The sequence below is a fragment of the Oreochromis aureus genome, linkage group 6, assembly GCF_013358895.1.
Source record: "Oreochromis aureus strain Israel breed Guangdong linkage group 6, ZZ_aureus, whole genome shotgun sequence".
Taxonomy (NCBI): domain Eukaryota; kingdom Metazoa; phylum Chordata; class Actinopteri; order Cichliformes; family Cichlidae; genus Oreochromis; species Oreochromis aureus.
The window spans coordinates 10,110,005-10,181,434 of NC_052947.1; the positions used below are offsets into that span (position 1 = coordinate 10,110,005).

The 71,430-nt window shown below is 39.6% G+C and overlaps 4 protein-coding genes across 5 annotated transcripts; 2 read left to right on the plus strand and 2 right to left on the minus strand.

The window, feature by feature from the left end:
* Window positions 1–881: 881 nt before the first annotated feature.
* On the plus strand, window positions 882–19,886 carry pla2g6 (phospholipase A2, group VI (cytosolic, calcium-independent)). 2 transcript variants are annotated; one of them, XM_039613713.1, is made up of 19 exons: window positions 882–955; window positions 1,534–1,754; window positions 3,224–3,433; window positions 4,371–4,551; window positions 4,678–4,865; window positions 5,106–5,202; window positions 5,458–5,640; window positions 6,983–7,091; window positions 8,070–8,192; window positions 9,047–9,137; window positions 9,977–10,140; window positions 10,223–10,373; window positions 12,407–12,543; window positions 12,821–12,898; window positions 13,061–13,215; window positions 13,320–13,371; window positions 14,591–14,706; window positions 14,912–14,985; window positions 18,827–19,886. In XM_039613713.1, exons 2-19 carry the CDS (start codon window positions 1,540–1,542, stop codon window positions 18,969–18,971), a joined length of 2,469 nt encoding a protein of 822 aa, XP_039469647.1. In that variant the 5' UTR covers window positions 882–955; window positions 1,534–1,539; the 3' UTR covers window positions 18,972–19,886. The 2 variants fall into 2 exon arrangements, with proteins under 2 accessions (XP_039469647.1, XP_039469648.1); XM_039613714.1 differs by lacking the exon at window positions 12,821–12,898.
* Window positions 19,887–20,833: 947 nt separating this feature from the next.
* Window positions 20,834–34,342, plus strand: LOC120440683 (85/88 kDa calcium-independent phospholipase A2-like). The gene is made up of 10 exons (XM_039613717.1): window positions 20,834–20,875; window positions 26,238–26,404; window positions 26,487–26,637; window positions 29,361–29,497; window positions 29,775–29,852; window positions 30,015–30,169; window positions 30,272–30,323; window positions 31,545–31,660; window positions 31,864–31,937; window positions 33,777–34,342. The coding sequence occupies exons 2-10, from the start codon at window positions 26,299–26,301 to the stop codon at window positions 33,919–33,921; spliced, it is 1,014 nt and encodes a 337-aa protein (XP_039469651.1). The 5' UTR covers window positions 20,834–20,875; window positions 26,238–26,298; the 3' UTR covers window positions 33,922–34,342.
* On the minus strand, window positions 22,469–24,035 carry LOC120440682 (optineurin-like). The gene is made up of 2 exons (XM_039613715.1): window positions 23,703–24,035; window positions 22,469–23,612 (listed from the first exon to the last, which is right to left on the minus strand). Exons 1-2 carry the CDS (start codon window positions 23,911–23,913, stop codon window positions 22,627–22,629), a joined length of 1,197 nt encoding a protein of 398 aa, XP_039469649.1. The 5' UTR covers window positions 23,914–24,035; the 3' UTR covers window positions 22,469–22,626.
* Window positions 34,343–52,701: 18,359 nt separating the features above from the next.
* Window positions 52,702–54,961, minus strand: LOC116314919 (cationic trypsin-like). Its single transcript, XM_039613193.1, has 6 exons — window positions 54,768–54,961; window positions 54,252–54,447; window positions 53,989–54,162; window positions 53,462–53,523; window positions 53,030–53,172; window positions 52,702–52,947 (listed from the first exon to the last, which is right to left on the minus strand). Exons 1-6 carry the CDS (start codon window positions 54,814–54,816, stop codon window positions 52,702–52,704), a joined length of 870 nt encoding a protein of 289 aa, XP_039469127.1. The 5' UTR covers window positions 54,817–54,961.
* Between the last annotated feature and the right edge of the window lie 16,469 nt (window positions 54,962–71,430).

Genomic DNA, 71,430 nt, shown 5'->3' on the forward strand with positions numbered 1-71,430 from the left:
AGAGGTTGGATTGCAAAAAATGTCTGAGTTGTAAAAAAGTGAGATTTGGGAAAAGTGTATTTTGCTGACAGCTGATCAAATGATGCTAGTTTATTGTGTATAAAGAGATCTTTAAAGTAAATAATACCTGGTCTGAACCAGACCTGAAACAAGTTGTCCAAAGCTGGAGGGAAGAGTAGGTGATTTAATAACATGGGACTTTGAAGTGAGAAATTCTTAAGATTTAAAATGTCTCCTGAACTGAGCCCACACCCTGAGGAAGTGCTGAATTATCGGCTTAGATGTGAAATTGTCAATTGACAAAGGTAGAGAAGAACCCAGAAAGGAGGCAAGAGAAATACCCTGAGTTGAGTCTAACTCCAATGCTAGCCAAGTGGTGTGGCCTACACCCTTCCCAGATTTTAAGCAGTAGGCCAGGGAGCGAATATTGGCAGCCCAATAGTAAAAGCGAAAGTTAGGGAGTCTTAGGTTTCTGTAAATGCACCTTAGCAACTCGAGGTCGTTTACCCTTCCAAATGTAGGAGGAAATTATAGAATCGAGGGTGGCAAAGAAGGACTTAGGGATAAAGACTGGTAAAGATTGAAATAGGTAAAAAATTTAGGAAGAATATTAATTTTAACCTAATTAATTCGACCAGAGTTGTGTGGAAACACAATTTAAATTTAAATAATTAGTTTTTTTATTTCTAAAGCAAACAATTAGTTCACGTGCCTGAAGTCAATTATATAATACTGTGAATTCCTCACAGGTCGCTAATTGGTCGGTCAAAAGTCGTGTCGTTGTTGGTGTGACTTTATTTTATGCCCCGCCCTTTCTACTAAGCACCTTCACGTTCTTTAGCTGTGATTGGTTAAACACACGTCGATCAATTTCTGTTGCAGGGTTGGTTGCAGGGAGGCGGTTGTTGATGTATGTGTCAGAAATCAGGCAGTCGGCACAGAGAGCAGCTAGCAGGTAAGCAGACAGCAGCAGGCTGCTTTTTTACTACTTAATGCGATTAGCCGCACTTCACAAGTAGCCCACTAACTGTACTCTGTGTGCTCTAAATGAGTTTGCGATAAATAAAAACACATGAACTAAAAGGGTGTTTCGCTCACAGTGTTCGCCGTCTGCGGCTTTTTAGCTTTGGTATTTTGTCTGACCGATTGTAGATAACCTGAAACTCGTGAATGAGCAGCATGAATGGAGCCACTTATTTATAACTCAAACGAGAACTAGCCTCTTTTATACTCAGTGTTCACATCAACAGAGCAGGTGTTGGAGTGTAAGAGGAAGTGGTGAGTGGGCTCACCTACACTCAATTGCTAATAATAACTGTAATATAGCGCTTATATATACCTGATAAAGCAAGCTACTGTACTTGTATTTCCACAAAATAGAAACAATAAGTATTATATGTATGTATCTCTTGCACATGTCGCTCCTGTTCAGTGGTAACATGCACTCCTGGGGTGAAATAAATCATTCATTAATGTTGACAGCAATACTACAGGCTGCTGTAGTTTGTTTCAGCCTCCCCTTTGTGTTCCCAGGTAACGATGCAGTTCCTAGGGAGGCTGCTGGACACAGTCTCCTCTGTGTCGACCCTCTTCACCAACCCTTATCGGGTCCGAGATGTGCCACTGTCTGACTATGGAGGAGGAGGGAAAGTGAAATTAAAAGAGGAGGGACGCATAGTTCTGTACAAGCACACTCAGAGTCAGTCATGGGACTGTCTCCTTACGTGCCCAGAGACACCGAATGTGGCTTTGAGGTCTGTATTGATCACGTCAATACACTGTTCTGTGTGTTCTGCAGACTCTGACATGGGTGTGAAAGTTCAGTGTCGGCTGCAAAAACCTTTAGTTTGTTTTTATCAGCATAGTTGCTAATTTCATCCTGTGTCATCTTACTGGTTTACTGGTTTATTCTACATCACCATTACTCAAACATGCAGCTAAGGCCACACCTTTTATTTTATCAGCTATATAGCTTTATATCAATCATGTAATATCCTAGTAACTGTGACATCATCCATTTTTTTGCGAAACCCTGTTTTCAGCCTTCAGTTTTAACATTTTGGGAGGCATGTTGTTGGATTTTGTGCACCAGAGTTGACCTTATGTAGACACAAGGAGGAAGTACTAAATTATAAACTAGTACTAGCAATCTTGCTTAGGAAGTTGAATCTGTAAAGTACATCTATATTTGCTATTTAGTGCTAAGTAACATTTCAAGTAAAATGTTACAACTTCAGTCATAAAAATGAAAGTGGAGACTATCAGTTGGGATTATCTGGACCATCTTTTAGTAATACAAAAAGCATATAGGTCCTGTCAGGTAATTCCATTACAAATGCTCCTAAAGTATCAAAGACCACAAGCAAGCTGAGAGGTCCAGGTTTGTTATTCCTATGAGCAGAGGTGAGGAGCAAAGGTAACATGAAGTCTCCTGTGTTGTCACAATTGACAATCAGAGTAGCCTTACCCCTAACTTTAACCCTTAATAAGTCTTCACTTTAACTTGAACAGTTGTCGTGAAAAGGATTAGTCATAGAAACCAAAGCATTTGATGTACCCAGCTGTAAACATGTTTATTTCTTTCGGCTGTTAAAGTTGGCCATGAGCGTATAAGGGAGTTGACCTGCTTTTGGAGTTGGCCTCAAATTGCCACTCCAGGAGCTGCAGAGTTTGGCAGATCTGCGCTGGCATAACTTTTCAGCTCGGGATGTTGCTGCTTGGCTACAGATCTGAAAGACAGGTTTGAAGAAAGATAAAAAGAAGGTCTTAGAATTGGCCTCAACTGATACCAGACATGTCAAATATTATTAGTTTACTAGCGCAAACCAGATCCTTGTTGGGAGTAACCAGGGAGGACAGGATTAGAGATGAATGTATCAGAGAGACAGCTAAGGTTGAGTGGTTTGGAGAGAAACTAGAGGTGAGGTTTGGGATGGTTTGAGACACAAGCTGAGGGTTAATTGTGGATATATTGAAAGCAAAAGTAAAATAATTTTTATGTACAGTATGTAAAAAAAAAAAAAACATTTTGGAAGCTAAAGCAGCAAATAAATAAGAGGAATAAACTTAAACACTAATGATTGAAGCTTTTTTGAATTATTTTTCTTAGCAGAGAGAAATACTTTTTATTCTTATTTGTCTACTAGTTCATTGGTACCACATTAGCAGAGTTTTTGTAATCTATCCACATTTTCTCTTCTTGTAATCATTGCTTTGCCTGCAGGCTGTTTCAGGTGGTGTCAGAGGAAGATGCCATGAACTGGTTCCCGCAGTACGCCCTCAAACTTCGACCTTTCTATGAAACGCTTCTTCTGAAGTGTGAGTCGACACAGCCAATCGTGGACTGCATCCGTGCTCACCCGGACTGGAGCTCCGCCCACATTGCAGTGGAAACAGGCCTGAGAGAGTGTCTCAAACATAACTATGTGCAGAGGTAAGATAAGCCAAATTGATTTTCTTTTTTGGGTTTCTGTGATTATTTTGTATTTATTGTCAGTTTAGTGAGTGAAATGTCAGACAACAGTACATCTCACAGTTCAAAGTGAATCTTCAGGTTTATGGTATTGATGGATAGGTGGATTAATAATGCAGAATGAAGGGAGATGTGACTTATTAGTCAGGAAGTCTGTGCTAGCTAAATGAATCCAGTGCAACAGATGGTATTGATTATTTAATTGGTTTATAGAAAAGCCTCCTGAAAGCACTTATGGTAATATCGAAGCTTGTAGCTCATTAGATACAAGTCATTTATTTTTTCACTGTTTTCTGTGGGAAGGGACAACTGATGGTCTTGTGCATTTTTTGAATTGCTCCCTTACTGGCAAAAGTTTCTGTGTTATTAATAAAAAATGTGACTTTTGAGTCATTTTGAGCCAAAATTAAAAGCTAATTGATTCATTTAGTCTATTAGTGGACATTTAGTTGTAACAGTTTCACAAAAAAAGTCTCTGATTCAGCCTCAAAATCATCCTCTACAAGTAGCGTTGCTGGGAAGTTTAACTTAAAAGACACAATCTGGACAGTAGGTGTGAATGTGAGTGCGAATGGTTGTCAGTGTGTATGTGTTAGCCCTGCAACAGACTGGCGACCTGTCCAGGATGTACCCTGCCTCTCGCCCTAATACATAAAAGGCAGTCCTTCCTTGACCAAAGCAACAATAAGACAAGTCTGCTTAAAAAACAAAACAACAAAAAATACCTGCTCGCGAGCTCTCATGCTTTACTGATATGACTTGAAAACTTATAACTGAAGAAATTAGGAAATAAAAAGATTCTTTGGAAAGTTTGTTGGCTAAAGAACACAGAATGCCTCTGTGGTGCTTCAGGGTGCAGAGCTCCCACAACATCAGCTCAAAATCTTTGCATCTCCAGTCAGATCAACGCTCGGGACGCATCAGGTCAGACGCCACTGCATCTGGCATGTGAGCGAGCTGACGCCACGTGTGTGAAGGAGCTTCTGGAAGAAAGCCAAGCTCGCACCGACATTAAAGACCGCAACGGCGAGACACCGATCCACTACGCTGCCAAGCAGGATTCTACGGTAATCATCCAGGTGAGACTCAGCTAAAGCAAGATGGTAGAGTCAGACCTCAGACCCTCTAAAGTGCACATTAAAATGATTTCTCCCTCTCTCCACTTTTCCTGCTGTTTTCATTCTCACCTTTCTCTCCTCATCCAGGTCCTTTGCTCGCGGTTATGCTCCGGTGTGAATGAACTCAACAAGAACGGGGAGACGCCGCTCCATGTGGCCTGCCGTACAGGCCGAGTGGAGGCTGTCAAGGCCCTGTTAGGAGGTGGGGCCAAGTGTGACATCATTGGCGGTACAGGTTACCCCATCCACAGCGCCATGAAATACAGTGAGAAGGGGTGAGTGGGAGGAACGATGAGTTAGTTTTGTGTCTATAGATCAGCAGAATTTGCCGACAGTGTGTCTGTGTTTTACTGCACGATACTAAAGATCACTGAAAATGGGAACAGCTTCTCTGCTTCTCCTTTTTGACCGGTTTCTAGAAATAGTCTGTCTGTAATGTGTGACTGCTCTAAACTATAATGAAGAATGTAGTACATATTGAATGTTGTTGTTTTAATTTCGTGTTCATCTCTTAGGTGTGTGGAGGAGATCCTCAAAGCAGATCCAAACCAGCTCCAGGCAGAGGACTCTTTGTATGGAGGGACGCCTCTCCACTGGGCTAAAACCGCTGAGGTTAGAAACACTACGTTGTGTGCTGTGTAGAAATTCATAATGGTGTGTTTAGTTTTGGCATTGCTCTTGCAAACATCCTGAGAAATTCACATGTCAAATTGATGTTTGACTGAGTTTAATCCTGAGTAAATCTAGCTGCCTGCCAGTGATGGCTGTGCATCCTCTGGTCTCTCAAATCAGCACGTCTGCGAGGGATTAACACGAAGCCAGAGACTTGACTTCATGTTTCTTTCTGTCTTCATGTCTGGGTGATAGATGTGTCGCATGCTGTTAGAGTGTGGCTGTGAAGTGAACTACCTCAGTAAGACCGGAGAGAGCGCCCTGCACATTTTGACCAAGAAGGGTCGCTTTGAGGCGGCTATGGTGTTGCTCACTCACGGAGCGAATGCAAACCTGAGGGGCCAGGATGGAAACACAGCTCTGCACCTAGCCATGAAGGTGTGTATACGATCTGCAAAATGTTCATGAGGAAAAAAGAAAAGGGTTACTGTTTGCAAGACACTGTGAGATTATGGGAGTTGTAAAGTCCCAGCACGTTTGAAACCAGATTGCAACACTCATAAAGAAAACTGAAGTCATGTTTTCTGTTACAGCCAGCGTGTTCACACTGCAAAATCTCCTTCCAGTCTGTTTTGATGAGTTCTTATTCAACAGCAGATGTTTGTTTGTGGGGCACATGGTTAGCACTGCCGCCTCACAGCAAGATGATTCCTGCTTCAAATGTCCTGGCAGGCTGGTGCCTTTGTATCTGGAGTTTACATATTTTCCCTGTGCTTTCTTCCCACAGACCAAAGATGTGCATTGTAGGTTAGTTGGTGATTGTAAATTTGCCATGTGAGGTCGATAGTGTGTGTATAGCATAAAGGACTGCATGAATGTATGGTTAGAGAAATGTGGCTAAAGCTAAAGTGCAGTCTGAATTGCCACAATGTTTCCATTTTTAAAAATATGTATTATTTTAATGTGAGCTGCACAACTGAGATTTTTCACAATGGGGTTACAAGCCCAGCTAAGCTATTGCAACAAGTGCTGATTGTTCAAATACAACTGCTAAAAACTTAAGATGCTGTGTGAAATGTAACTAACTACAAAATGTAATGATTTGCAAATCTGATAATCATATTTTACTCAAAATAGAACTGTGAAACAAATGTTTTTTTAAATGTTTAAACAGTGAAAATGTGCCAGCTTAAGAAAAACATTTGGTTATTTTGAATTTGATGGCAACAACACGTCTCAAAAAAAGTTGCAACATCACTGAGTAGCAGCCCCTCTTGTTTTGACAGCAGTACGCACATGTCCGTAGAATCAGGAGACCAGTTGCTGGAAGTCTAACTGTTGTCTGATTTAGGATTCTAGCTGCTCAACAGTCCTGCAGACTGCAGGCAGGCCAGCTCAGCGAACTCTTCTCCTACAAAGTCATGCTGTTGTAATAATTGCAGTATGTGGTTTAGTATTGCCTTGTTGAAGGGAAGCAAATGTTGCTCTAAAACCTGCTAGAACCTTCCAGCATTTGTGGAGCCTTTCCAGATGTAATAGTTTCAACAAAAACTTCTGGAAGTCTTCTTGAGCCCAGTCAGTGATTTCCTCTATAAACACATTTTTTCCATATTAGGGAACCTCTGCCTATCTTCACCTATGAGAAACTCTCAGAATTACATTCTGTTTTTATTTACTTTTTACCCAGCATCCCAATTTGTTTGGAATTGGGGTTGTATTTTTTGTGTTATCCTTTTTTCCATATCAATAAAAAAATCTTCTCATTTGTTGTTGTGTTCAGATGGACCACATAGAGTTGATCAAAGCTCTAATAGTGTTTGGTGCAGATGTGGAGATTCACAATGATTTGGGGGAGACACCTGGACTCATCGCTGCACGCACCAGCAAAGGTAATGAAAGAGAGAGAGTGAGACGGGGGTTAAAAACGAAACATTTAAACATATAAAGAACGTAGAAGACTGAGTTTGGACTTGTAGTGTTAACAGTGAAATTAGGAGTTAATGTGCTTGACCTAACAACCCTGTTTAATCTCATGTAGTCTGATTTGAAAGCATGTGTCCACTGTGGATGATATTAGTCTGCATGTTGTGGTGGAGCTGTAATTAAGGGTTTTATAATCTGCCATTTTATCCCATTATGTATTAATATTATATGATAACACTTCCTGTTACAGATATATTGCTTCATCGCTATGAAGCCATGAAGCAATAGTAGTTATTGCTTATAGTCAGTTACACTTTGTGATCATGCTTTTTTCATTGCAACTTTTAGTGAACGATCCGATTAGATTAGGTTAGATTTTGGTCCACAGAAGCAGAAAATAGAAAAAAGCATTAAAGTAAACTCACTAACTCTAAGTCATCCCACAGGAAATAAAAAAAGTTTCTAATTTCTTTCTGTTGATATATGCAGCTGTTAAACAGTAGAGGGCAGTGCTACACTTGACTGACATTTAACGTCTTTGTTGTGCCAGACTGTAAAGGTCATATTTAATTGCTGTTATTTTTCTGATCACCCAGTTTTTTTGGCAGAAAGATGGAGACAACGACAAAGATTATAAATTTCACTCTGATTTCTTAGAAAATCTCAGAGCATCGTTCCTGCTAAATTGTGCCAGCTAATGGATGTTTGCTTTCAAATACAGAGACTGTGCAGGAAACCATTCACAAAGCAGAAATGGCAGTAAACTGAGTTTGTATTGACTTACTGATTTTGAAAATGCATGATAATTGCTAACAGCTTGCTTATGTTCTTGCTTTCTCTCTTCCTCTCATCTCTCTCCGTCTCTCCTCTTTATGGCGTGTGTGCACGTCTAACTTGTTGGCTGCTGCTCTGTGTGTGTGTGTGTGTGTGTGTTAACATGAAAGGTCCTAATAGAAAGATACTGCTGGACTTGCTGTGTAGTGTAGGAGTACAGCGTTGTCTCCCTCCCTCCCCCGGCAGTCCTCCTCCTCCTCCCGTCTCCAAGAAGGTCAAGCCTCAAGGCATAGGTAACACCACCACCCCCTCACCTCTGCTCCCCCCTAATGGTTCTCCATTTCCATTTTTCTGTCACTTTAAATGTTCGAGTTTGTGTTGTCAATCAATTTTTCCCCTTTTTTTCTTAGCTATAGATTATTCTTTTTGTATTATATATTTAATGATTGATTTGAGTAGGTTTTCTAATACAACTTGTATAATCTTAAATCGTCGTAAACGTAATGTAAGAGCTGGATTCAAGTGTTCCTTCATATTTAAATTTAACATGACATTTAACCCTTTAAGCCTGAACCATAAAATAATTGCCTGAAAATTCACATTTTGTGTGTTGAGTCTTCTGACAAAAAAAAAAATATATATAAATTAGCATAGTTGATTTTTAATTGTATCATATTTGCTATATTGTGCGTTATTGGCAATTTTATGCTTAAAAATGTATTGCACAATTTTTTTTAAGGTTCTTTGGGGAGAATAAAAATCACAGTAATGTAGAAGTCTTAAAAACTCATAAAAACCGCATGTATATAATCTGATAGATGAGGCGTTAAGGGGTTAAATGATACAAAAACAGTCTTCAAAGACTGCTCTTAAATATTTTTAAAAGGCTGTGGTAAAATTAGGGCCCAGTAGAATTTAAATTTTTTCCGTAAAAGGTGAGCTGCATGGTGTGATGAGCTCTCCAACACTTCCTAAAAGCAGCAGACTGTGGCAGAGTGTGTGTGGTGATGGTTTTTAAAATAGTGAAACCAGTACATGCTTCATCCCTGCAAAGAATCCTGGCGACCCCATTTTTTTCTTATTGTTTATGCACGAATGTGATGTCTCTGGTTCTCCTATACCAACACCTGTTGTGATTGGCGTTTAGGATTTGAGGACATCATGTATGTGGGGGCTGCAGTGGGTGCAATGAGCAGAGGCATTTCTGAAATAGACGGCCCCCAAATGGAAACGAGAACGTGAGTATAAGACATTTCTGATTAACTCGCAGACTAAGCAACACATGTCCTTTCTGCCACTGCACACCTCTAAATCAAAGCACTCACAGAAGGTTGTAGGCAGACACTGATTATAAAAGACAGACGTGGCCATTGTGACTTTAGCTACAGCTATCATAGATCTGATATTAACTGTGCTGTAAATGTGTGTCTTTTTTCAAAGTGGATGTGACGTTAAAGAGTGGATGTGATATTCCTCATACTTTATCCTAAATCATACTCTGCTTTATCTATACTGTCTATCTAACTCTAAGTGGGGCCATCATTTCTAAAATGATCATAGTGTGTTCAGTTTTTAGATACAGATGTGACACTCACACTGTGACTGTGGCCATAAACTCCTCATGAAAGTGTTTATAAATACAACATTTTATCATTCACTTAAAAATGTAATTAAAATAAGTGTATAATTACTTCACTTTTTGCAGGAGTCACCCACTGCTCACTTTTAGAAAGAATTCAGGCTTACGTTCCTTCTGCTGTTCTGTGCTGCACAATAATAGGTTTCATAGTGTAGTAATGCCATTGTTCAGTATGCACTGAAAGCCTCTGCCCTCCTTGATTTCTTTACCATTTGTTGCCTTTGGCCTGCATGCGTTAAAGGCCTTTCTCTCCAGGTTTACTTTGCTTTGCTTTATTTTTTCTTGCTGTTCTCTGTGTTGTGATGTTTGGTTTTGCTGGTCACATGACTCTTTTCAGTAAACTCTGTTTCAGGGATTCTGCTCTGTTCCAGAGGATCTAAAAAGTTGGATATGCAAGTGATTGGCTGGATAAAATTCACCATATTGGTCATCTGACAGGATGGACAGACTGCTGTGTCTTGATGGTGGCGGTATTAAAGGCCTGGTGCTGATCCAGATGCTGATCGCTCTGGAGAAAGAGGCGGGCAGACCCACCAGAGAGCTCTTCGACTGGGTAGCTGGCACGAGCACGGGAGGCATCCTGGCTCTGGCTATAATCCACGGTGTGTCTGTGTTCTCTTTTCCAGTGCTCAGGGTTTTCATCACATAGCATCAGAACAACAATGACACTTCTTCTATGTGTAGGTAAATCCATGGAGTACCTGCGCTGCCTGTACTTTAGGATGAAGGAGCAGGTGTTCAAAGGATCAAGACCCTATGAATCAGCACCGCTAGAGGACTTCCTCAAAACAGAGTTTGGAGAAAACACCAAGATGACTGACATAAAGTTCCCCAGGTAGATGTCTGAATGTGATAATAGGTAGGAAAAAAAGAAAAGAAAAAAAAGCTAAAATTCAAAAGAATTGCAGACCTCTGCCCAATCTGCTCGTCATCTGGGCAGTATTTACTTTTAAGCAAAAAGTACTGTATGTTCTACATAAACATTGTGTACAGGTAAGTAATAGATAATAGGTACTGATTTGTAAATAACTGAAATAACTTGAGCTTATTATATAATATTATAACACAGTTTATTTCTAACCAACTAGCAGCTCATTCTTTATCGTTATAATACTTTCTTTAAAGCCAGCACACGTTTTGGAGTCAAAGTGAAACAAAGGCAGATGCGATACGTAAAAGTGAGGTCAGAGGTCAAATGTGACATGATGTTTAAATGCTAACTATAATGTGATATTTAGAATCCCCATATAGCAGCATCATTTACTAATTAATGCCAATACAAACAAAGGCAGCAGAATTTTAAACACCATTTTTTTTTAAAAATGACATTTTATGAAAGTTTGAACCTATCTGACCTTGAAGAAGACGTCAGAGATCAACAGTAACATGATATTTACAATCCCCATATACCATTCCCTATATAACTATATGTTGTCAATACTAACAATGGCAGCAAAAGACAGTTTTAAATAGCTCTAAATAGCATTATTATCACTTTAACCTTCAGTTTTACATTGAAGGAGAGGTCAGAGGTCATATGTGACATTATATTTTAAATCTTTATGATACTTTATATATGTTGATGTGTTACATGGCACACTTGTAAGAATCACAGTTTTTAAGTTATAAGGCTATTTGTCTATTTTCGACTAATAAATCATTAGGTTGGCCTTGAACACCTTAGTGGATATAAGCCAAATGGATTATTAACATGAACCCACTCTACACTCCTACAAAGTTTTACTATAATTCATTCATAACTTTTCCACCTGTCACGCTTACGGAGAAAACGACAAATTGCTGCATTCTAAATGTTATGCAGCCATCTGCCACAAGATGGCGCTGCAGCTTTTACATTGCTATAGAAAAGCACTCCTACAAAGTTTTATTATAATTCATTCATAAATTTTTGACCTGTCAAATAAACCTGTCACTTTATTAAAGTGCAATTTGAAAAAGGTTTTTGAAATGAAGGTTATTAAATTGGAATTCAAAAATGAATTTACAAATGCAGAATTGATTCTACAATTGATTATTTAAGCACAGAGTTCTTTATTTCGATGCGCGTGGCTCTTGTGGTCCTCCATAGTGGAGAGGAGGTCTGGGGTTTTCTGCTTTGGCTTCTTTCCTCACAAACAGGTTGAATAAAGTGGATGGATCCATGATTTATTGTTTTGGTTTTTTTTAATTGTTTTTTAGATTCTATCTTTTAGTGAGATGTCATGAAGTCATGAAGTGTAGAACAGTATGCATTGTTGATTATTCACGGCACAATGCACCACACTTTGTAGTCATTTTTTTTTTGTTAATTTGCTGCATTTTAATAATATGTGAAGATCTATTGTAGAAATTTTCATATCATATTTAACATCAGTTTATTTTAGTGGGTTTTTGTGATTAGTGGTTTCAAATGCCAGTTTTTGACAATTATCTAGTAAACAGTCCTCAGATTTAACTTCAGACCTCAGTGTTTCTTAGGTTTTATACTAATCAATTAGCCCAAAATTTTCGTTATTTAGTCAACTAAGAATTTAGTCGCCCTAGTTTCTGCTGGTGCTAACAGTGTCATATAAAAGCTTTAAATATCCCACTCTTTTGCTGTGATTGGTCAGTTTTTGAAACTTTGAGCTGGTTTTACCCTGATCACCTAATTTTTTACTTCCTGAGAATTAAAAAAGAAGTACTGACTGGCTTAGATATGTGTAGCATGGCTCTGTAAACACTAAAATAATACATCAGGAGCCAGATTTTTAAAAATATTTTTGTAATTTGGTTGAAATGATGCTGTTCAAATTTTCAGGTGTTTAAGGAGAACAGGCAGAAGTTTACTATGACATCATGACTTTTCCCTTCTTTCTTTCTTTACAGGGTAATGGTGACCAGTGTTCTGGCAGACAGACATCCAGGCGAGCTTCATATATTCAGGAACTATGACCCTCCATCCGTCTCCAGAGAGGCCCCATACACCACCACTGCCACATTCAAGCCTCTCACCATCCCACAAGGTACATCAGATATCACCTGTGTTTGCTGGGCTACAGCACCAGCCCTCAAGTGTCAAATGTATTAAATGGGACAGTGAACATACCACTGGATGGCACCAAAGGAATTTTCAGCACTCATATTTTAATGTGAGGGTTATGTACTTTCACTTCACTGAGGCAATAAAACCTGAAAACTACGCCTGTGCATGAACACAACACTGAAACTGAGACTGTGTGTGCTGTTCATGAAGGAGTCGTGTCCTCTGCTGTTTGAGTCCCAGCCATGTTGTTGTTACAGGCTGGGAGGATGAGGATGTGTTGATAGTACGATACACAGAAGAGCCACCCAGAAAGATAAGGAAGGTGACAGATGAAGGTGTGTGTATGCGTACAGGACCAAGTCCTGGAAAGTCGTGAAAAATAATAATAAAAAAAAACAGATTTTAGACAGACAGGAAGTGATAATTATGAACTCAAAGCAGTGTAATTGCATTGACTATACATTACTGTCTTACTTATATCCTTGTGTTCATATCAGAACAACTTGTATGGCGAGCTGCTCGCTCCAGCGGCGCTGCTCCCACCTACTTCCGACCAATGGGGCGCTTTCTGGATGGAGGGCTGCTGGCCAATAACCCGACACTAGATGCCATGACAGAAGTCCATCAGTACAATAAGGCCTTAAAAGCAGAGGTAAGCAACTGGAACTCTGTTCACTTTCCTTCCTTTATGCACTTAATGGACGTTAAGCCACATGGATTTGTTCATGACTTCTTCTCTGCACGTGTCTCTCTTAGGGCCGTGAGAAGGACACAAAGAAGCTGGGTATAGTGGTCTCTCTTGGAACAGGTGAGCCAAGTAACTTTGTGTCAAATTGTTAAATTATGTGAGTGATATCTCTTCTTCTGTGTCTTTAATATACATTAATGCAAAGAAAACTGATATACACACACACTGGCCACTTTATTAGGTACATATCGCTAGTACTGGGTTGGGCTCTGTTTTGCTTTTAGACCTGCCCTAATTCTGTGTGGCACAAATTCAACAAGGTGCTGAAATGATTCCTCAGAGATTTGGGTCCATATTGACGTGACATCACAGAGTTGCTGCAGATTGGTTGGATGCACATAAATGATGTCATGTTCAAGGAACCAGACATGGCACATTGTCCTGCTGGACACAGCCTTCAAAAGATTGGTACAGTGGGATCATAAAGGACCACATAGGCATACAATATAGACATAGCAACAATAGTCAGGTAACTGTGGTGTTTAAATGATTTCATTTAGCACTAAGGGGCCCAAGAGTGCCAGGAAAGTATCCTCTACACCATTACACCACCAGTAGCAGTGCAGACGTTTGTGTTTTTCATGCCAGATTCTGACCCAACACTCTAAATGTTGCAGCAGAAATTGAAACTTATCAGACCAGGTACTGTTTTTCTAATCTTCTGTTGTCAGTTTTGGTGACATGTAGCCTCAGTGTGCTGTTCTTAACTGATAGAAGGACACCTGTTGTGGTCTTCTGCTGCTTTATCCCATGTGTTTGACATGTTTTATGTTCAGAGATGCTCTTAGTTACCTTAGTTGATACTTAGTTGACCATTCTCTTGTAAACCTTAGAGACGGTTGTGTGGGAAAATCCCAGCAGATCAACAGCTTCTGAAATACTCAGCAGCCTGTCTGGCACCAACATCTGTGTCACTTAAATAAAGTTTCTTCCTCATTCTGATCCTCAGTTTGATTTTCAGCAGTTCATCTTGATCATGTCTAAATGCACTGAATTGCTGCCATGTGATTGACTGATTTAGATATTTGTGTTAACATGCAGTTGAACAGGTGTACTTAATTAAGTGGCCAGTGGGTGTATATATCAGTTGTCTTGGCATTTAATCGATATTTAGACGCTATCTGACAACTCGACAGTTTGTGTAAATGATAACAAAAAACCCCAAACAAACAGTAATTTGCATATTGCACATTGTGAATAACTAGCTTGAGTTCAGTGTCTCTAATTGAAGTCCCCCTCCCCTTTATCATTTTGTACACGTGCTCCTGTGTGTCTCCAGGTAAACCTCCTCAGGTGGTGGTGAGCTCTGTGGATGTGTTCCGACCCTCCAACCCACTGGAGCTGGCCAAGACCTTTGTAGGAGCAAAAGAGCTGGGCAAAATGCTGGTGGACTGTGTGAGTATCATTTTTTCAGTTTATGTTTGTGAGTGGTTAACTCTGGCCATTGCTGTAATGTGCCCTGATTATTTATTTTTATTTAATCTGGTATTTGTGTTTATTCCATTTGACATTTGTGCATGTATTGGTGTTCTAATAAGAAAAGCATTTGTTAAAGCATGTTTGTCTTGCTCATTATAAAAATGTCTCTCTTACTGCACAGTGTACAGACTCTGATGGCTGTGCAGTGGACAGGGCCAGAGCGTGGTGTGAAATGATCGACACCATTTACCACAGGTCAGAAACGACACACGTGTTAGTTTTGGTTCTTTTTTAATGCATCCTCTTTTCTCAGCCTCTCTGTATTTGTACCAACTTGCTCTCATCCATTTATCTTAGAATGCTTGTAGTTGTTTCTTATTCTCAGACGCTTCATCTGCAGTGGTTTAAAAGGAGTTCCTGTAAGACTGAGTGTTTACTTCAATTTAATTCAGTTTTATTTAAATGGTGCCAAATCACAACAACCGTTATCTCAAGGTACTTTATATTGTAAGGTAAAGACCCTACAATAATACAGAAAATAGAGAAAAGCCCAACAATCAGATGACCCCTCTGCGAGCCAGCAGGAAGAAACCTGCACCAGAATCGGGCTCATATAGGGGCGGCCATCTTCGGTGAGCGGTTGGGGCTGAGTGGACGAGACAGGACAAAGACATGCTGTGGAAGAGAGCCAGAGATTATTAATAACTATTGATTAAATGCAGAGAGGTGTATAAACACATAGTGGGTGAAAATGGTGACTGAAGAAGAAACACTCAATGCATCATGGGAAACCCCCAGCACCCTACACCTATGGCAGCAAACTCAGGGTCACCTGTTCCAACCCTAACTATATGCCTTATTAAAAAGTTACATTTTAAGCCTAATCTTAAGACTAGAGATGGCGTCTGTCTCCCGTGTCCGAATTGGAAGCTGGTTCCACAGAAGAGGAGCCTGAAAGGCTCTGCCTCCTATTCTACTTTTAAACACTAGAAGCTACAAGTAAGCCTGCAGTCAGAGAGCGAAGTGCTCTAATGGGGTGAGACTGGTCTATGAGGTCATTAAGGTAAGATGGGGCCTGATTATTCAAGACGTTTGTGAGGAGCAGGATTTAAAATTAGATTCTGGCTTTAACAGGGAGTACAGGGAGTGCAGAATTATTAGGCAAATGAGTATTTTGTCCACATCATCCTCTTCATGCATGTTGTCTTACTCCAAGCTGTATAGGCTCGAAAGCCTACTACCAATTAAGCATATTAGGTGATATGCATCTCTGTAATCAGAAGGGGTGTGGTCTAATGACATCAACACCCTATATCAGGTGTGCATAATTATTAGGCAACTTCCTTTCCTTTGGCAAAATGGGTCAAAAGAAGGACTTGACAGGCTCAGAAAAGTCAAAATAGTGAGATATCTTGCAGAGGGATGCAGCAGTCTTAAAATTGCAAAGCTTCTGAAGCGTGATCATCGAACAATCAAGCGTTCATTCAAAATAGTCAACAGGGTCGCAAGAAGTGTGTGGAAAACCAAGGCGCAAAATAACTGCCCATGAACTGAGAAAAGTCAAGCGTGCAGCTGCCAAGATGCCACTTGCCACCAGTTTGGCCATATTTCAGAGCTGCAACATCACTGGAGTGCCCAAAAGCACAAGGTGTGCAATATTCAGAGACATGGCCAAGGTAAGAAAGGCTGAAAGACGACCACCACTGAACAAGACACACAAGCTGATACGTCAAGACTGGGCCAAGAAATATCTCAAGACTGATTTTTCTAAGGTTTTATGGACTGATGAAATGAGAGTGAGTCTTGATGGGCCAGATGGATGGGCCCGTGGCTGGATTGGTAAAGGGCAGAGAGCTCCAGTCCGACTCAGACGCCAGCAAGGTGGAGGTGGAGTACTGGTTTGGGCTGGTATCATCAAAGATGAGCTTGTGGGGCCTTTTCGGGTTGAGGATGGAGTCAAGCTCAACTCCCAGTCCTACTGCCAGTTTCTGGAAGACACCTTCTTCAAGCAGTGGTACAGGAAGAAGTCTGCATCCTTCAAGAAAAACATGATTTTCATGCAGGACAATGCTCCATCACACGCGTCCAAGTACTCCACAGCGTGGCTGGCAAGAAAGGGTATAAAAGAAGAAAAACTAATGACATGGCCTCCTTGTTCACCTGATCTGAACCCCATTGAGAACCTGTGGTCCATCATCAAATTTGGGATTTACAAGGAGGGAAAACAGTACACCTCTCTGAACAGTGTCTGGGAGGCTGTGGTTGCTGCTGCACGCAATGTTGATGGTGAACAGATCAAAACACTGACAGAATCCATGGATGGCAGGCTTTTGAGTGTCCTTGCAAAGAAAGGTGGCTATATTGGTCGCTGATTTGTTTTTGTTTTGTTTTTGAATGTCAGAAATGCATATTTGTGAATGTGGAGATGTTATATTGGTTTCACTGGTAAAATAAATAATTGAAATGGGTATATATTTGTTTTTGTTAAGTTGCCTAATAATTATGCACAGTAATAGTCACCTGCACACACAGATATCCCCCTAAAATAGCTAAAGCTTAAAACAAACTAAAAACTACTTCCAAAAACATTCAGCTTTGATATTAATGAGTTTTTTGGGTTCATTGAGAACATGGTTGTTGTTCAATAATAAAATTATTCCTCAAAAATACAACTTGCCTAATAATTCTGCACTCCCTGTATGACTGCATCCACATAGATATGATTCACACGTGCATTACATGTGAACTGTCACAGTGATCAAATCTGCAGCATGTCAGTTATCTAGAAGTAGGACAATTATGACCAACCTATATATGACATGACTGCAGTTTTGTCACATTCTACATTACTTTACATGGATGTAGTTATGACATTTTAGTTCAGTTTGGTTTTAATTAAGTTTTATTTATATAGCATCAAATCACAAGCCAACTCAAGGCACTTTATATTATAAGGTAAATTGCTTTACAGTAAGAGAGAGAGAGAAAACCCCAAAAATCAGATGACTCCCTATGAGCAAGAACTTGGTGACAGTGGGAAGAAAAACTCCCTTTTAACAGGAAGAAATCTCCAGGCTCAGGGAGAGGGGCGGCTATATGTGGTTGAGGGTGAGGGGAGGAAGACGAGGTAAAAGAAGCACTGTGGAACTAACTGCTGTGTCTTTTAGCTTCATGGATAGATAAAGGTGCACATCATTTAAATAGCAATAGAAATATATATAATATGCCTGCCTAAGAGAAGCATGTAGAATATAAATTGAACTGGTCCCTGCAGAGAACCCTGTGCAACTCCATATTTAACCTTATTGTGTGAAGAAGACTCCCTGTTTACATAAGCAAGTTGAAGTCTATTAGATAGAGTTGTGCCATCGCCTTGTAAACTAATCTTTGAAAGCTGAAATTTACTGTTTAATAAACTCTAGTTCTAATATTGAAACTTTTTTTTTCACTTGATGTATCTAATTTACAGTTTCATTGCAGCACAATTTGAGCTTTTTAATTTGCAGACACGTTTGTGCATTTGTCTTTCATTTCTCTCAGTTTCTCTGTGAAGAATCTAGGAAGAATCTGCATTTTGGGGACGGCAGGAAGACATGCATCTATAAATATATAGATGTTTGTGTTTATAAATATGATATCAGTTCATACATATAAATTTTGATGTCAGTGTTTCCGTTAAGTTGTGTGATAAAAAGGACCCTAAAGTGTCACAAGGTCATGAGGTTATGTTGCATCTCCTCTTTTTCGCTGTACTCACGTGAGAACCTGAGACCAAATGCTGTAGATTCACTTCTGCTAGAAACTCATAAAACACCAAATAACAGGTTTGCACTGCAGTCAGTCAGTTTAGCACACACACTCTTTCTCTGTTGTAACACATGGTTCAGCATTGTCTTGTAAGCAAGCCTACAGTGGAAAAGAAGCATGAACGTAGCTCCAAAAGCTCTTCAGCAGTAATGGTGATTTTTTTTCTGGTGTTTTTATTTAACCTTTTTTTTTTTTTTTTACATTTAGTCTTTACTGTCTTTAGAATGTCTCTCTGCACAGTTATCATTATTTTGTTTATTAATCACTGTGTCCATTGCATTGTGTGCAGACTGAGTCCCCAACTATCTCAGGAGGTGATGCTGGATGAGGTGAGCGACGCAGCCCTGGTGGACATGCTGTGGGAGACCCAGATGTATCTGTATGAGAAGAGGGAGGTCCTCCAGTCTCTGGCAGAATTACTACTGAACAACTAAAAGCACAAGAAAATCACAAATGGAGGCTGTGAAGAGTGTTTGAATGGAGCAGTGAGATTACTGAGCTGTATGTCTGACTAAAAACTGTAATGTGTGTGTTGTTGTGCTCTGTTACCAAACTGAATGAATCAGTTTGAGTATGAGTACAAAAGTATTAAATATGTGGAAAGCTAACCCAGGAAACAACTGACCTACTAAAGCCTGTTTACAGGTGTTTTATGTAGCATCATGTGACCTTAGCACTGATCCTGTTGTGGTTTATCAGGTTTACTTCTAACATATGAACCAATGAAGAAGTTGAAGTTGTACTGGGGAAATGTAAACTGACTGTTACAGTGTGATGTAAGTTTCCACTCCCCCTACACTGTGGGTTAATCTACCTCTGGATTTGTTGAGGTAAGTCTGGAGTGTTTCCTTCCCTTTTTTCTTCACTTGTTCGTCACATTCACTTCAGACACACACTTACAAATACACCCGAGTTATTGAATTTTTCCCTTAAGCTGTGTGATAAAAGGGACCCTGAGTTGCCACCAGAGCATCAGCAGTATTCTGAGGTGCAGCTGAGATGGTGGTGATGTTGAACCAGTTCTGCCTTATGTGTGGGACCCACATTTGTACCTTTTCTTCCTTCCGTAGTAATCTAATGCCTTTCTGAGTTATTTAAACTGACTTGAAACGTAATATTTAGCCTCATGTCTGTTGATAAAATATGATATTAATATGAAATCTTAAAACTGACATGAAAGATATATTTGAATGAATCATCTACATGAAAGATAAAGGAACAGAAGCCCTGCTGCTATCTGCACAACACGGACAGGAGGAACAAATTATTTTGTATTTGTATTTTTTTGTATTTGGCTTAATCCTGAAGTATAAATGGTATGGGAATAAAATATCTGAATATTGACCGAACTGCTTTGTTGTTGTTTCAGTTAATCTCAGTCAGCCTGCACCGTTATAAACTTGGCTGTTTATTGCTTTGAAACCCTCTATGCATGATAAGGAGCTTTCTTGTATTGATGTCAGTGGCTTCTATTGCTTCCTTTGGCCAACTTCTTGTCCCAGCAGAGTATCTGACCAACAGCAGGGTGTAGATGTTGCCCTGGATCTTGTCCACCCCATTTGGCTGACTCCTCAGAAGTCGCCTTACTCTCTGCAGGTGTTTGGTGGTTGCAGCTTGCCAAGCGGCCTCTTCATGGTTGCCATTTGCCTGTGTGATTCCAAGGTACCAGTACTATAGCTGTCCTCAATGCTTGAAATGGTTACTTTCTGGTAATGCAATCAGACTGCAATTCTCCGGTAGGAATGACATTCCAGTGTCATTGCTGGTTGCTGGATTCAACAACAGAAGCTTGACATGTTGTAACATCTATAATGATGATTTGTTTGTCAGTCCAGGCATGATTTAGGTGATCCAAATGCAATTACCTGAACAAAGTCTTTAATGTTGTCCTAACTTAGTACAGTAGCAGTGGATGTGGGTTGGAGTTGCAATGACCTTCAACCTGCAGGTGACCACACCATTTGTGATGGAGAACTCATCTCCATGTGTCATGCAAGGAAACAATCATATTCTTTAAAGCAGTTATATTTGCTCTACTTAAAAAAAATGTCTGCTCTCGCAGAACAGAAAAGATTGACAGGGGAAGTTTATTTCTGCTGCTTGTATCTGTGATCTCGTTCTTTCAATCTTTAAATCAAGCTTATGACCATAGGTGAAGACAGGGGCGTAGCTCAGACAGTAAATTGAGATCTTTGCTTTTACACTCAGCTCTGTCTTCACTTCAAACTGGGAGTTTAAGATCTGAACCAGGGCCTCTGTCAGATGTCTCCAGCTCAGCTCCTCTCCTCACCTGAGTGTCCAGACCATACAGCCGCAGATACTCAAGCTGTTTATTGAGGTCAGTATCTCTCAACCCAAGACACTAACTCAGGCTCCCTCCCCAGTGTCCCGAGAGGTGACATTTCATGTCCCACTCATCAGCCACTGATAGCTCTGACCACCGTCCGACAAACAATAATGTCATGAAAGCGTATTTTAATAAAGGGCTTTGCAAACATAGCTATTAACTTTTCATTCTGGACCCCTTCTCTCTGTAAAATGAATTTGTTATTTTATTTTAATTACATGGTGTGTATATACCTTTCAGATGATCAGAAGACAGGAAAACATCAGTAAAGAAACAATTTTGCCAAGCAAAAGTGCAAATCAAATGAAAAGTAAAACAGGTTAGTCTAAAGTAGAATTAAACTTGCAAGATTCATATAAATGTGTTACCTTCCCCCTAACGGTCTAGGGGATGAGGAGAAGTAACAAAAAGTGTCTGGGTCAGAAAAAAAGGAGACAGAGGCAAAATGTTTAAATTAAAGAGTTTTATTACAGTTTCTAGTAATAGCTCAACTAAAAGAGACGGACAAGCTACTATTACCATTTAAAGAAACAAACAAACAAAAAAAACTTAGGCGTCGGTCAGTAAACTGAAAAATAAGTAAAAAAGAGTTTAGTCAGCAAACACTCCACAGAGCAGCAGTAAACAACCTCCAAACAAAAACAGCTCACTAGCTGCAACCACCAACATGGATCTCTGGCACCAGAGCTCACCTTTCTCTGGCCTTAAATACCTTTAACTGCTGATGGGAGTCAGCTGTACAAAAGAAAAAGGTGGCACCTGAGGCAGGAGAGACGGTAGGACACGCCTACACAGGCGACTTCAGGAGGAGGCCGTGCTAGGACCGTAACAAAATGACGCCAAAGATTACTAATATACTAATACTTACCACTCGATCAACGTCTTTCTGCTCATTTTCTAGAGTTGCAAGACTTTGATAAATATTGTTGAGTGCAGGTCCAGAGCTTTAAAGAAATCTCTTTCCACAGACAAATGACTATTCTATATTATTCAGGTATTCAGGAGCAGATTTTTGTCAGGGCACCATACAGCTAGGTATACCTCTTCCCTTTTATTGATGAGATAGCAGAGTAAAGTTAGAGCAAATGGAAAGTACTCTGTACAAAACCTGGAGCTGTACTCAACTACAATACTTTAGACTTTTTTTTTCAAAAGGCATCAACAACACAGACACAGAACAATGTTTTCAACCAGGATGTAAACGTTTTTATTTCTGCTGTTAGGTTGTTATAATTGGACATTTTCACATGTTTTAAATGAGACAAAATGTTCACACTTCAGATGTTTTGTTAAATCCAATTGTTTATTTGATTGGTTGTAGTTTTTTATGGGTAAGATGTTATAATACCCTGGTTCACTCAGTGACTACTCCGTCTCCTAAAAATCTTCTTTAGTTCAGGTCAATTCAATCCAACAGTATTTACGTACAAATGAATTGAATTGAACTGAACTAAAGAAAAAACCCAACAATCCCCTATGAGCAAGCACTTGGCGACAGTGGGGAGGAAAAACTACCTTTCAAAAGGTAGAAACCTCCGGCAGAACCAGGCTCAGGGAGGCGGCCATCTGCCATGCGACCGGTTGGGGGTGGTGGAACCGATGACAAAGTTATACACAACTAAATATTAAAGCAAATATGCTTTTAAATGGATGTTTAGGCACTGGAAGTGCCTGTTAATATTTAGTTGTATATTACTGTGATTTTATAGGAGACGGAGTGGAAGTCACTTAAGTGAATAGTCTCAAAAACCAGTTGCGCTTCGTTTTCTTTTTTGTTTTTCTTTTGGCACTTTGTCTTCTCGGGCCTCTGGACTTTCTGGTTTGGTTGTCTCTTGCAGATACTGCAAAAACTCCAGAAGTGAGATCTTTTCTTCTTCTGTTTGCCTGAGTTGGTTGCAGATTGTTGTGTGCCCCAGGTTTTGCTTCTCCACGATTTCCAGGTGGGAAGCTTTGGTTTTCTCCAGCTCTGCTTTTAAGTTTTGCGCCTTCAAATCATTTTCTTCACAAAGAGCCTCACTGGTGCTGAGTTTGTCTTTCAGCTCAGCGAGCTCACAGTTGGCTCTTTGTTCCTGATCTTGACGCTTTGCAACTTCCTCTTCTAGAGTCTTTTGAGTTTTGAGGAGCTGCTCACGGAGTTGTTCGATCTCTCCTTGCTGTTTTTTGCACTGGATCTCCAACTCAGCTTCTCGATCGGTTTTCACATCTGTAGAGTCTGTGTGTGGAGCTTCTGCAGTTTGTGTTGAAGCATCCACACTCAGCTCTGCAGCTGTGACAGCTGTGTTGCTGTCTTCAACAGGAGCCTCACTCACCTCAGGGGTGAAGTTCTCCTCGGGTGTCTTTCTACGAGACTCTTCCAGCTGTGTTTGGAGCTCAAGGATGGTTTTTTGAGCGTTTCCTCTGCAGCACTGTAGCTGAAAGCGAAGCCAATCTTTCTGAGTTTTAGCTGCAGCAGCTTTGTGGTTTGCAGCTGTCATTTTATAAAAATTGGTTTTGCACATGTTCTGAGCCTCCTGCAGGTGGAATCTCAGCGCACCCAGTTCATCAGTCTCATTGTATGGACGACTGCCATCATTTGGTGTTAAGTGAGGCTGTGGCTGAGATGGCCCATTGTTGGTGTTATGGTCAGGATGGGGCTGATGTGGCACACGCCCTTGTTTTGGCAAAAAATGTGGATTTTGCCAATGTTGCCCAGGCCCATTATTGGGTTTAAAGTGGGCATTGGGCTGATGTGGCCAAGGCCCTTGTTTTGGCAAAAAACGTGGATTTTGCCAATGTTGCCCAGGCCCATTATTGGGTTTAAAGTGGGCATTGGGCTGATGTGGCCAAGGCCCTCGATTGGGTCCAGGGTTTTTGGCTCTGGGGTTTGGGTTTGCATTTTTCTGCATCTTCTTCTTGTTTGCACCCTTTTGTTTGGCAGCATCAGATGGTGCCTTGTTTTTCCCTCTTTGGTTTGTGTTTTGCTGCTTAGGGTGAACAGCGGCCGACGAGGTCCCTTCCTGGGGATCAAGATTTTGCTGCATATGTTGCATTTCTCTTTTCTTCGGTCTTACAGTGTCGAATGATATTTTTTTCTATTCGATCGGGGTTTGACACTGAATGTGTCAAATCTTTGTCTAGAGGTTGGCTCGTGGTGTGTTCCTATACAGTTGCACAGTTCTGAGACATACTGAGTGCATGCCCGTGTCCTATTTATGGACTTTTGAGAGAATGTTATTGCTCAATTTCCTTTTGATCCTTTGATCTGGAGTTTGATGTCATGGAGTGCAAATGGAGCATGATGTCATCCACTTAGCAGAGAGTCTTGTTTTTCTTTGAAATAGAATTCTACCAAACTCAAATAAAAGTCTTTAACTTTGTATGAGATGTTAAATTCCCAATGGAAAGGCCAAATCTACCCGAGAAGCTTCAATCAATGCTTCAGGATCAACATGTTTTCTATATACACCTTTAGGATGTTGCATCTTCAAAAAATAAAAATGAAATGACTGAGCCTCACACAGGAATATTGTTGCTACTTGTTTTCTGAACCTTCTCTTAGCCACATGTTCATAACATCAGTGTCCGTTCACTGCCTCCTGCAGGACGCTCTCTTCTTCCACTTTCTTACAGAACTGATACTGCCTCTCCTGGCATTACCAGTGTAACAACACACTATGTCGTTTATCAAACTCATTCTATCTGTCTGTTTCTTCAGATGAATAACATGATCTTGTATCTATGTATCTTTAAAAGAGTCTTTGTCATAATAATTTCTGTCCCAATGCAAAAAGAAAGATTTCCAAAGCTTCAAGTTTAAAAGGAAATAATGTTATTTAACACTGTCCAGTTGGAGATTTGCTATATTGTATTAAACTGTAAGTCTGAAATAGGTGAGTTTTAAGGGGCATTAAGTCAGGACAAAATAACTTATTAGCTTTCTGTGTCAGACTCACAAAGTGATAATCAGCACAGGGATGCGTGCATGAGTTAATGCTGTAGAGGAGACAATGATCAGGAAGAGAACTGCTGCCACAGCCGCTCCTTAAATACCTGGTCTTGATGAAGGGGAATGACAAATGTGATGGAAAATGTGTGTTTCACCTCCTCTGACCTCTGTGTACTATTGATATGTGTTTGTAACTTTCTTGTACAAAGTTGTAGTTGTTTTTCAGTCTTCATACACTCTAACTGTAAGCTTTGCTCAAGGCCATGACACACTTCATTACCAAACTGGTGCCTACATGATGGTGAGAATTTCACTCCCAACCACTGATTAGACAAGACTGCATCCACGCGACGAACCTACAGGAGCTGCTATAATTTAGCCTTTTTGTCAATGCTGGTACAAACCCTGTTGATCCCTTTGCAAAGGTTTGAACTTTCTTTCAATCTCAGGAAATCGGTTTCGTTTCGATGCTTAAATTATTTTTCCACAACAACAAACAGGAGCAAGCCTGTGAACATCGGTCCGAACAAAAACAATACAAAGATATTATTAGTAGCTAACATGTTGGGCTTTAGGCTACTGATTAGGATAGCCCTGAGCTCCTCGGGAGTGTGACTCTCGAGGTGTTATTGAACTTCCATCAGAGCTCAGTGAAGATGCTGGGCTGAATTCCCGTTCATTAAGTCGATGCAGGCTGTCCCTGGGTGTTTCCCTAAAGGCTGTCAAGTTCTAACCAGCCACCCTCGGTCCACTGCACCTGGATTCTGAGTGACCAATGAAAATCTGATCACAGATTTGTTTCTCCAGGTCTTCTGTAGGTTTGAGAATATTTTTAATTCGAGAAAGGATGGCGTTCTTTCTCAGCATCTTTTTAATGTCTTCTTTAGTTGTCTGAAAAGTGGAGACAATCAGATTGAAGGAAAAAAAGTTGAGTTGAGTTAAAATGTTTAAAAATTATGTTACAGAAATAGATTTACAATTTTACTGTGGTAAACTAAACCACACTACACCGTCACACATCTCTTCCTAGATCCTGTTCTTTTAAATGATCAAAGTATTTTAACTTTATGGTATAACAACAGAAAGCATGAAAACATAAAAATGATGGTCTGTCTTCATATTTCAGTTATTGTTACATTAAAACAGCCTCACCTGTTTTTACTTTTAGCAGAAGTAGCATTTTATAGATGTAGGTGTGTAAAGTTTTCCTAACTTTAACAACTCTACATGTGTGCTGTTGGGCAGTTCAGTCTACAGTCCAATTAATCATGTATATGTGCCTGAAAAATAATTCTATATCAAACTAAGAGCAGTAGAAAAACCTGTAAAGCTTCCAAAAGCTTAAAAAGTCAGATAAATATTGTTGAGTACAATGTACTTTCCTCTGTGATATAGGATTAGGATTAAACTTTGTCATTGTCATTACAGATGTAATGGAAGCGTGCTGTGTCTTGATGGTGGCGGTATTAAAGGCCTGGTGCTGATCCAGATGCTGATCGCTCTGGAGAAAGAGGCGGGCAGACCCACCAGAGAGCTCTTCGACTGGGTAGCTGGCACGAGCACGGGAGGCATCCTGGCTCTGGCTATAATCCACGGTGTGTCTGTGTTCTCTTTTCCAGTGCTCAGGGTTTTCATCACATAGCATCAGAACAACAATGACACTTCTTCTATGTGTAGGTAAATCCATGGAGTACCTGCGCTGCCTGTACTTTAGGATGAAGGAGCAGGTGTTCAAAGGATCAAGACCCTATGAATCAGCACCGCTAGAGGACTTCCTCAAAACAGAGTTTGGAGAAAACACCAAGATGACTGACATAAAGTTCCCCAGGTAGATGTCTGAATGTGATAATAGGTAGGAAAAAAAGAAAAGAAAAAAAAGCTAAAATTCAAACCAATTGCAGACCTCTGCCCAATCTGCTCGTCATCTGGGCAGTATTTAATTTTAAGCGAAAAGTATTGTATGTTCTACATAAACATTGTGTACAAGTAAGTAATAGATAATAGGTATTGATTTGTAAATAACTGAAATAACTTGAGCTTATTATATAATATTATAACACAGTTTATTTCTAACCAACTAGCAGCTCATTCTTTATTGTTATAATACTTTCTTTAAAGCCAGCACACGTTTTGGAGTCAAAGTGAAACAAAGGCAGATGCGATACGTAAAAGTGAGGTCAGAGGTCAAATGTGACATGATGTTTAAATGCTAACTATAAAGTGATATTTAGAATCCCCATATAGCAGCATCATTTACTAATTAATTGCAATACAAACAAAGGCAGCAGAATTTTAAACACCATTTTTTTAAAAAATGACATTTTATGAAAGTTTGAACCTATCTGACCTTGAAGAAGACGTCAGAGATCAACAGTAACATGATATTTACAATCCCCATATACCATTCCCTATATAACTATATGTTGTCAATACTAACAATGGCAGCAAAAGACAGTTTTAAATAGCTCTAAATTGTCATGATCCTGGGTCATTTTGACCCAGCGTTTTGTGTTTCCTTGAAGTTCATTTTGTGCCTTGTGTTTATTCTGATTTTGTAGTAGTTTAGGGTTGAATCTGGAGCTCAGTGTTTTATCAGCCCTACCTGTGTCTGTCCTCGGTGCTCTGTCATGTCCTCGTATTGTAAAACAGTCTGTATGTTTCCTGTTTTACTTTGAAGGCTCGTGTTCTGGATTTCCTTTTCTGTTCTGAAGGTCTGTGTCTGTTATCGTGTTCAGCTTGTATCCTCAGGTCGTCGTGTGTATTAGGATCAGCTGTTCTCCCCTCCTGTGTGTGATTACCCGATTACCTGGTGTGTGTATATTTAGTGGGTGTCGGTCTGTGCTCGTTGTCGGCTCGTCTGCATTTGTCTGTGTACATCTGCGTTAGTCTGTGTATCTCTGTGTACCTCTGCGTTCATCTGCGTTCATCTGCGTTCATCTGCGTCTCTCTGCATCTCTCTGCATTCTCCGTTTCGTATGACTTCAGGTTTGCTCTTTAGTTTATCCCAGTTTAGGTCTGCTTCAGTAACTGCTCATATTTTATTGCCCGTTTTTGTCACCCTGCCACTGTGTAAATAAACTCACTCATATCATCAGTCGGCTGCCTGCATTTTGGGTCCTCCTTCCATTCCACCACACGACTGCTGCCCCAGCCGTGACATAAATAGCATTATTATCACTTTAACCTTCAGTTTTACATTGAAGGAGAGGTCAGAGGTCATATGTGACATTATATTTTAAATCTTTATGATACTTTATATATGTTGATGTGTTACATGGCACACTTGTAAGAATCACAGTTTTTAAGTTATAAGGCTATTTGTCTATTTTCGACTAATAAATCATTAGGTTGGCCTTGAACACCTTAGTGGATATAAGCCAAATGGATTATTAACATGAACCCACTCTACACTCCTACAAAGTTTTACTATAATTCATTCATAACTTTTCCACCTGTCACGCTTACGGAGAAAACGACAAATTGTTGCATTCTAAATGTTATGCAGCCATCTGCCACAAGATGGCGCTGCAGCTTTTACATTGCTATAGAAAAGCACTCCTACAAAGTTTTATTATAATTCATTCATAAATTTTTGACCTGTCAAATAAACCTGTCACTTTATTAAAGTGCAATTTGAAAAAGGTTTTTGAAATGAAGGTTATTAAATTGGAATTCAAAAATGAATTTACAAATGCAGAATTGATTCTACAATCGATTATTTAAGCACAGAGTTGTTTATTTCGATGCGCGTGGCTCTTGTGGTCCTCCATAGTGGAGAGGAGGTCTGGGGTTTTCTGCTTTGGCTTCTTTCCTCACAAACAGGTTGAATAAAGTGGATGGATCCATGATTTATTGTTTTGTTTTTTTAATTGTTTTTTAAATTCTATCTTTTAGTGAGATGTCATGAAGTCATGAAGTGTAGAACAGTATGCATTGTTGATTATTCACGGCACAATGCACCACACTTTGTAGTCATTTTTTTTTTGTTAATTTGCTGCATTTTAATAATATGTGAAGATCTATTGTAGTAATTTTCATATCATATTTAACATCAGTTTATTTTTAGTGGGTTTTTTGTGATTAGTGGTTTCAAATGCCAGTTTTTGACAATTATCTAGTAAACAGTCCTCAGATTTAACTTCAGACCTCAGTGTTTCTTAGGTTTTATACTAATCAATTAGCCAAAGATTTTCGTTATTTAGTCAACTAAGAATTTAGTCGCCCTAGTTTCTGCTGGTGCTAACAGTGTCATATAAAAGCTTTAAATATCCCACTCTTTTGCTGTGATTGGTCAGTTTTTGAAACTTTGAGCTGGTTTTACCCTGATCACCTAATGTTTTACTTCCTGAGAATTAAAAAAGAAGTACTGACTGGCTTAGATATGTGTAGCATGGCTCTGTAAACACTAAAATAATACATCAGGAGCCAGATTTTTAAAAATATTTTTGTAATTTGGTTGAAATGATGCTGGTCAAATTTTCAGGTGTTTAAGGAGAACAGGCAGAAGTTTTCTATGACATCATGACTTTTCCCTTCTTTCTTTCTTTACAGGGTAATGGTGACCAGTGTTCTGGCAGACAGACATCCAGGCGAGCTTCATATATTCAGGAACTATGACCCTCCATCCGTCTCCAGAGAGGCCCCATACACCACCACTGCCACATTCAAGCCTCTCACCATCCCACAAGGTACATCAGATATCACCTGTGTTTGTTGGGCTACAGCACCAGCCCTCAAGTGTCAAATGTATTAAATGGGATAGTGAACATACCACTGGATGGCACCAAAGGAATTTTCAGCACTCATATTTTAATGTGAGGGTTATGTACTTTCACTTCACTGAGGCAATAAAACCTGAAAACTACGCCTGTGCATGAACACAACACTGAAAGTGAGACTGTGTGTGCTGTTCATGAAGGAGTCGTGTCCTCTGCTGTTTGAGTCCCAGCCATGTTGTTGTTACAGGCTGGGAGGATGAGGATGTGTTGATAGTACGATACACAGAAGAGCCACCCAGAAAGATAAGGAAGGTGACAGATGAAGGTGTGTGTGCGTACAGGACCAAGTCCTGGAAAGTCATGAAAAATAATAATAATAAAAAAAACAGATTTTAGACAGACAGGAAGTGATAATTATGAACTCAAAGCAGTGTAATTGCATTGACTATACATTACTGTCTTACTTATGTCCTTGTGTTCATATCAGAACAACTTGTATGGCGAGCTGCTCGCTCCAGCGGCGCTGCTCCCACCTACTTCCGACCAATGGGGTGCTTTCTGGATGGAGGGCTGCTGGCCAATAACCCGACACTAGATGCCATGACAGAAGTCCATCAGTACAATAAGGCCTTAAAAGCAGAGGTAAGCAACTGGAACTCTATTCACTGTCCTTCCTTTATGCACTTAATGGACGTTAAGCCACATGGATTTGTTCATGACTTCTTCTCTGCGTGTGTCTCTTAGGGCCGTGAGAAGGACACAAAGAAGCTGGGTATAGTGGTCTCTCTTGGAACAGGTGAGCCAAGTAACTTTGTGTCAAATTGTTAAATTATGTGAGTGATATCTCTTCTTCTGTGTCTTTAATATACATTAATGCAAAGAAAACTGATATATACACACACTGGCCACTTTATTAGGTACATATCGCTAGTACTGGGTTGGGCTCTGTTTTGCTTTTAGACCTGCCCTAATTCTGTGTGGCACAAATTCAACAAGGTGCTGAAATGATTCCTCAGAGATTTGGGTCCATATTGACGTGACATCACAGAGTTGCTGCAGATTGGTTGGATGCACATAAATGATGTCATGTTCAAGGAACCAGACATGGCACATTGTCCTGCTGGACACAGCCTTCAAAAGATTGGTACAGTGGGATCATAAAGGACCACATAGGCATACAATATAGACATAGCAACAATAGTCAGGTAACTGTGGTGTTTAAATGATTTCATTTAGCACTAAGGGGCCCAAGAGTGCCAGGAAAGTATCCTCTACACCATTACACCACCAGTAGCAGTGCAGACGTTTGTGTTTTTCATGCCAGATTCTGACCCAACACTCTAAATGTTGCAGCAGAAATTGAAACTTATCAGACCAGGTACTGTTTTTCTAATCTTCTGTTGTCAGTTTTTGGTGACATGTAGCCTCAGTGTGCTGTTCTTAACTGATAGAAGGACACCTGTTGTGGTCTTCTGCTGCTTTATCCCATGTGTTTGACATGTTTTATGTTCAGAGATGCTCTTAGTTACCTTAGTTGATACTTAGTTGACCATTCTCTTGTAAACCTTAGAGACGGTTGTGTGGGAAAATCCCAGCAGATCAACAGCTTCTGAAATACTCAGCAGCCTGTCTGGCACCAACATCTGTGTCACTTAAATAAAGTTTCTTCCTCATTCTGATCCTCAGTTTGATTTTCAGCAGTTCATCTTGATCATGTGTCTAAATGCACTGAATTGCTGCCATGTGATTGACTGATTTAGATATTTGTGTTAACATGCAGTTGAACAGGTGTACTTAATTAAGTGGCCAGTGGGTGTATATATCAGTTGTCTTGGCATTTAATCTATATTTAGACGCTATCTGACAACTCGACAGTTTGTGTAAATGATAACAAAACCCCCAAACAAACAGTAATTTGCATATTGCACATTGTGAATAACTAGCTTGAGTTCAGTGTCTCTAATTGAAGTCCCCTTCCCCTTTATCATTTTGTACACGTGCTCCTGTGTGTCTCCAGGTAAACCTCCTCAGGTGGTGGTGAGCTCTGTGGATGTGTTCCGACCCTCCAACCCACTGGAGCTGGCCAAGACCTTTGTAGGAGCAAAAGAGCTGGGCAAAATGCTGGTGGACTGTGTGAGTATCATTTTTCAGTTTATGTTTGTGAGTGGTTAACTCTGGCCATTGCTGTAATGTGCCCTGATTATTTATTTTTATTTAATCTGGTATTTGTGTTTATTCCATTTGACATTTGTGCATGTATTGGTGTTCTAATAAGAAAAGCATTTGTTAAAGCATGTTTGTCTTGCTCATTATAAAATGTCTCTCTTACTGCACAGTGTACAGACTCTGATGGCTGTGCAGTGGACAGGGCCAGAGCGTGGTGTGAAATGATCGACACCATTTACCACAGGTCAGAAACGACACACGTGTTAGTTTTGGTTCTTTTTTAATGCATCCTCTTTTCTCAGCCTCTCTGTATTTGTACCAACTTGCTCTCATCCATTTATCTTAGAATGCTTGTAGTTGTTTCTTATTCTCAGACGCTTCATCTGCAGTGGTTTAAAAGGAGTTCCTGTAAGACTGAGTGTTTACTTCAATTTAATTCAGTTTTATTTAAATGGTGCCAAATCACAACAACCGTTATCTCAAGGTACTTTATATTGTAAGGTAAAGACCCTACAATAATACAGAAAATAGAGAAAAGCCCAACAATCAGATGACCCCTCTGCGAGCCAGCAGGAAGAAACCTGCACCAGAATCGGGCTCATATAGGGGCGGCCATCTTCGGTGAGCGGTTGGGGGTGAGTGGACGAGACAGGACAAAGACATGCTGTGGAAGAGAGCCAGAGATTATTAATAACTATTGATTAAATGCAGAGAGGTGTATAAACACATAGTGAGTGAAAATGGTGACTGAAGAAGAAACACTCAATGCATCATGGGAAACCCCCAGCACCCTACACCTATGGCAGCAAACTCAGGGTCACCTGTTCCAACCCTAACTATATGCCTTATTAAAAAGTTACATTTTAAGCCTAATCTTAAGACTAGAGATGGCGTCTGTCTCCCGTGTCCGAATTGGAAGCTGGTTCCACAGAAGAGGAGCCTGAAAGGCTCTGCCTCCTATTCTACTTTTAAACACTAGAAGCTACAAGTAAGCCTGCAGTCAGAGAGCGAAGTGCTCTAATGGGGTGAGACTGGTCTATGAGGTCATTAAGGTAAGATGGGGCCTGATTATTCAAGACGTTTGTGAGGAGCAGGATTTAAAATTAGATTCTGGCTTTAACAGGGAGTATGACTGCATCCACATAGATATGATTCACACGTGCATTACATGTGAACTGTCACAGTGATCAAATCTGCAGCATGTCAGTTATCTAGAAGTAGGACAATTATGACCAACCTATATATGACATGACTGCAGTTTTGTCACATTCTACATTACTTTACATGGATGTAGTTATGACATTTTAGTTCAGTTTGGTTTTAATTAAGTTTTATTTATATAGCATCAAATCACAAGCCAACTCAAGGCACTTTATATTATAAGGTAAATTGCTTTACAGTAAGAGAGAGAGAGAAAACCCCAAAAATCAGATGACTCCCTATGAGCAAGAACTTGGTGACAGTGGGAAGAAAAACTCCCTTTTAACAGGAAGAAATCTCCAGGCTCAGGGAGAGGGGCGGCTATATGTGGTTGAGGGTGAGGGGAGGAAGACGAGGTAAAAGAAGCACTGTGGAACTAACTGCTGTGTCTTTTAGCTTCATGGAGAGATAAAGGTGCACATCATTTAAATAGCAATAGAAATATATATAATATGCCTGCCTAAGAGAAGCATGTAGAATATAAATTGAACTGGTCCCTGCAGAGAACCCTGTGCAACTCCATATTTAACCTTATTGTGGGAAGAAGACTCCCTGTTTACATAAGCAAGTTGAAGTCTATTAGATAGAGTTGTGCCATCGCCTTGTAAACTTGTAAACTGTCAGTCAGTTTAGCACACACACTCTTTCTCTGTTGTAACACATGGTTCAGCATTGTCTTGTAAGCAAGCCTACAGTGGAAAAGAAGCATGAACGTAGCGCCAAAAGCTCTTCAGCAGTAATGGTGATTTTTTTTCTGGTGTTTTTATTTAACCTTTTTTTTTTTTTTTTACATTTAGTCTTTACTGTCTTTAGAATGTCTCTCTGCACAGTTAGTTATCATTATTTTGTTTATTAATCACTGTGTCCATTGCATTGTGTGCAGATTGAGTCCCCAACTATCTCAGGAGGTGATGCTGGATGAGGTGAGCGACGCAGCCCTGGTGGACATGCTGTGGGAGACCCAGATGTATCTGTATGAGAAGAGGGAGGTCCTCCAGTCTCTGGCAGAATTACTACTGAACAACTAAAAGCACAAGAAAATCACAAATGGAGGCTGTGAAGAGTGTTTGAATGGAGCAGTGAGATTACTGAGCTGTATGTCTGACTAAAAACTGTAATGTGTGTGTTGTTGTGCTCTGTTACCAAACTGAATGAATCAGTTTGAGTATGAGTACAAAAGTATTAAATATGTGGAAAGCTAACCCAGGAAACAACTGACCTACTAAAGCCTGTTTACAGGTGTTTTATGTAGCATCATGTGACCTTAGCACTGATCCTGTTGTGGTTTATCAGGTTTACTTCTAACATATGAACCAATGAAGAAGTTGAAGTTGTACTGGGGAAATGTAAACTGACTGTTACAGTGTCATGTAAGTTTCCACTCCCCCTACACTGTGGGTTAATCTACCTCTGGATTTGTTGAGGTAAGTCTGGAGTGTTTCCTTCCCTTTTTTCACTTGTTCGTCACATTCACTTCAGACACACACTTACAAATACACCCGAGTCATTGAATTTTTCCTTAAGCTGTGTGATAAAGGGACCCTGAGTTGCCACCAGAGCATCAGCAGTATTCTGAGGTGCAGCTGAGATGGTGGTGATGTTGAACCAGTTCTGCCTTATGTGTGGGACCCACATTTGTACCTTTTCTTCCTTCCGTAGTGATCTAATGCCTTTCTGAGTTATTTAAACTGACTTGAAACGTAATATTTAGCCTCATGTCTGTTGATAAAATATGATATTAATATGAAATCTTAAAACTGACATGAAAGATATATTTGAATGAATCATCTACATGAAAGATAAAGGAACAGAAGCCCTGCTGCTATCTGCACAACACGGACAGGAGGAACAAATTATTTTGTATTTGTATTTTTTTGTATTTGACTTAATCCTGAAGTATAAATGGTATGGGAATAAAATATCTGAATATTGACCGAACTGCTTTGTTGTTGTTTCAGTTAATCTCAGTCAGCCTGCACCGTTATAAACTTGGCTGTTTATTGCTTTGAAACCCTCTATGCATGATAAGGAGCTTTCTTGTATTGATGTCAGTGGCTTCTATTGCTTCCTTTGGCCAACTTCTTGTCCCAGCAGAGTATCTGACCAACAGCAGGGTGTAGATGTTGCCCTGGATCTTGTCCACCCCATTTGGCTGACTCAGAAGTCGCCTTACTCTCTGCAGGTGTTTGGTGGTTGCAGCTTGCCAAGCGGCCTCTTCATGGTTGCCATTTGCCTGTGTGATTCCAAGGTACCAGTACTATAGCTGTCCTCAATGCTTGAAATGGTTACTTTCTGGTAATGCAATCAGACTGCAATTCTCCGGTAGGAATGACATTCCAGTGTCATTGCTGGTTGCTGGATTCAACAACAGAAGTTTGGTATGTTGTAACATCTATAATGATGATTTGTTTGTCAGTCCAGGCATGATTTAGGTGATCCAAATGCAATTACCTGAACAAAGTCTTTAATGTTGTCCTAACTTAGTACAGTAGCAGTGGATGTGGGTTGGAGTTGCAATGACCTTCAACCTGCAGGTGACCACACCATTTGTGACGGAGAACTCATCTCCATGTGTCATGCAAGGAAACAATCATATTCTTTAAAGCACAGTTATATTTGCTCTACTTAAAAAAAAATGTCTGCTCTCGCAGAACAGAAAAGATTGACAGGGGAAGTTTATTTCTGCTGCTTGTATCTGTGATCTCGTTCTTTCAATCTTTAAATCAAGCTTATGACCATAGGTGAAGACAGGGGCGTAGCTCAGACAGTAAATTGAGATCTTTGCTTTTACACTCAGCTCTGTCTTCACTTCAAACTGGGAGTTTAAGATCTGAACCAGGGCCTCTGTCAGATGTCTCCAGCTCAGCTCCTCTCCTCACCTGAGTGTCCAGACCATACAGCCGCAGATACTCAAGCTGTTTATTGAGGTCAGTATCTCTCAACCCAAGACACTAACTCAGGCTCCCTCCCCAGTGTCCCGAGAGGTGACATTTCATGTCCCACTCATCAGCCACTGATAGCTCTGACCACCGTCCGACAAACAATAATGTCATGAAAGCGTATTTTAATATAGGGTTATGCAAACATAGCTATTAACTTTTCATTCTGGACGCCTTCTCTCTGTGTAAAATGAATTTGTTATTTTATTTTAATTACATGGTGTGTATATACCTTTCAGATGATCAGAAGACAGGAAAACATCAGTAAAGAAACAATTTTGCCAAGCAAAAGTGCAAATCAAATGAAAAGTAAAACAGGTTAGTCTAAAGTAGAATTAAACTTCGGCAAGATTCATATAAATGTGTTACCTTCCCCTAAAACGGTCTAGGGGATGAGGAGAAGTAACAAAAAGTGTCTGGGTCAGAAAAAGGAGACAGAGGCAAAATGTTTAAATTAAAGAGTTTTATTACAGTTTCTAGTAATAGCTCAACTAAAAGAGACGGACAAGCTGCTATTACCATTTAAAGAAACAAACAAACAAAAAAAACTTAGGCGTCGGTCAGTAAACTGAAAAATAAGTAAAAAAGAGTTTAGTCAGCAAACACTCCACAGAGCAGCAGTAAACAACCTCCAAACAAAAACAGCTCACTAGCTGCAACCACTAACATGGATCTCTGGCACCAGAGCTCACCTTTCTCTGGCCTTAAATACCTTTAACTGCTGATGGGAGTCAGCTGTACAAAAGAAAAAGGTGGCACCTGAGGCAGGAGAGACGGTAGGACACGCCTACACAGGCGACTTCAGGAGGAGGCCGTGCTAGGACCGTAACAAAATGACGCCAAAGATTACTAATATACTAATACTTACCACTCGATCAACGTCTTTCTGCTCATTTTCTAGAGTTGCAAGACTTTGATAAATATTGTTGAGTGCAGGTCCAGAGCTTTAAAGAAATCTCTTTCCACAGACAAATGACTATTCTATATTATTCAGGTATTCAGGAGCAGATTTTTGTCAGGGCACCATACAGCTAGGTATACCTCTTCCCTTTTATTGATGAGATAGCAGAGTAAAGTTAGAGCAAATGGAAAGTACTCTGTACAAAACCTGGAGCTGTACTCAACTACAATACTTTAGACTTTTTTTTTCAAAAGGCATCAACAACACAGACACAGTGGATATCATTCACAGAACAATGTTTTCAACCAGGATGTAAACGTTTTTATTTCTGCTGTTAGGTTGTTATAATTGGACATTTTCACATGTTTTAAATGAGACAAAATGTTCACACTTCAGATGTTTTGTTAAATCCAATTGTTTATTTGATTGGTTGTAGTTTTTTATGGGTAAGATGTTATAATACCCTGGTTCACTCAGTGACTACTCCGTCTCCTAAAAATCTTCTTTAGTTCAGTTCAATTCAATCCAACAGTATTTACATACAAATGAATTGAATTGAACTGAACTAAAGAAAAAACCCAACAATCCCCTATGAGCAAGCACTTGGCGACAGTGGGGAGGAAAAACTACCTTTCAAAACGTATTAATCTACTACAATTAGCAAATTAATAAATAAACAGGAGAAAGTTACAGTGCTAACAGAGTCATGCAAGTTTTTGACCAGGAGGTTAAACTCATGCAAATTAGCTTCACCCAGGCTCATGAAAACACTGTCCTGCTTACAGATAGCAGATCATTTGTGTCAGTGTGTCAGGATGGTTTATACTTGAGCTTTTAGTTCACACAGAACAATTTTTCTTCATTTTTTTTAACGATTACCAAAGTCTGTGAATCCCCAAATTGTTCAGTTGTTCTTTTTGCTCCCCATCAGGTCACTTTCACCATGTGACAAAAACAACACCCCACTGTACACACTCGGGCCACCGGCAACTTTCTAAATCCTCAATAAAAAGCTGACAGGTTGCAATGATGTTCCAAATAACATTAAGAAAACAACTAAATACACAGAAAATATTATGAAAATTGGTTTATTTTATATCTCCTAGTTTGAAATGAAGCAATAAAAACATGTATAAAACATCACAAACTGCAATATTTTACAAATGGTTAGGTCCTGCTGATGCAATGGAGACATCTTCCAGTGACAGTCTTCATCCGTGTGTGTGTGAGGAGGCTCCTAAACCCACCGACACAGAAGTGCATGTTCACAACTCCCTCTGTGGAGGTGGGGTCAGGGCCCTCCTCACCCAGGTGAGGAGGGGTGGTGCTGTGGCCAGTCAGGTATGAAGTGCTGAGAGTGGATCTTTGGTCCTCTGTGCAGCTCTGTCCACGCTCAGCTTCCCTGCAAAGCAATAACACAAGAAAGGTGTCATTTAACACAAAACAGCATTTTCACAGTATGTTGTTAAAAGCAATTTTAAACCCAACGTATACACATGAAAAATATAAATAAAGCTAAACCTACAGTGCTGCTGACATAGGACGATGATTTATACCAACTATTGGAAGAGTTTAGTCTTCAAGACAGTTTGTTGTCAATGTGAGGTGATAACTTACATAGTTGGAACACAGCACCACTCTCCAGTTTTTCACTTGGTCATCCATCCTTCTCATCGGGTTGGTCGGGGTAAGGCTGTCTTCTGGGTGGGGTGTTAGCTCCATCTAATAACAATAATAACAACTACAAAACTACCTTTCAGTTACAATGTAATATTAATATCACATATCAACAAAAAAAACAATACAATACAATAATAAAAGTGTTACAAAGTTTAAAAACATGTTCTAACATAAACTAATCAGAGTCACTGTCATCAAGAGAAAAGTCAAAAGGCCTCTCCCAGAAACGTCTGACTCCAAAAGAACCTGAGGATGTTGAAGGGGCATCGAATGTGTCACTTACCTTGCACCTCTTTGCACTTACCTCTTCGGGGCAGAGGTCTTCTCGGCTTCTCTTTCCTGAGGAAGGAGCAGCAGAGGGAGCAGATGAGGAAGCAGATGAGGAAGGAGCAGCAGAGGAAGCAGCTGAGGAAGGAGCAGCAGAGGAAGCAGCTGAGGAAGGAGCAGCAGAGGAAGCAGCTGAGGGAGGAGCAGCAGAGGGAGGAGCAGCAGAGGAAGCAGCTGAGGGAGGAGCAGCTGGCGGATCACCAACTGGGACAACAACTTGAGGGAAGAGTGGGGCGTTGGCCTGGCCGATGGGGGCAGCACCTGGAGCAATAGGGGGTTGCCAATCGTGCCAAAACGGCTCTGGAGGGTGCTCCCGGATGAGAGGGGAATCATCTCTCTCATCCATGGTGTCGTACCCCGAGTCATCGCTAAGCCAATCCCCCCACTCTACTAACTCGTTCCAGTCAAATGAATCGTCAGACTGTTCACTCACCTCTTCATCATCTACAGGTAGGTAGGGGGGGTACTCACCTTCCTGTTCACCGTCATCAGCATATGGTGCTTCATGAAAAGAGGGGGAGGGCGAGAGAGGGATATACTCACCGTACTCACCTTCACTGATACGCTGGGTATCAGTGTCCTGAGCTTCACCAGAAGAGGGGAAGGATGAAAGAGAGAAAAAAGACTCAAGATACTCACCTTCACTGATACGCTGGGTATCAGTGTCCTGAGCTTCACGAGAAGAGGGGAAAGATGAAAGAGAGAAAAAAGACTCAAGATACTCACCTTCACTGATACGCTGGGTATCAGTGTCCTGAGCTTCACCAGAAGAGGGGAAGGATGAGAGAGAGAAAAAATACTCACCACACTCACCTTCACTGATACGCTGGGTATCAGTGTCATCCAGGATCCTGATGACTTCAGGAAGGCCTTCTTCCGCAGGGCGTTCAACCACATAGTCAAGACGCCCTGTGAGGAAACAATTTTTAAAATAAAATTAGGAATGTAATAGACACCCAGTGTTAAAGCAACAGACCTACATCTGTTAGTTTGAGCAGATGATGAGAGAAAAGCATTTTAGGCTACATTTATGTCAGACTGAATGACACTTCTACTTGTTCATGCAAGAAAAAAAACAACTAAGTTAACTAAGTTCAAATCTTTAAGTGAAGATTTTTAATAGAAGACCACCAAACCTCCACCAAGTCAGCTCACTCTGTGTACTTTTAAGGTGACACTATTGTATTTTGTGTACATTCAATTTGTTTTATTTGTTCTTTGTAAGCCTTTATGCAAACACTATGTTGGAATAGGTAATGGATAATAGGTATTGATTTGTAAATAGCCGGACATGAGTAACTTATTATATAAATATACTACAGTAAATTTATAACTAACCATGCAGCTCATTCTCCTGTTTTATTTACAATTCACGATGTCACACATTTTGAAAAAAGCTCAGAGGTTAAATATGTGGATGCAAACCATAATGTAACATTTAGACCACATGTACCAATCTCATGTCCTAAATGTAAATAATATATATATATTTTTAATAAAAACACAACCTCCTTGGCAAGAGTAAAAATTGCACACACACAAAGCTCTGCAGGTATGTCTGAAAATGCTGGTCAAGTGAAAAATAAACAAACAAACAGAAACTCTTAACTCAGAATCCACATTTTTAGAAATGTGCACAAGGACTGTATCTGCCATAAGGACAGATACATCTAATCTGTGGTAAACATGCTATCCCTGTGTAAATATCCCTGTGTACAATATATCTCTCTGCTATCTAATACGATTAAAAGCATTACCGTAACATAAGATACCATTATTACTACTGTTTTCATATTTTTTTGATATTATTTTATTTGTATTATTTTTTTTTTTATCTTTGTGTTTTGCAGCAGAGAAAAAAATGATAGTTTATGTCAATAAAGCCTTTGATCCGGAGAAGAAAAGGATGTTAGGAGGGGACCGGTCACCGGGATCTGTGTGTTTACACCTGCGCGTTCTGACGCCATGACACCCTGAAGATGCCGTTACCACAGGCATTTTACAAATTTTAGTCCATTAAGCTATTTTTAACCATTTCATTTTAAAGAAAAGTGTCAAATTTTAAGCCTTCAAATCAAAGTAACACCTTTTTTTTCAAATTCATACACCAGCCGTTAATAATTTCTACACCTCTCCCGGAAAATTTAAAGCATACAAACAATTTACCGGGAAAAATCTTGGAATACACATATTTGATCACGTTAAAACTTGATATTCACACTGGAACTTGTTAAATTATTACAGTCATTTAAATTTAAAGAAATTTTCAAACGTACCTGCAGCGAAGTCCTGGTGGCTGTCGATGAGTCGGGGTCCACGGCGAGCCATCTTCAAACTTGAAAAACAAAAACAAGTACAAACAATCCACAGATGAAGTACTTGTTGTCGCTTTCAAGTAAAATCCGCTTTCAGTAAAATGTTTTCCAAAACTTAGCTTTCCACAGGCTGAGGTTGGAGCAGGTCGAAACAAGTCCACGAGCAAGTGTAAAGGGACGATTGGAACCTTGTGCAGTGTTTATATACCCTCGGCACGCTATGGTTACGGTTGTCAACGTGCGTATACACGTGCACGTGATAGAACTATATGAATGGAGCTCACCGCAATGTAATTTACAGTTCATTTATGGTCATTTACAGCTGGACTGGCCATCAGGGATACCGTGGGCCGATGGTGATTTTTCGTTTTTTATGGGCCGATGGTGATTTTTCGTTTTTGTTGTTGTTTTTGTAACGGTATAAAAAAATGAAAGGTGGTGGATTGGCCAGATGCTGGCAGATGTGTAAAAATAACTGATGTTTGGTGGTGGCTATGGCGGAGCGTCCACAGAGGCCAGCAGGTGGATGAGGGAAAGAGGAGGAGGAGAGACCCGTGGTGGACACCGGGCCAGCCGCGTTTTGTATTGGGCTGAAAAGGAACGCGATTTGTCCCGGACTTCAGCTTGAATGAAAAAAAAAGACATGAAGCTGGAGTTATTCTGTGTCTTTATGCTGTCAGCTGCCTCTTCGTCTCCCATTCTCTCTCCCTCTCTCTCCTGTTGCTACTTAAATGATGAAACTGATCAATGATCAGCTGATCGGCTTTTCGCTCTTGTTTGTTTATCGATCATTTCGAGCCAGAAACCAGCGGATGTCGCGCTAGACAACAGCAGCACGTTAAAGCTTGATCAGCTGTTGTTAGAATTTATTTACTTTCTAGTATCAGCTGATGTTTGCTGGAGCCACAGTTGTAACAGCTGCTGGTCATGATATCGGTTTGGATATGTGGTGAGAGGGAAACATGAAGATGAAACCAAGAGATGTCCTTACTGAATCATCAGAGCTGAACAGGTGGTGGAGAAACAGGTTTACCTTTTAGGTAACATGGATGAGTTGAAGAGAAGTTATGAACTGTTTCTGAGAGACAAATAACATCAGGATCCTTTTTTAGGTAGCTGACAGCTGGTAACTGTGCAGAGACGGGTCGTTAATTTTTTTCTGTCAACAGGATAGTTTGAAAGTCTTAAATAACTCCTGTTAAAATGTTGTAGGGCTGTAGAGTGGGGTCATGTTAACAATCCATTAAAACTTGTGGTCTTCAAGGTCAACTTTATGATTTATGGGAGGAAAATTGACAAAAAGTCTTAGAACCTACAAACTTTGATTCCTACAACTGTGCTGTGTATATGTCTTAACATATAGGAGGAACCTATAAAGGTAACTGACCTTTGACCTCTCCTTCAAGAAGGTACATGTAATGTCTACAGTGATTAGACATGCTTAATAAAAACAGTGTGGGGCACAGAGTATTTTTGTGTGTCAGTGTGGAACATGTCAGTAACACTGAGGGTTACACACACTTTGCCAGGTACACCTGTTCACCTGCTCGTTAAACACAAATATCTAGTGAACCAATCAGACGTCAGCAAATTAAAGTATTTAAGCATACAGACATGTTCATGATGACCTGCTGAAGGTCAAACCAAGTATCAGAATGGGGGAAAGAGAACGCGTGGTTGTTGGTGCCAGATGGGTCTGAGTATTTCAGAAACTGTTCATCCAATGAGCTCACAACATTACCTCTACAGTTTACAGACTGTAGTGGCAATCCAACCAGCAAAAGGCCACCTGAGGGAAACTGAAGTATTTCCAACTCATCCTGGTGATGAGGTCAAACACAACCAGTACTTTTAACATTTTATCAATTATTTACCAAATTAAAAAAGCAACTTGTGGTAACTTATTTTTAATTTTACTGCATACAAGTTGAATGTAACTAAATCACATGACCTTTTATCGTCCTTGAGCTTATTTCTAGTACAGCATGTAATATAAACACTGTATGTTTATTTAAAAAATAATAACTAAAAACACTCCTTGTAATACATTACAATCAGCTCAACTTTTATCTTAAAATCCAATCCAACTTTATTTACAGAGCACTTTAAAAGCAACATGGTTGACGAAAGTGCTTTCCAGTAAAAAAAAGAGATAAAGTGGATCTGACAGCCGTGGATGGTGAGCCATGCACACCGGCGCCATCTTGGCTCACAAACCACAGCTGACATGAGTTGGATATAAACAAAGTATATCATGTAAATAAAGTATATCAGCCAACATACTGGACACTGAACAAACACACATTATCCAATATTGTAGCTGGTGTTATTTGATAATATTTAAATATTTTCAGAATTAAAGTTTATATTTATTTGTCACACAATTTGAAACTTTAATAACCTTACAATAAAACAAATTTCAGATTTAATTATTCTGAAACTAAGTTTAAGCTTCTCATAGCCAGCACAAGGCCAGTTGCAGACTTACTGGTGGTCCTGTGCTGGCCTATGTGTGGATTACCTCTGGGTCACCAAAGGGCCGTCATTCTTTGCGGTATGTGGGTGATGTATAAGCACATTGTGTGCAGCCGTGGGCCAGTTGCAGACACACTGCTGGCCCTGTGCTGGCCCAGAACAGTTTCAGCTCTGGCCTCAGATGTCAGCCTAATGTGTACCTTAATCGAGCCATGTAATAACAACATGTGGCGGAACATAATATTGCAGAAGTAACATGAAAAACAGACTAAATCTTATACAGCGCTTTTCTACTGTCCTGATTACCCAAAGTGCATTATACATGCCACATTCACACACTTTTACCTAACTGAGTGCATCCTAACTACATTCATACACCTTGACCTCTCTCATGCAGACTGGAGGAGCCAGGGATCAAACCACTAACCTTTCGATCAACCGGTGAGCTGCTCTACCTCCTGAGCTACAGCCACCCAGTGGTAAACATGAGTAAACTCTCACTAGGTTTTGGATAAAGTGCACACTCTCAAACTTGTCAAACCTGCATTTGAAAAGTTGGCTACCATAGCAGTATAGTATTGCAACATAGCATTTGAGTTTTCTAACTGAAATAAGAAAATAGGAACACAAATAGTGCCATCATTGCCAGACCTGGCCCACATCTGGTTGATATACAACCTGCCACGACACCAGTCAGTCAGAAGTGCCAGCTTGATGCTGGATCTGGGCCAGACCTGTTTTCTTTGAGCCTGGGCCACATAAACCAAACCACAATCGGGCCAGATGTGGCATGCCATCACATAGACAGTGCCATCTACACCAGGCCTGGCCCACATCTGGATTACATGTCATTTACCATGCCAGAAGTCAGCCAGCAGTGCCAGCTTGACATCAGATCCGGGCCAGGTCTGTCTGCTATGTGGGAAGTATAAAAACTATGGGAATGTACAACCATCATACCGCTCAGGGAGGAGACCTTATAAAGATGCTGGCTGAAACTGGTAACACAGTGTCACTATCCACTGTAAAATGAGTCCTGTACTATCATGAGCTAAAAGGTTCCTCTTAATCTCTGGAGACATGTCCTGTGGTCTGATGAAACAAAAATGTTCGGCTATAATGATAAACAATATATTTGGAGGAAAAAGGAGGACGCTTTGAAGCCTCAGAACACCATCCCAACTGTGAAGTATGGGGGTGGCAGCTTCATGTTGTGGGGCCGTTCTGTTGCAGAAGGGACTGGTGCACCTCACAGAATAGATGGCATCATGAGAAAAGAAATTTATGTGGAGTATCTGAAGACATCAACCAGGAAGCTGAAGCTTGGGCGCAAATGGGTCTTCCAAATGGACAATGACCCCAAGCATACCTCCAAATTAGTTACAAAGTGGCTTAAGGATAATAAATCAAAGTTTTGGAGTGGCCATCACAAAGTCCTGATAGAAAAATTGTGGGTGGGACGGAAAAAGTGAGTGTGAGCAAGAAGACCTACAAACCTGAGGCAGTTACACCAGTTCTGTCAAGAGGAGTGGGCCGAGATTCCAGCAAACTATTGCAGAAAGCTTGTGGAAGGATTCCTGAAGCATGTGGCCCGAGTTTACGTATACTCAGACTACGAAGAAAGTTAAAAGAAACAAAAAACAAACAAACAAAGTTCTCTCTTTATTTTGAATGTGTAAACAGATTCTACAAAAAGATGTAAACACAAAGCGTCCAAAGCAAAATAGTCAGTTCCCATTGGCCATGTGTTGTTCTAGTAGGAAGATTACACTATGAAATAAGAAGTTATCTCTACGTTTTTAGTTAAACTGCTACGCAGATAAGCTACACAAAAACACCACTATGTGTTGGAACAGGAAGTGATACTCTACCGCAGAGAGAGCGAACACCAACTGGATGGCGCTGTAGTCTGCACTATAGCTTTTTATTATTTATTCACTAATGAGATCATAACAGCTCCTGATCAGGATGAATTTCATTTTCAAATCAAATTTCATGTCCCAGTTTCACAATTTTGTAACATAATATTTCAAAGCTTGCTTATGGGCTTGTTTTGGAGCAGACCAACAGTCAGGCTCGTCTTCACCCTTACTGTCAGACTCTGAATTGATGGTTCTGCTATATCTCACCTGGCTGAGTGGGGACACAGAGTTCCCACTGCAGGAGCTTGGGTTTGAGTCTGGCCTCGACCATTTCCTGTGTGCCATACCGCTTCACTCTCTCCCACCTTCCTGTCTGCTGTCTGGCAAAAGGCCTCATGTTCTGAAATCTCTTCCTCTCCATCGTCTTTGAGTTTCTTTGAGTGGAGCTTCTTTTGCAGCTGTGACAAAATATAGAACGGTTTCTGCAACCGGGGAGTAAAATGTGCTGCAGTGTGAGGGCGCACAGGTGTAGGTGTGGAATTTTACATATAAATATTATAGTTTACTTCATGCACAAGAAATGTAAACATTTAATCTAACCCACTTTTCATCAGCTACATAACCTTTATTGGAGATTATATTCATAAATTGTGTGTATCACACACACAAACACACATCCACTAAACTCTCTCTTTTATATCTCTCCCTCTGGTGAATGATGGAGGTTTGGTGGACTGTGTGGTTTGTCTGGCTGAAAGTTGTGGTTTTTTTTTTGTGTGTGTGGTGTGTTGTGAGGCTGATGATTTAGTGTAATTGTGTATGGTGTTGTTAGTGTAGTTTATGTGGTGTTAGTGGTTTTTCCTGGATGCAGAGCAGGTCAGTATGCCGTGGACTTTTACACCACCATGTTAGGGATGGAGTAAAGTAATAAAGCTTGCGTGGAGAAGCTGCTGCAGGGGCTTCCTCAGCTGAGCTCTGAGGACAGAGCTGTCCTGGATGCTAACTTTTCTTTGGAGGAGATTAGTGCTGCTGCTGGTCAGCTGGCTCCTGCACAGGGTGCGCTGCCTGCAGACTTCTGTAAAGGACTGTTACTGGCATCGAGTCATCATGTGGGGCTCTCTCTTCCCCTTAAAACAGAGATTTGTCTCTGCGTGACCTGGAGACCCATGACTCTGTTATGCACAGATTACTAACTTCCTTCAAAAGTACTGGCCACCAGGCTGAAACACTTTGTGAAATGAATCACTCACAGAGATCAGTCGTACTGTGTACCACACAGCTCTAATGTGAACAAGAGTGTTTCTCATGAGAGACTTGGTAGTTATTTGTAAATTGTACAGTTTGATGTTGGAATAATTTCTTTAGATTAAGAGAAAGTGTTTGATAGGATTGACGATCTTTTTGTTTTTCCATTATGAGAAGTTTTGCTTTTTGGAGGTGGATTTTGTCACTTTTGGGGGCTGTTGTACCAGGCGGCTTTCTGTTTTGTAAAAGTGGATGATGGGCTGAGCTGCCCAGTTCGGAGAGGATCTAACTGGAATGTCCTGTTTCTGGAATATATATTTATATTGGTATATTTGTTAGAAATGTAATCTTTGTTAAATGTTTTAAGAGATAAATAAGCAAAGTTATCTAGATTTATGTTGCCAGGTTTATCTTGGAGGCCTCTGCTGGTGTTGTCCTTGTTTTTCTGTTTTCAGTACAGATCAGAGTGATGTGGACTTTCTCAAAAGATGTTTAGATTTGTATGAGAAAGCATCTTCAGCAAAGGTGAGCTGGTGAAAAAAATATGGTGTAACAGGTTTGTTGGTGGTCATATAGAGACTTTTTTTTTTTAGGAAAAGAAGAGTCTCGGAGGTTGCCATGGAGACGGTCTGTGTCAGACTGTCTAAGCCAAAAATGGATGCTGTACATACACTGATAAATGTCATTTCAGGGGTGGCCAGATTGAAATCCAGAGAAAACTATGCTAGAGGTGAAAGGTCAAACATTGGTCATCATGTTGTTTTAAAGGTGTGCTGTGTTCAGTCCCAGGGCCTTGCCTTTTTATTTCATTTGTCTTTGGTTTTTATTTGTGCTCTTGTAATTATTTTGTGATAAAACTTTTTCTATTTTGAGATCAAGATTCAAGTGGAAATAAAAGTTTGTGTTAAATTTTCTCCATCTCCCTCTCTTTGTGTGTCCGTCTCTCTCCCTTGGTTTCTGTAGAGGTACAGTGTGGGGGCGCCTGGATAAATGTTAAACAGAAGCTAGATGTAGTGTTCCTCCACTGTCCATTAAGGACTTGAGGAAAAGAAATGGTGGAGAACAAAGTGTATGGTGTATTTATAAAAGAAAATGGCTTTTAAATTGTATACCAAAACGACCTCTAGTCAACTACAACTTGTTACATAATCATCAGGACTGTTTTATCAGTTTAACAGTTTATGGATTGACTTCTTTCGGTTCATTCACTGTTTACATCATGAAGGAAAAAGAAGGCAACAGGCTGAGAAATGAAGCTGTTGAGTGTCTTTGTGGCCACACGGGGGCAGTGCTGCATAAATAGTAGAATCTCTTACTGGACACTTTTTCTAGACCTCTTTTAAATGACTTTTAAAAACAGCAACAAAATGACTTACATCAGGATCTGATATGGTTGTGTTTTTTTGTTGAGCTTTATATATTTCAGAATGCCTAGAGTTTGTTTGATTCCCATGTTTTGTGATACAGAACATCTCCTCTCAGATGGCTGTTGTCTCATAATGGGTCATTACCTGGTCTGATGGTGTGTTTGTTCCATTTATAAATCAAGTGATTGATTTGTGAAATGAGAGATGACCTCTGACCTGCTGACTGGTGTCTGATCTTCTCTGCTCCCCTCAAATTTGACAGCTACTCAGCTAATGTGATGGTAGACAGGAAGTCACTAAACCTGGACTCTGGAAACACATTTCTAGGGATAAAAAAGTGAATGTAGATTGTTTCAGGAGATAAATATGAAATGATCGATTTGGCGATTATACTAATTTAGTAAGAAAAGAATGTATGAAAGAATTTTTATCTATACACTTAAGCAACGACCAGAGTCTTAGAATTACGCTTTCACCAGGTTTTACTTGACTGAACAACAGAACCTCTCTGTCTCCTTTATAAGGGGTCCATCCTGAGTTACACAATGAGTGTTTCAAATGTGTGCAATAACCCACTGCATGTGTAGTCACGCTGAGACCGCGTGGTCTTATTTTTTTATTACCCCTTGATTCAGCTGTGACCTGCTTATCAAGTCTTTTACAAGTACATCATAATTATCTGCTCTCATGCAGACATAAGTTGAGCAATGGTTTAACAAAATTTCCCATCAGAAACATGAAGGTTTAGCTTTAAGCTTATTTGTCCAAAACAACAATGGATAAACTGCCAGCAGCTGGATTGAAATAGAACATAGTAGTGTTGGATGTAAGTAAAGGAAATACAAGTATAACTGTGACTATGGAACAAATCTCCTTCAGTGTTAAACCTTAATGTTAACCTGATTGTGTTTATTAGAAAAATCAGCTATTACAGTGTCTGTGTTTGCTCCACATAGTTAGTTAACTCTGGTTGTCTGTGGGTTTGTGTCAAATTTGGAGTGAACAAAAGCATGAAAACTGTGGAAGATGCAGACTGTGAAAGTCTAGTTTATTTCATGAATACAAAAAAAGTTTACAGTCGCTAGAACAAAGTAGCATACATTCATGATAAAGTAAATACCACAACGCAACTTGGACAGTGAGAAGTCAAATGAATTGTCTTAGAACTTATTATATTCTTTAAGCGTAAAAGCAACACCCAATATTAGAGTGTTTGTGTTTTAAGCCTTCTATTCAAACCTAGTACGTGTCAGCACTTCTTTCTCCCAGCAGCATTATTGAAGTGACACTTTAACGACACTTTACCTGCTGATGCTTCACATCACAATCTTTATGACGAAAAAGCTCAGATGTCTGTGCTGTCACTTGTTATGAAAATGGACAGAACCTGGGCTCAGGCTTCCTCTTCTTCTTTCCTTCCTCTTTAATAATAAACATAGATCAGTAAAATAGCCATGTTTTTATACAAATGATTGTGATAAAGAGAATTTAGATGTTTTTTCTCCAGTGTGCATGAACTCAAACTCTTTCGAGTTCAAATCTTTTATTTTTACCAACAACTGGGGAAATCCAAACTTGATGTACCAGGTCAAATCAGTGAGCACACACACACACACACACACACACACACACACACACACACACACACACACACACACACACACACACACACACACTGTATCATAATAAATGCCATGATATCTTTCTTGTTCAAATAGTTTATTCACTTAACAAAGAGGTAGCTTGGAAACTCAGTAAGAAGGAAGAAAGCTAGTTTAAGGACACTTTCTCAAATAAAGAGGATTTCATCATCTTTCTGTTCATAATACAGGCTAAATAAAAGAAGAGATACATCAGAAACAAATCAGTAGATCCAGAAATTATAGAGGCAAACTCTTTTCAGCTATAGAGGCAGAGGTACACTTCATGTACTCATTAGCGTACAGTTCAAATGCCTGTGTTAGGGTGCATTGTTTCAGTTTCATTAAGTCTTCTTGCAATTACATGATAATTATTATGCTGGACAAGAGTGATCAAAGCTCATAAACATCTGAGTTACACAATGAGTCTTTCAAATGTGTGGAATATCCCAGCTATAACCTTTGCTTTCAATTTGGTTAAACTTGGCATTCAGATCACAGTCTAAACAACAAGTACAGGAGGTCTTCCACTCCGCTATTAAAAATAGCAACACTCATGTAAGGCTTTATTCTCCATAGTGTCAAGATAAAGCGACATTAAATAATGGATCTTCCATCTGAAATAATTACAGTTTGTATAAATTCACGCTGAAGACCAAAATACACACACATACATAAAACACATAAACCACTAAAACCTAATTAAAACACATGGAAAATTACCTCATTTGTTGTGCTATTCAAAGATGTGTATGTGTGTGTATTCAGGCCAAGTCATAAAGAAAACGATAGAGGTCAATATACTTATATGATCTATAGTCGCTGCAGATTAATGAAATATAGTGGAAACTGGAAGATCCTAGCTATAGTAGTTTGTGGGAAACAAATACAGTGAAGTGACCATTTAGCTCTTATGGCATAAAACTGTTTAGTGTATTATTATTTGCTTTTCTACAGTATGATATTTGTTTAATAATGGATTGGATTAGTGCATAAAATAAGTTGATAAATAAAATGTTAAATATCTAATCATCATATCAAAAATCATATATTTGGAGGGAGTGTCTTTGACACATGCTGACTGCATCCTTCTTATAACCAGAACAGGAAGTGAGATCAGAGGTGAACAAGAGTGAGCTGTTTGGTGAAAGGAACAGGAAGGATGAAGAAGAGGTGAACATCCACACAGTTTAAAAGGAGAAATAAGAGCACAAGCTCTAAGATGAAGACTGGTAATGATTAAAAACTGCACTAAATAGTATCATTCTGTGACTTCAAACTTTAGGTAGTGCATAACATTTACCACTTTATATTAATTTTACTATACGCTTAAATAAATAAAAGTAAATAACTTTAAAAGGTGCTGTTATTGAGTGAAAATTCAAAAGATTTCAGGGCTGGGGTAAGCCCTGTATGCTTCAAGATCCTAGCAACGCCCTCGCCAGCAGCAGCAAATTGATATGGACCAGTTTATGCCTTTTATTCGGTTGTAAACTCTGATATACTCTTATAATTAACCTTTGGGTGACTGCACAAAGACTGAGAGGGGACGACAGAGAGGGAGAGAAAGGGAGAAAGATGGAGGAACACAGCACATATAAGAAACAGGTAAGAGGACATGAAGTCAAAGTCAGGGACATGTCCGATAACAAAGACCTTCCACCTGGCTACATATATGTCACTTCCACTTTGCCCACATTCATCTATGATGATCACTCATAACTAAGCAGTGTGCTATGCTCTTATCAAACGAAGAGCCGAAACTGCTCTTAAAATAACTGTTACAAGAATATTTTTTGTTATTTTTTTTTAGTTGAATATAAAATGTTTGTGTGTGATTGTCAGTACAAAGAGGAAGCGAGGACAGAGAGACTGGAACTAACAGAGATCAGGTGGATTTTTCACAAAATCTACATGCATTAAATGGATGCGTTGTGTGATTTTCAGTAGCACTCTGCTATTAATGTGAATAATAGCATTTAGCAACATTCACATCACTGTAACCTTGAACAGGATGAATGCCACTATACTGATGTGACAGACTACAAATCTGTTCTCCACTCTCTGAATCGGTGAACACGATTCTCTGTGCTGAGTCTGCACAACACAGTGTTTGGGTTTGTATGAATTCAAAAGCTGTCATTTAAAATCAGCTCTATTAGTTGTTGGCTTCTTGTCCAGGTATGTGGAGTCGCAGGGTGATTTTTAACTGTCTGTACTGTATAATGGTACTTTAAATACTTGATGATTTGATGGACTGTCCTCTATGTGGTTAAGAGACTGAAACAATGCCGTGCAGGTTTCTCCTCTGATCTGCTTTTTCATAAACTGGTTTTGAAATTTACTGGTCAGCATGACTGTGCCATTGCATCAGGTTTTAAACTAAAGTGACCACCGTAAAGATGATGTATTATATTAAAATCTGTTATTCTTAGACACTGCTGTAGGTCATCCAAAAATTAGATTTCTTTTGAAGGTAACACTAAAATGTGTATCCAACTGAAGTGAGGTTTGCAAATGTGAAAAGGGTTGGCTACATTTGCAAACAGCATATGACATTAATATTAATTACAAGGCACCATAAGCATGACATTAAGACTGAGCTGAGCCCTAAAGGTTTGATCCTGGAGTCGCCCCTGATTGAGTGCTTCTCACACATTTATGATTTTGAACAATTTACAGAAAATAATATCAACTGTAAGTACTTTTAAAGATTCAATATATAATAATAGTTGCTAAATTCATGCAAGTCAAATAACTGATGAAATAACTACAGAAACAAAATTATACTTCATGTGTTTCATGAGCACAAATCTTCATCTGTAAAATAACAAGTAACTAAAGATGTCAGATATTTGTGGTGAAGTTAAATGTACCAATTCCCACTGAGAGGCAGTGGAGAAGAAGCCACAAATGTGATGGAAAGACCAATGCAAAGTACAAATTCCTCACATTTGTACTTAAATACTATACTGTAGTAATTGTACTTAATATCATCTGGCAAAAATGACCCAACAACTTTCATGCAAACATCACAGTTTCTGAACAACTGAATGATCAACGTGACACATGTAGAAACAATTCACACAGAAGAAGTTTCTTCCAGAGCGGACTGTTTATTTTGGATGTTATTTTCATTTGATTATTTTCCATTTCCATTCCATTAATGACTTGATTTATCCAACCAATGTAAGAGCAGACCTTCAGAGAAATAGCTGGTCCGGTACAGGCACATTTTTCACCACCAACATACACACCATGAATCTTGTTGTTTTTGGCTATCACTCCACCACCAGAATCACCCTGAGAGAGAAAACAAATTATATGTTTGTTCTAAAACATCTGATAATGATACAGATAAAATGTTGGCAGCATGGCAACTCACCGGACATGTGTCCACTCGAGGTTCTTTGTGACACATCGTGTTTCCGTTTGGCCATAATAATGTTGACTTACATGGATGGAGGTTAGGCTCACACTCAACAACATGCATTTTTGCACACTGGAGATGAGGCAGATAACCAGGGACTAGAGAAAAAATGTAAAAAACAAAAGTGTTTCATGCAAGGAAATCAGACATTGAAAGAAACATGCTTTGCCTCATTTCTGGAACAAAATGTGTTCTTTAAAAGAAGCTAAGCAGCGTTTAAAAAGGAGGGAAATTGACAGTATGTCCAACATAAAGTGAAATAAATACTTTATGTCATCACAGTTTTCAAATAAAATGAAAAAGTAACTATAACAGGCACACAAGACAAAATCAAAGTATAATATAAACTAAAAAATTGTGAAATAATCAAAACAATGCTGTTCTCACGTTTGTTGTAGTTTACATCAACCGTATAACCACCATGGCCTGCAATCTGAATGACATCCAGCCTACAAATTAAAAAAAATAAAATAAATTCCATGTCCATGTCTGCAGGCTGAGTATTTCCAGTCCACTTTAAGTCAGCTAATCTTTGCAGATTCAAACATTTTATTAAAACATTACATTTCCTTCCATTTCCTAATGCTCATGTTTTATTGTCAGTTATGATATGATAGATCATGGATGTACCTCCTAAGCGGGTACCTAAAATCCAAACCAGAACCCTTACCTCAATATTCAAGTCTCAGTTACATTATTGTTAATAAAGAAGCTTTGCAGTCACTAATGGGGGTTTGTAACTTCAGAAGCATGATGTCATTTTTTTTCATAGACTACAGATGTTGCTACATTTTTTTGCTCTTCCTGGATGTTTAAAAAACCAACCAACTAAACAAGAAAAATATATGTTATGTCAACATATTATGGACTTCCAGAATTCAAACTTTACACTTAAAAGGTTACTCAAAACTCACTTTTTACGACGTGTACATTTAGGTAAGACAACAGGCTTAATATTATTCTCTGGTGGGTCGATTTTCAGAAGCATGATGTCATGTTTTCCTGTTTGGTCCTGAAAGATCTTGTGATCAATAATTCTCGCAATTCTTCCTGGACCAGGATGAATTCCTACATATGCAGACATAGTCCTAAACATGGAAATGGTAAAAGAACAAAATACCAGTAATGAGTTTTGTCTCTGGACTGTTTTTTTTTAAGTGAAACAGTCATTTCTCACCATCCAGGTTCATCTTTCCAACAGTGAGCTGCAGTTAGAACCCACTCGCTGTGGATCAGAGAGCCGCCACATAGATGATAGTAATCGCTTCCATCGGTCTGAGTTATTTCTACGTGATACAGACGATCATTTTCCTTACACCTATGATCGTGAAAGATTCTCTTGTGCAAATCCACCTCTGTGCACACCGTGAAACCTGAGAGAAGAGGAATATACTTACAAAGTGTTGGCTTACCACCTGAACAACATATTGTCTTAGCCAGGAGCCAGTTATTATGGTTGTAACCAGCAACATGGTTAGAAAAATGAGGCAAAATTTACACTGTGAGACATTCTGAAGAATTTACAAAAATTAATGTAATGGAGAGACAAAGAATGAGAACAAAAAAGCACGACTAAATCAAGCCAAGTTAAACAAGTCTTTATAAACATAGATATGTCATAACCTTAGGTATGGTTCAAATACACAAAGTTTAAAAATAAAAGCAGATGAAACGAGTGCAGTAGTTCACTCACCAACCCATAGGAGGAGTGGGAGGAACTTCAGGTGAGCCATTGCTGTCATTCAGCTTGCAGTGAATGCTGTGCTGGGACACTTTTTAAACCTCTTCTCACTGTGTTGGTGAGAATAGATCCACCAATCACACAGCCCAGTTTTATCAGTAAAATGCCACTGGTTGGGACGGTCTTCATGCTAAAGTTAAATGTCTCATCCTATTAAAAAGAAAAGTGTTACTGTAGCCTTTGTCATCCACATACTGCAGGAAATGACACTGCAGTGCAAACAGAAGTTATGTATTCATAGAATTATTACTAAGTTGGGCTTTTGAATGTTTGCTCGTGCACAGCAACTATATTCACAGTCCAAATTGTTCTGTTTCACAAACTCTTTGCCTTTTTCAGTGATATATATGCAAAGCTCAGTGACAGTTATTTATTTGCTTCAGTAGCTCATTAGGGTCTGTCTCAAACCTTTTATAAAAGCAGTATAAGAAAGCATGAAACATCAGTTGTTCAGTTAATGTGATATTGGCTGACTTGATATAACAATTTCTTTTCTTTTTTTTGTCTTGTACATATTGTTTTTGGACTGTCCTCCACTTCCATAAGTGACAACAGTAACCAACCATGTTTGACAGAAACTAATCCACAATGTCTCATTCACTCAGTACAAAACCTTGAGGCTGTTTTCCTGCCTTAGTGAACAAAGATATGAAATGCTATTTGATTATGAGTAAGCTCAAAATGAAGTTCACTGTTCTGTGACATACAGCTATCTTACAGCCTTAAAACCTTTTGTGTGGGCCTCTTTTAGTGATCACTTATTGCACTCTTGGTTGTTAATACATTGATATTCAGTTTTTCCCCATGCAGGTTAATCAGTCATGTTTGCATGGTTGTAAAATAAAAATATTCATAGTTAATTATTGATAATCAATAAGTACATAACCTAAGACGTTGTTTCACATCCTCTTGGATCATAACTTAATATTCTTACCTTTTTAATAATAGCACAACTTTAATCATTTGAATTCTTTCACCTCTGTGTCAAGTCTAGGTATCAATTCTAGAACACAGGACACAGGAAAATCATCTGAATGGAGGAAAATAAACTCACTGAACTATTTTTAATCACAAATTACAAAAGGAGATAGTCTGAGAAATAAGCTCGAAGCTACAAAATTCAAAGTAACCAGAACAAACTAAGCATAAAGATGAAAGGTGAAAATTTAAATCACAAATAAACTAAGACACAAATGGAAACTATTTAATAATAACAATAGTGTCTTGTTTTGTGTTTCTAGCTTCTAGGGACTCTAGAAATGGAAAAATGTACTCGATGGAAGGGAAGAGCAGTCATGCTGTCAAAATGTAAAGTGAAACATGAGTTGAATCCATTAATTTACACACTTTTCTTATTTGCCTTTGCATCATAATGCACTACTTCCTCTCTGCTGTGCTGAATGTCACAATAGAAGAGGACCATTTGGCAGCCACTGTGCAGAGCTGTGGCCCATATCCAAATGTAACCAGAGCTTTTATCCGTCCATTTAGTGGGTTTATTAGCGGTGATCAGTCCCATAGATATGGGCCAGTAGGGCCTTCTACACCTGCTAGTCAGTTCAGAAGGTTGTTATCATCCATTCAGATGGAGGATCACTAACAGGAGGATGGGAAGACTTCAGAATCCATTCTCACTGACTTCCGGTGGATACGGCAGTGTTTATAAGTGAGATGATTTGAATGGACAGCATTTATAGAGTGACTGAACTGTTTTTACGCCCCCACGGCTTTCTGCGTGGTCGGCCACCTGAACTGTTTTCACGCCACCACTGCCTTCTGTGTGGCCACCCCCTGGACTTGCCTTGTCCACGCCGCCGTTGCCTCCCACACAGTCGGCCTCCTGAACTGTTTTGTGTTGGACAGTGGTCCCATCATGCATTTGCCCTGGCAGCCCTGAGCCTCTGGAACAATCTTCTTGCTACTATTTGCGCCTCTGATTCCATCTGTTCATTTAAATGTGAGCTAAAAACTTACCTGTTTGACCGAGCATTTTCAGTTAGTAAGTGTACATTCCCTACATCAGACCTTGCCAAAGTGTGGGGCCTGCCCCCTAGGGGGGGCGCAGAGCCATTGCAGGGGGGGCACGGTATGAAAATGGGGGGAAAAAACCCAAAATGCTAGCACGGGGCGGCCACAGAAACACAAAGCAGGAGATGAAGCATCGCTGAACATGTTTCCAAACCAACTTCATTCTAAGCCAAAGACTAGAAAATATGGTGAAGCATATCTTCCCTTTGGTTTCACCTGCACAAAGTGCCAAGGTAGGTCTCCCCTGCAGAATTGGTTTTCCGTGTCGGGAGCAGCGCTGGGCTGTTCAAATCACGGACAAACAGTATCCCACATTCTTGACTTTTAGTTCACAAACACTTCTTGTAATGACTAACTACTCCTGACACTTTGGAGATGTTAGCTCTTTATACAGTAAAGTTACAGTGGGATGCAAATAACATCAGGCTGATCCTGCCACGATTTGTTCCCCCATTTTGCACAGAGGGGCATTTTTTGAAAAATGTATTGACAGCAATGTTGAATATTATGACACAGGAAAAAAACAACAACTACACGTAAAATAATCACACCGTGACGCCTCTGCCTTTCTAAATGGAGGGACAGCAACTGCGTATATGTAAGCGTGTAAAACCTGAAGATAGTCAGATTAACAGTAACAGTATTTTGTCTCCATCTGCCATTCTGCAATTCATCTCATGTAAACAATAACGTGGAGCACAGCGTGACGTGAAAAAAGGGACATATCTTTGATGCTGCGTGACAAACTCTGTATTCCTCGTCCACACGTAAACGCAAAAAAGGAGTTTTAAAAAATCTGTTTTCGGTGATTCGAAACGCCGTTTACGTGTGGACGAAACAGCTGCGTTTTCAAAAATACCCGTGTAGGTGCGGACGGAGCGTAAAAGAGTTAGTAGGTTATTTTATTACTACCTGTAATTTATTGCAGATTACTTGTATTTGCTTAATTGTTTACTAAATGTTTGAGGTGTGAAATAAACTGCAATGGAGCAAAATAAGGGTGTGTGTGGTTGGAGGATGTGTTTCTGCGTGTGTGTGCACGCGGTGGGGGGGCAACATTTCTCTTGTAAAACAAAGGGGGGCCTAGCAAAGAAAGTTTGGGAACCAATGCCCTATATTTTACCCATATGTTATTTATCTTCTGCTAATGTTCCACTGTATAAATACCCCCACCTTATATTTATGAATACTCAGTAATTTTATCTTCTAAACTATGCTTTAATGTTTTATTTCTTATTTTGTCTGTACTTTTTTTGGGGTGGGGGGTTACTCTGTTATGGCCTTTTATCTTATATCTTATGTTTTAACCTTGTTGTGAAGCACTTTGGTGTACCTTCGGTTTTAAATGTGCTATATAAATAAAGTTGTATTTTATTGTATTGTAACTCTATCTATGAAGCCAGATAACACACACCAATTACTTAAACTGCAGGAATGTCTTAAAGACATAAAGACCTGGATGACCTCTAACATTCGGCTTCTTAATTCAGATAAAACTGTGGTTATTGTACTCGGTCATGAAAATCTTAGAAATATGGTATCTAACCAGATTCTTACTCTGGATGGCATTACCTTGGCCTCCAGTAACACTGTGAGGAACCTTGGAGTCATTTTTGACCAGGACATGTCCTTTAACGCACATATTAAACAAATATGTAAGACTGCTTTCTTCCATTTTCACAACGTCTCTTAAATTAGAAATATCCTGTCTCAGAGTGATGGTGAAAAACTAGTTCATGCATTTATTACTTCCAGGCTGGACTACTGTAATTCATTATTATCAGGAAGTCCTAAAAACTCCCTGAAAAGCCTTCAATTAATCCAAAATGCTGCAGCAAGAGTCCTGACAGGGACTAGAAAGAGAGAGCATATTTCTCCTATATTGCCTTCCCTTCATTGGCTCCCTGTTACATCTACAATTGAATTCAAAATCCTGCTCCTCAGATACAAGGTCTTGAATAATCAGGCCCCATCTTGTCTGAATGACCTTGTAGTACCATATCACCCCATTAGAGCACTTTGCTCTCACACTGCAGACTTACTTGTTGTTCCTGGAGTATTTAAAAGTCGAATGGGAGGCAGAGCCTTCAGTTTTCAGGCCCCTCTTCTGTTGAACCAGCTTCTGGTTGGATTTGGGAGACAGACACTATCTCTACTTTTAAGATTAGGCTTAAAACTTTTCTTTTTGCAAAGTGCTTGCTCATAGATGACTGTTGTTGTGATTTGGCGCTATATAAATAAAACTCAATTGAATTGAATGGCCCAGAAAAGATTCATTGCCAAGCTTCTGCAACAGCAATAGCTTTACAGCAGGGGTGTCAAACTCCAGGTCTCAAGGGCCGTTGTCCTGCAGGTTTTAGATCTCACCCTGGGCCAACACACCTGAATCAAATTATTAGTTCATTACCAGGCCTCTGGCAATTTCAATACATGTTGAGGAGGTCATTTAGCCATTGAAATTGCTGTTTTGGATCGAGGACACATCTAAAACCTGCAGGACACCGGCCCTCGAGGCCTGGAGTTCGACACCTGTGTTTTACAGCATACGGATCACATACTGAACCTGGTGATCTATACTAGTGTCCACTCTGGCTTAGTTATAACATGGAAAGTTATCAAAACAATTTGTGAACTTATTGACAACCTTTATTGCATTTCTCATTATTTGTTGGCATGTGTAAATATTTTAGTATGTTTGGGTGATGACTAAGCAACCCTGTCTGCAATGTGACCAAACATTTGCTCAAGGCCGACTTCCTCTGTGAGAGTGACTCTTTGTTCTTTTTTTCTTTTTCTTCATCTGAAATCTCTTTGTTCGATCTGGAATTTAGGCCAAAGAGTCAAAACAGCACATTTTCTGTAAATCATCTTCCCTAAAATAAAACAAAGATTATTATGATTCACTGTGATACAGAAATTCCTCGTTACTCATTAGCAGCAGCGGCAACCAAACCTGAGTGAACAACTGTTTTACCTAACGGTATCAGTACTAGCTAACTAGCTATCCAGCATAATTATCCTGATCAGTGTGCTGCCCTGACATTAGCCTTAGCTCATCTATTTGGCAAACTAAACAAGGGTCTTCCTCAGTACCTTCATGGTGATTTACCTGTGTTTATTATGCTAAAAGGAAACCATACCAAGTTTGTTTGCCAATGGGCAGTTGTATTGTATTAAACATATTTAAAATCTATAAACATCTAATCCCCATCACCCCCATTTAATGTCAATTCAAATCAGCGCCGGATATTACAATTACAGTTTACAAATAAAGAAGCACTACTTTTATTAGGTTTTACTGATGTGTCCACTTTCTGTTATTTCTTCCTAGGTATTAATATATTACTATGCTACACACACTTCTTTTTTATTTCTGCTTTACGTGGAGAGTTTAAAGAAAGATTTTCCACAGCTTAAAGCACATTTCATAGAAATACTTCATATAAATATTTGCACAAGATATATGGCCACTTCTGCAGATCTTTACATATCCTGTCACTGGAAGTCAAAGCATCTACCATCACTGGATTTGTGGAAGTGAAAAACAAATAAATTGAATTTGACATCCTTGCTGGTAATCACAGACATCGTGTCCTCCAGGCTAAAGAGTGGGGAGATCTTCCAGCGTGTTTTCAGCGGTCAGTTCAAAAGCCAGCATCTCTGATGGTATGGGGATGCATAAGTGCATATGGTATAGGCAGTCTGCATGTTTTTGAAGGAACTATGAATGCTGAAAGATGGTTTTAGAGCAACATATGCTCCCCTCCAGATGACATCTTTTTTAGGTTTGGCCTGCATGACAATGCTGAACCACATACTACAGGGACTGCAGAATTATTAGGCAAATGAGTATTTTGTCCACATCATCCTCTTCATGCATGTTGTCTTACTCCAAGCTGTATAGGCTCGAAAGCCTACTACCAATTAAGCATATTAGGTGATGTGCATCTCTGTAATGAGAAGGGGTGTGGTCTAATGACATCAACACCCTATATCAGGTGTGCATAATTATTAGGCAACTTCCTTTCCTTTGGCAAAATGGGTCAAAAGAAGGACTTGACAGACTCAGAAAAGTCAAAAATAGTGAGATATCTTGCAGAGGGATGCAGCAGTCTTAAAATTGCAAAGCTTCTGAAGCGTGATCATCGAACAATCAAGCGTTTCATTCAAAATAGTCAACAGGGTCGCAAGAAGCATGTGGAAAAACCAAGGTGCAAAATAACTGCCCATGAACTGAGAAAAGTCAAGCGTGCAGCTGCCAAGATGCCACTTGCCACCAGTTTGGCCATATTTCAGAGCTGCAACATCACTGGAGTGCCCAAAAGCACAAGGTGTGCAATACTCAGAGACATGGCCAAGGTAAGAAAGGCTGAAAGACGACCACCACTGAACAAGACACACAAGCTGAAACGTCAAGACTGGGCCAAGAAATATCTCAAGACTGATTTTTCTAAGGTTTTATGGACTGATGAAATGAGAGTGAGTCTTGATGGGCCAGATGGATGGGCCCGTGGCTGGATTGGTAAAGGGCAGAGAGCTCCAGTCCGACTCAGACGCCAGCAAGGTGGAGGTGGAGTACTGGTTTGGGCTGGTATCATCAAAGATGAGCTTGTGGGGCCTTTTCGGGTTGAGGATGGAGTCAAGCTCAACTCCTAGTCCTACTGCCAGTTTCTGGAAGACACCTTCTTCAAGCAGTGGTACAGGAAGAAGTCTGCATCCTTCAAGAAAAACATGATTTTCATGCAGGACAATGCTCCATCACACGCGTCCCAAGTACTCCACAGCGTGGCTGGCAAGAAAGGGTATAAAAGAAGAAAAGCTAATGACATGGCCTCCTTGTTCACCTGATCTGAACCCCATTGAGAACCTGTGGTCCATCATCAAATGTGAGATTTACAAGGAGGGAAAACAGTACACCTCTCTGAACAGTGTCTGGGAGGCTGTGGTTGCTGCTGCACGCAATGTTGATGGTGAACAGATCAAAACACTGACAGAATCCATGGATGGCAGGCTTTTGAGTGTCCTTGCAAAGAAAGGTGGCTATATTGGTCGCTGATTTGTTTTTGTTTTGTTTTTGAATGTCAGAAATGTATATTTGTGAATGTGGAGATGTTATATTGGTTTCACTGGTAAAATAAATAATTGAAATGGGTATATATTTGTTTTTGTTAAGTTGCCTAATAATTATGCACAGTAATAGTCACCTGCACACACAGATATCCCCTAAAATAGCTCAAACTAAAACAAACTAAAAACTACTTCCAAAAACATTCAGCTTTGATATTAATGAGTTTTTTGGGTTCATTGAGAACATGGTTGTTGTTCAATAATAAAATTATTCCTCAAAAATACAACTTGCCTAATAATCCTGCACTCCCTGTATACCAGTTTTTAAATTGTGTTGATAGGCCACGTAAAACCAGAGTTGAGATAAAAAAAAATATTTTTTATTTTTATTTTTATATTTACTGCGGGAAGAAACGGTAAAAGCGGCGTTTTATAAGGAAAACGCTCGAAAGCACTCTCCGCCTGTGAACAAAAACAAAACCAAACCCCCTCCCCCACCCTTTCCTATTGGTCGAAAAAAGTACCATGTCGACCAATCAAAAAATGATATGGAAACGTGGCATCTAGTTGTTAAGAAACGGGGGGAAGTTTTAGGAGTGACGGCGGCGTTCTGAGATGTGAGAGATTTGAGACGTTTAGCGCAAATCTTGTGTAGTTAGTGTGTAGTTAGTGTGTAGTGTAGTCAATAGTTTTGTTGGTGTGTCAGAACAATGAGGCGAGTGCTGAATGTTACAGGTGTTACAGGAGTGATACATCTCCTGTTGTCAGGCCTGCAGGTATCAGGCTGTTGTTCTCCTTTATCTCATAGTGGACAGAAATTAATTTTTGGAGTGGCACAAATAATTTGTGTGGCATCAGATTTGATGCAGAACAGCTGATTGTTCTGTAAATAGTTTGAAATGTTTATTTAAAAACGCCTTGGCTGCATTAAAAAAAATAAATAGCTGCAAAAAACTTTGTTGTTTTTTGAAGAAGTAACTATATAATTAATTGCCCAACATTGGTCATTATATACTATATTTTGCAGACAGAGAGTTACAGACTCTCTCCCAGACCACAGACTCATAATACAAGTCAGAGCTTTATGAAAAAAAAAGAAAGAAAGAAAGTTGTGTTTTCAAAATTGGAGTTAAAGTTATTTTTACTTCCAATAGTGTTAACATACTACACAGGTCATGAACAAGATATTTTAAACTTTCATTGTAAGTGGGCTAAAGCAGTTAATTAAAAGTAGTCTAACATAAATGTAAATGCTGTAATTTGATTATTTTAATAAACCATGTAACTTGGATGGATTAGATGTGGCGTGACCACAGTGCACACGTCTGATGTCGCTCACAGTGGTCCAAGGGACGCTCAGGGAGTTTGTGTGTTCGCTCAGACACATGAAAAATTAGAGGGAACATTGGTGGAGACAGCACCCCACCTGTTGGCAAATACAGACACCTTATTGTGAAGTTCAGTGATCACTTGTTGGCACTGATTCCTGCAAAAGATCCACAAAATAATTACAGGTACCATTTTTTATCTATGTCATTTTAATTTGTTTAATTATATAAAATATTCAACAAAATAAATTAAAGCAAAATCTGATTTGTGTTAAATATGGACTAACAAAATGGATGCTGTTAAATAAAACACTTTTTGTCAGCTTCCTAGTTATTTCAGAGAGTGCTGTTGTTTATTTTGTTATCATTATTATTATTATGGAAGGGTAACAAATTTGTCCATGTCTGTATAACGTAATGATGAATACTTGTTGGATGGACCCCTGTGAACTTTTGCCAGGACTCTAAGACACTAGAATCGCCACTGAGCTCACACTAATCTGCCATTTCTGATCCTTATATATATCATTTTCCTCTCTCATGACTCTCTCTCTTCTTCATACACTTGCTCTCTCAACCAAGTCTGTTATATTCTCCCTTCATCCATTTTCCTCAGTGAGGAAATGAAAGATGATATCTTCTAGAAGCATTGAATAGACTGTTAGTGGACACAGGCTTGTAATTGTTAGTTTTTATTGGCATGTCTGACCTCCTTTGTGGAGTAACTTGCTCACAAGGCAGCTGTTTGACAGGGTTGGTGTTTTATTTAATGAACTATAGTTTCAGGTTTTTACTGTGCTCAGATAAAGTAAAATCATAATTCTTTGAAGCATTTATCTCATTAGAACAGAATACATTTCAGACTGGTTACGACCTGCAACATAAAGTAGAGACCAGCACAGCAGTTAACAACAATGAGAGTTTGCCTTCAGTTCAAAATCTCAGGATACAATCTGGAGAATAAAGTGACAAAACAGTAACAGCCATGAATTTGCCAGCCAGCAGAATTTGAGTTTTAGCTGTGATCGTACAAGCTCCCTCACACATAACTTTTTATGCACAGTTCCTCATGTGTGGATCATCCAGACAGTGAAGCCTCAGGTGTCTTCCACTCTAAGGTCATAGTGTTTGCAGAGGGGCAGAACAGAATCAACCAACAAAAGACTTGCAGTATGAAAATGTCCTGAACAACTTCTTACTTTAATTAATCTCAGCTGACTTGGGCTTTGACTGAACTTGAACTGCCTTTAGTGACTTATAACTTGATCCATGATCTTAAATGCTGATTTGAACTCATGATTTCACATCCTTATCGATGCATTACTCTTTGCAAAGTAGTTGTTGAGGATTGTAGGTATAAAAAGCTAGCATGATGGATGTTTCACATCTTCAGCTCTTATAGTTTTGTCTATTTATTATGTTTATTTTGGACTCCAACAGTGTCAAAGTCATAAGAAATTATTTATTTTTTCAACAATATTTATCAACTTTTTTCTGTCCAGGAAAGAGCAAATATTATCTTACTGATGATGGTTGGACAATAATTGATGGATAATTTATCATTAATCTGTTCTCCATTCTGTCATCATGCTCGATTTTCTGTGTTCACTGGGCTCTGTGTCGACGATGATCATAAAAAGCAGTTGTTTGAGCCGGTGCAGGAAATTGTCCGCTGTGTGTTCTTAATAATTAGCATTTGGTTTCTCAATTTAATGCAAAGGACCCTGATTCTTATTTTGGTTTAATGAGCGCATTTCTAAAGCTAGTGTCTGGTCACATGCAGAGTGTTAGCTGCTACTTCTGCTGTGCTCAAAGCTTATGAGCTTGTTCTGGAAGCTTATAGGCAGAGGTTCAAAACATGGCAAAAAAGAAATGGACAAATATATGTTGAGTTTTCCCGAGTTGGGCACCTTTCAGATTTCCACATTTGACGACTTGTGTGAGTTAATGATTTTGCTGTCCGCTCATGTAGCTAACTAAGCTAGCTTATATCACTACGAAAAAAGACACAACTGCTGCTGAAACTGCTGTGTCAGCAGATGAGTTTGAGCTCCATAAGAGTAATTTTTGTGAGTGCAAAGTAACGACAGGTTACAGTGAGAAAAGAGGTTCTGGTTCGATTCTTGTGGGTCATCAAACCAACCTTCCGAACCAAGTAAGGTTGGTTTGTTTAAATCCGTTCCCCAGCATTAATAAAAGTCTGATAAAATACAGTGGCTTGCAAAAGTATTCGGCCCCCTTGAACTTTTCCACATTTTGTCACATTACAGCCACAAACATGAATCAATTTTATTGGAATTCCAGGTGAAAGACCAATACAAAGTGGTGTACACGTGAGAATTGGAACGAAAATCATACATGATTCCAAACATTTTTTACAAATAAATAACTGCAAAGTGGGTGTGCGTAATTATTCAGCCCCTGAGTCAATACTTTGTAGAACCACCTTTTGCTGCAATTACAGCTGCCAGTCTTTTAGGGTATGTCTCTACCAGCTTTGCACATCTACAGACTGAAATCCTTGCCCATTCTTCTTTGCAAAACAGCTCCAGCTCAGTCAGATTAGATGGACAGCGTTTGTGAACAGCAGTTTTCAGATCTTGCCACAGATTCTCGATTGGATTTAGACACCAGACAGGTCAGGGATAAAGTTATTGAGAAATTTAAAGCAGGCTTAGGCTACAAAAGATTTCCCAAGCCTTGAACATCCCACGGAGCACTGTTCAAGCCATCATTCAGAAATGGAAGGAGTATGGCACAACTGTAAACCTACCAAGACAAGGCCGTCCACCCTAAACTCACAGGCCGAACAAGGAGAGCACTGATCAGAAATGCAGCCAAGAGGCCCATGGTGACTCTGGACGAGCTGCAGAGATCTACAGCTCAGGTGGGGGAATCTGTCCATAGGACAACTATTAGTCGTGCACTGCACAAAGTTGGCCTTTATGGAAGAGTGGCACGAAGAAAGCCATTGTTAACAGAAAACCATAAGAAGTCCCGTTTGCAGTTTGCCACAAGCCATGTGGGGACACAGCAAACATGTGGAAGAAGGTGCTCTGGTCAGATGAGACCAAAATTGAATTTTTCGCCAAAATGCAAAACGCTATGTGTGGCGGAAAACTAACACTGCACATCACTCTGAACACACCATCCCCACTGTCAAATATGGTGGTGGCAGCATCATGCTCTGGGGTGCTTCTCTTCAGCAGGGACAGGGAAGCTGGTCAGAGTTGATGGGAAGATGGATGGAGCCAAATACAGGGCAATCTTGGAAGAAAACCTCTTGGAGTCTGCAAAAGACTTGAGACTGGGGCGGAGGTTCACCTTCCAGCAGGACAACGACCCTAAACATAAAGCCAGGGCTACAATGGAATGGTTTAAAACAAAACCTATCCATGTGTTAGAATGGCCCAGTCAAAGTCCAGATCTAAATCCAATCGAGAATCTGTGGCAAGATCTGAAAACTGCTGTTCACAAACGCTGTCCATCTAATCTGACTGAGCTGGAGCTGTTTTGCAAAGAAGAATGGGCAAGGATTTCAGTCTGTAGATGTGCAAAGCTGGTAGAGACATACCCTAAAAGACTGGCAGCTGTAATTGCAGCAAAAGGTGGTTCTACAAAGTATTGACTCAGGGGGCTGAATAATTACGCACACCCCACTTTGCAGTTATTTATTTGTAAAAAATGTTTGGAATCATGTATGATTTTCGTTCCACTTCTCACGTGTACACCACTTTGTATTGGTCTTTCACGTGGAGTTCCAATAAAATTGATTCATGTTTGTGGCTGTAATGTGACAAAATGTGGAAAAGTTCAAGGGGGCCGAATACTTTTGCAAGCCACTGTAGATGCCTGTATGTCAGTCGCTCTGAATGTACAACAGAAGGAATATATAATAGGTCCTCTTTTTTAGTAACTCAGATGGGCTAAAAAAAAAAATAGAAAAGTCTAGGATCACATTGAGGAGTTCTTTGTTGTTGTCTTGTTTGGCATCTTTTTAATGCAAGAAAACATTTTTTTTTCTTAGGCTGTAAGAGCCCTTTAAAAGAGAGAGCTGAAGATGGAAAGTGTTATTTCACACAATCTGGTCTTTTTCTTTTTTAAATTAAGGGACAGAATTAGTGAAGCCTTATGACCCCAGGCAACAATGAGAAATGAATGATGGATAGAAGAATGATAGATGGACTAGCACTAAACACAAGGGATAAGAAATAATGAATTCATAATCAATATAATTTTGTCCTGCAGTTGTAGCAAGCAGAATTATGGTCTGAATGCTTTGTTGTGCCAAACACATTTGCTTTCCAAAGAGGACTCTTTGTAGGCTCCTCTTGTTAATGTTTTTGTTTTACTTATTTTATTTATTTTTTTTTATAACATTTTATTATTCACATTATTGTTCTGTGGATGTTATGCTGGAGCAGACAGGGGTTAAAGGCCAGATTGGCAAAATATATGAGAATGGCCAGTTGGGTCCGTGGGGAGGGGAGAGATGCAACACCAACCAGAGACTGTTGGTAAGTATTGCTCATCAATACCTGCCTACCTGTCTCTGGGTAGTGCTCCTGGCCCCCAAGGTCCTATATTTATGGTAATGTGTCATGTGATGTAATGACTATGGTTTAATTAAAAAAAAAAGAAAACAAAGGGAGAAACCGATGGCCACACAGCACCTGCAGCAAAGCCTCTTCCACCTTTGTATTGTGCTACATTTATGTTCATTAACCTTTGTGAACTGATCTTTGCAGACAAATTGTTTATTCAGCAGAACTGAGTTTCATGTTAACTACGTTTCTGTTCTAGTGTTAGATTTTTTAAATTAGATGTCCTCTTCTGTATGTGTGACTGGATGTGGATCAGTGGGTCCCACCGTGTCCAGGAGGCCCAGGTTTAGTGACTTCCTGTCCACCATCACATTAGCTGAGTAGTTGTCCAATCTGTGTAGAGATTGGACATCAGAAAGAAAATCTTTCATTTCACAAATCAGTCACTTTATTAGTAAATGTAAGCGACACACCATCACACCAAGGTAGGGACCAATTAGGAGACATCAGCCATTTGACAGGAGATGCTCTGTATCACAAAACATGGGAAAGTTTATCTGGGCATCCTGAAATAACTAAGGATCACACAAACAACAAACTGACAATTAAAAACAGACAACATCAGTTCTACATGTAAGTGATTTTGCTGTCTTTGTTAGACATTTATAAACAGTTCTAGAAAAAGTGTCTCGTAGAAGATTTTGCTATTTATGCAGCAGTGACCCCGTGTGCTCACACAGAAAAACAGCTTCATTTCTTGCCTTCTTTCCCCCCATGATGCACACAGTTTAAGAGCAGAAATATACCAATCTAAAAATTGTTAGCTGATAATAGATATGATGATGCTTATGTAACGATTTTTAGTCGACTTCCTCCTGGTCTTTTTGGTGCACAATTTAAAAGTCATTTTGTTTTATAAATACATAATGCAATTTGTTTTCAATCAGAGGCAATACTTAACTCTTATTTATAGTAAAGTGGAAGTACTGCGTTGCATGACAATAAAGTATATACAAATTATCCTCAAAGGACTCAAGCAAATGTTGTGTTGTATTGCAGCATTGTCAGGAGCTTAGGGGCACAGCAACATCAGTGTCACAGGAATTCGGGGTGGTTCTCATTTACCTTATTTCCTTCACTGTCTATTACATCTGTCTTCTGTATAACATTCATCCAGGTGTCCCCATAGTGTACCTCTACAGAGAGGTACACTCTGCCAGATCACCTTTGCTAAAGATGCTTTTTCATACAAATCTAAACATCTTTTGAGGACGTCCCATCAGTCTGATCTGCAGTGAAAACATCAGCCCAGGCTGAAACCAGTAGTGGAGGCCTCTGAAATAAACTTGGAAACTCTTGATAACTTTGCTCTTAAAACAAAAAACAAAGATTCAATGGCAAACAAGCATAGCTGTCCAGAAACAGGAAAACACTACATAGCACTCTCCTCTCACTTCCAGTACTCACACTATTCTGTATTGCACTCTTCCACTCTGCCTGCGTATTGCATTTATTTATTTTCTTTCTATTTCTCATTTCATTTCTGTTCAAATACAATACTATTGTATGTTAGATTTGTATTGTTTATTGCCATTTATGCTTAGAAATATTTACTCATATATGCTTAGAAGTATATAATTGATTGTGTAGTGATAGGAGGTTTGATCCTTAATAGTCTGTAACAGCTCTGTGTGGCATGAAGAGGGGAGTGTGTTCACTCCTCTTCAGAGTGTTCTGGCATAGATCACACACCTCCTAGGAGAGGTCGTATCTTCTCTTGCTGATATATAGTATAACAAACACACGTATATCTGTTTGAGTCTAAGAGCCTTTTGTTTAGATGGACCGCTAGACTCCTGGCACCAGCTTTGGGGAGTCACACACACACACACACACACACACACACACACACACACACACACACAGAGGGTATTCTTTGTTCACATGCATACCTATATAAGATGTCATATGTTAATGAACCTATGCATATTCATGTAACCACAATAAAAGGAGTGCTATGGGGAACCTGGCTGAGAGTCTGACGGAGGTCAAGTGGGTGGAGCGACACTTGGCTCCAGGCAGGCCTCCCTCATGCATGAGTACTACAAAGAACTTTGCCTACTTGTGTCTTGTTTTTGCTGTGTAGCAAATTGTCCTGAACGTTCCAGCGAATAGGTTTATGCTACAAACCTATCATTGTACTTACTCTAGTCTATTGTTTTTCTATATCTCCTATAAAAAGGCTTGTCCACAGTAGATCTGTGTGGCACACAGTATGAAATATTTCTGAATTCCAGAAAACATTTCAGCCAAATACTTATGAGAGAAGTTAGTAATCTGTGCATAACAGAGTCAGTGGCCTCCAGTATTAAGCAGAACCAAGTGTCCTTTTTCTAAAGGGACAAGAGAGCACTCTATCATGACAGGATGACAAGACATTAGAAACAGTCCTGACCAGCAGTAGCTGTAATCTAGTGTAAAAATCCACAGCCTGCCGTTTACAGGATTTATCATCACAAGACCATAAGACAGACAAATGTGTTTGACCTCACAGTTCCAACTGTGAGGTCAAACACAGTGTTAGAGATTTATGGGAGCATAAATCTCTAACACTGACAAACCTAGATGCATCCAAAGCTCATTTAGCCCATTCTTCCAAATAAGAAACATCAGCAGTAACTTTTTGTAAAACCAGCTTGTGAGGGTAAGCACCCCGCTTGGGCTCTAGGGCCGCCACAAAAGATTATTTTGATAGTTGACTAGTCACCGATTGTTTTTGTGATTAGTTGACTAATCATATCATGTATCCATTGGACGTAAAATGTACAGCTTATTGCACCAGCATGCATCTGCTCTTATATAACTATTAGCTTACAGCTTGAAGTGTTTAAGGTATGTGCTAACCAAAAATTAAGATAAGATGATGATGAAATTTGCAGATTGTCTCGGTGGAGTTTAATAAACTCAGCCGTCTCCTCCTTGCTATTTAAAATATAACAGGACACTGGAATAAATTCTCGACCATCTCACACTTCTGTTTAATCAGTGTTTGACGTTTATTCAGCTGTGTGAAAACTGTAACTTTAATCTCAGCCAAACCGATTTACTCAGGAACAAACAAAGCACTGAAAAAAGCCAAACAATAACATTTTTAAGTTATCTAAGTGACTTATATATAGGGTGACCACATTTTGATTTCCAAAAAAAGAGGACACTTGGCCCAGCCATGAAGAACTTTAATAATACTGTTTGCTTAAAGTAAACTTTAACATATTTAAATGATGCCTTCTCTGTGCGGTTAATGAATGGTGAAATAAAACATTTCATACAGGTTTTTACAAGTCAAGTGCAAAAACTGCTGCATGAGAAAAACATGACGCTGGATGCATCCATGCAGCACTGCAGAGCCGCGGAGCTGTCACGCAAAAACAGCAAAGCCATTTTGGGAGCTGCAGTGGAGGAGGTGCATGCTGTGCGTGGAGCTGCGTGCCAGAAACAGATCAGCGATGCAGTGGACTGTAAGTTTTGTGGTAGAACACATGAAAAAAAGAAAGGAAAGTGTCCAGCATACAGGAAGAAATGTAAAAGTGAAGCGATGAAATTCATAAAAGTGCACTATGAAAACATCTTGAAACTGGACAGCATCGT

Bases quoted from the DNA above. Each gene is read 5' to 3' on its own strand.
- LOC116314919 (XM_039613193.1), bottom strand. From the start codon at position 54,816: ATGACAGCAATGGCTCACCTGAAGTTCCTCCCACTCCTCCTATGGGTT. The intron at 54,448-54,767 runs GTGAGTGAACTA...CTCTTCTCTCAG, and splicing joins CCCACTCCTCCTATGGGTTG to GTTTCACGGTGTGCACAGAG. The intron at 54,163-54,251 runs GTGAGAAATGAC...TTCCATGTTTAG, and splicing joins TGGAAAGATGAACCTGGATG to GACTATGTCTGCATATGTAG.
- LOC120440683 (XM_039613717.1), top strand. From the start codon at position 26,299: ATGCTGATCGCTCTGGAGAAAGAGGCGGGCAGACCCACCAGAGAGCTC. The intron at 30,170-30,271 runs GTAAGCAACTGG...TGTGTCTCTTAG, and splicing joins ATAAGGCCTTAAAAGCAGAG to GGCCGTGAGAAGGACACAAA. The intron at 31,938-33,776 runs GTCAGAAACGAC...CATTGTGTGCAG, and splicing joins ATCGACACCATTTACCACAG to ATTGAGTCCCCAACTATCTC.
- LOC120440682 (XM_039613715.1), bottom strand. From the start codon at position 23,913: ATGCAACATATGCAGCAAAATCTTGATCCCCAGGAAGGGACCTCGTCG. The intron at 23,613-23,702 runs ATCAGCCCAATG...GGCCTTGGCCAC, and splicing joins CAATCGAGGGCCTTGGCCAC to ATCAGCCCAATGCCCACTTT.
- pla2g6 (XM_039613713.1), top strand. From the start codon at position 1,540: ATGCAGTTCCTAGGGAGGCTGCTGGACACAGTCTCCTCTGTGTCGACC. The intron at 10,141-10,222 runs GTGTGTCTGTGT...TTCTATGTGTAG, and splicing joins GGCTCTGGCTATAATCCACG to GTAAATCCATGGAGTACCTG. The intron at 10,374-12,406 runs GTAGATGTCTGA...CTTTCTTTACAG, and splicing joins ACTGACATAAAGTTCCCCAG to GGTAATGGTGACCAGTGTTC.